The sequence below is a fragment of the Ornithodoros turicata genome, chromosome 2 (genome assembly GCF_037126465.1).
Source record: "Ornithodoros turicata isolate Travis chromosome 2, ASM3712646v1, whole genome shotgun sequence".
In the NCBI taxonomy this organism is placed as follows: Eukaryota; Metazoa; Arthropoda; class Arachnida; order Ixodida; family Argasidae; genus Ornithodoros; species Ornithodoros turicata.
Genome location: NC_088202.1, coordinates 86,193,047 through 86,265,135, shown reverse-complemented (window position 1 = coordinate 86,265,135; position 72,089 = coordinate 86,193,047). Strand labels below are relative to the sequence as shown.

Sequence of the window (72,089 nt, the reverse complement as noted above, 5' to 3'; positions counted from 1 at the left end):
TCTTTCGTGTTGAGCCCACTGCGCAGCAAGATGGACGCGAAAGTTTTGGATGACGTGTTATTTTTGCGTACGAGCGGAGATTTTTGAAACTTAAAGGCATGTATTTCAGCAACCTAGAGAGGCATCTCCTTGCAGTGTATAAGATTCGAGACGAGCTTTGCATTAAAGTCTTTAGTGTTTGTGCTTGGTGTAGCTGTCCTTTTGCATCCGTTATGCAACTAGAATACCTGCCATGAAAAAGCCACCACCAGACAGTAGGAGTTCCGGATGAGAAACAGAAACCAGTACCGAAATTACCTCAGAAACGGAAACGGAAACGAAATTCTTAAAAGGAAACGGAAACAAAAATCGCAACCGAAAATCGTCCAGAAACGGAAACGGAAACGGAAACGAAAAGCCCAGTTTTTCAGTTACCGGAACCGGAAACAATAATATTTTCGATAACCAACCCTGTATGTGGGCCGTGCGCGACTAAATACCTAAAATATATTAATAACAGGTTGGCTGACTTATAGCAACAAGGAACAAAGGGCGGAGAAGGGACGAGTCGCACTTTCAACCTTCATTGTGAAATTGCATTGACGCAAATACACAAATAGAATAGGAAAACACACCTAAAAAATCGAAACGAAAAATCCTTCGTGATAACGCGACCTACTATCACTCAAACCCAGCCCCTCTGCCGATAAGATCTTCCTGTTTTTATTATTATTATTATTATTATTATTATACAGCAGTTGGAGAGCTGATATATTGGTCCCTTTGCTTGTTTACGCGGGAGGTCTAAACCACTTGCCTGACCTGGACGTCCTTGGAATTAAAGATAGCCTTAGTGGTGTGCACCCGCAGGCCACTACATGAGCAGCCATGTGTGATGTGGTGGTGTCACCGGAGCTAACTTTATTGTCATGCTCCCTGAGCCGTTCGTAGAGACAACTGCCTGTCTCGCCTATGTAAAATTTGCCACAGGAAAGTGGTACCTAGTACACCACCCCGACCGCACGCGGCATCGACCTACTCCTGGGTGATTCCACCGAAAATCAGCCAAGCATGGAACCTCGACATCGCCGATCTCACCGTAAAAAAAATATGTGTTACCACATCGCAAATGATGAAAAAATACCATAAAAGAAACTTCCATATTATAACCGTTCTCGAGGGAGAGGAGGAGAAAGAAATGCGGTGTATTGGCGCCTGGTCGTTTCGGCCTACTTTGAGCGCTTCCCAAGCGGCAGCGGTGGGCCGCACGGCAGTTATTTTTTTTCTGCTTATCCTCTGGCAGGCGGACAATGGATTGACGGCTTCTTACTGTTTTGGCGCAAAGAGCCACTATTTGAAAAAATGCCAAACTTGGGTGAGAGCGTTAAAATGGCTTCATTTTAAAGCCTTCTGTCGCGCAGCCCACTTGTCGCACAGACATGTAACACACAGCTTTGTGTTCGCCGTTAAAAGCTCTTTCTGTTGGTATCAAAATCAAAATCATTTCATCAGCGCATCGCATCCATATTGCCCTGAACACAGAAGCGGTTTCATAAAATTGGCAGATTTAGCACGCTTCTGACCCAAAAACCCCACCAAAAACATGCCTCGATTTTTTTATATGTTACGCAGAAATCCTTTCCCCGCACACCCACAAAAAATCGTGATTCGTTCTTTATCGTACTTCACGCGGCGATTTTTTAAATGAACGCAGGGTACGCGCCCTATGGGGTCGCCTGCCGGGATCCCCCCAGCGCTGAATTCGTGCGCGCGCTGACCGAAAGCGGTTGCATGGTATCTGTAAAATAATTTTAAGAGGCAACGTGAACAATTTCACGTTGCGCTTCGTGTTATGACCTATATGAACAGGGTCCATGCGCAGAGTAAATACGTGGTGCCGTGCTAAAACCGCCTACGTATGGATTGCGCGGAACTTAGCTTCACAAAGGCCGCAACTACTCAGGAAGCCGCATTCAAGCACAGTCAACCGTGTTCCTATGCGTCGCCATGACCACTGCTAATCTCACTTGTGTCTCCGAAAAAGCGTTTGGACACTTCCTGGGTGACCTTGCGCTTCGACGGCACTCGACGTCAAGGCTGTGGGAACGTGCACCCGTCCTTCAACCCACGCCTTTGGAGCCCTATATCACGTGTTCACATGACCGAAATGACAATTTTGACTCAAAAAGTGTATGTGTACTTCCAATTCATTCCCCCTTACCTGCACCGCTCGGACAACAGCACAACCTCGTCACCTACGCTCCGCGTCTTTAGGTTCAATCTGTGTGTGGGAGTTGTTTTCATCGACTGTGATGTCGTGATTCGTCGTACCTTCTTCTGAAAAGAATGAGTTCGGTGCACAGTAGTGAACGTGTTTATTGTGCAGACTATTGCCGTCGACACAAGAAGAAAGTTCTACGTACAAAGGACTTCCGATCTGTGTCTAGCATCGGTATGAAAGCCCTGAAATCTGCTCTTGGTGCCGAGAGGACAGCGAATGCACGCGAATCGGACATGATCTGCAGGAACTGTTTTGTTCACCTAAAGACTTTGATGCAATCAGAGGAAGTGACAACGTCAGTGTCGTCTGGAAGCAACGGCGATGATGTGCCTTTCGCAACGCCCGACGAAACTATTGGAGAAATTAACGAGCTCATACAAAGACAAGGGATCGACGTGACACCAGTGAGGAAACGTAAAAAGCCTTCAACGCCGTATCTGAAGAAAAAGCAGATGGAAATCAGTGAAGCACTTAACGTGAAGACGCGCCGACAGATCGAGAGGGCTTTTGACGTTTCGCTTCCTGGGACGTCAAGTTCCAGCAATAGGCTGAGTGAGGAGCTGCTTTGGAACATCAGAACAGCCTACGAAGAAAGCAAGTCACAGCAAGTACGCTGCCAGATTCTCACCCTGCTTCATTCCTTCATGTCAGAGCGGGACATACAGCAAGTCATTCCAGAAGCAACACGGTATATGATTCGCAAGTCGAAGAGACTGGTTGCAGAGAAGCATGTGTGGGCAACACCTGACCCCTACGAAAGAGCTCACCTGAAGGAAGAGGACTTGCTAGCAGCGATGAGCTTCTACACCGTGGATGAGCTAGACTGCTCCGTCCAGAGCCCAAGACCAAGAGACGTCGTACAAGTAAAGGAAGGGGGACAGAAGACGACTAAAGCAAAACGTTATATGACCTGTTCTATCCGCGAAGCGTATAGGAAATTTAAAACAAAATATCCTGATGTGAAGCTCAGCCTAAGCAAGTTCTACTCAATTCGACCGATATGGGTCAGTGTAAGTCCCTGCAGGGAAGAATGCGTGTGTACATATTGCGCAAACTTTGGATTAACGACGACAGCGGCCATAAACAACAGCGAGAAAGAGCTGACGTTACAGGAGATCATCAATATGTGCGTCTGCGACATCAACTCTGAAGCATGCCTCTCGGGAGACTGTGACCAGTGTCCCGGTCCGGAAGCCCTGACACCAGAAAGTTTAGGTATCCCCGACGATGAGGAGATCCTGTTTGCTACATGGGAGAACGGAGGACTGCTAAGACGGACAGTATCGGTGAGCGAATTCCTCGCTGTTTTGCAGCGCTGGGTCGGTACTTTTGTGAATCACGATTATGTGAGGAAGATTCAGCGCGAAGCCATACATCGGGAGAAGTGTGCTGTGAGGTCTGGTCATGTCGTGCTTCATTTTGACTTTTCCGAAAACTGGACGATCATTCTGCCGAAAGAGATTCAAAGTTACCATTGGCATAAAAACCAAATTTCACTCTTCACGTGCGTAGTGACTGCATCCTCTGGAGCTCGCTGCTACGCCGTCATATCCGACGACACCCGACATGATAGCGCGGCCGCCCTCCTTTGTTTGTCGACCATCGAACAGCACATGGAAGACCACGGCCCTCTGTATGGGAGCGCAGTATACGTCTCCGATGGGGCAACCGCTCATTTTAAAAACAGGTTCCAGTACTTTGAGATGAGTCGTAATGCCACCGCCAAGAGATGGATTTTTTCGGCTCCGGGTCACGGCAAAAATGCGTGCGATGGAGTTGGAGGCGTCGTCAAGCACGCAGCAACAATGTACAACTTGCGCTCTTCATCAACTCAGGCAATACAGAACGCAGCGGAGTTCACAGCAGCACTGTCAAACAGGATCCATAATATAACACTCCTGCATCTTCCAGCTGAAGATGTGCACAGGTACAGAGAAATAAAGCTGGAGGAGTGGAAAGGTGTTCGGCCAGTTGTGGGACTTCGTTGCTATTACGTGTGGGAGAAGCAAACCGGATCCGCAACAGATGTCAAGCTGAAGAAAATACAGAAAGTCATGTCACCAGTGTAAATATGTATGTCGTTATCGTTTATCTTGCTGTTGTTGCTGTATATTCAGAATTCTATCTGTGTTGTCCTACGAAGTTAATCAAGTAAAATGTGTGCACGTGTACGTGTGTATGCAGTTACTTTGAAGTATCCTCCGCTTTCGGCGCGCGCACGAATTCGGCGCTGGGGGGTTCCCGGCAGGCGAGCCCGTAGGGCGCGTACCCTGCGTTCATTTAAAAAATCGCCGCGTGAAGCACGATAAAGAACGAATCACGATTTTTTGTGGGTGTGCGGGGAAAGGATTTCTGCGTAACATATAAAAAAATCGAGGCATGTTTTTGGTGGGGTTTTTGGGTCAGAAGCGTGCTAAATCTGCCAATTTTATGAAACCGCTTCTGTGTTCAGGGCAATATGGATGCGACGCGCTGAAGAAATGATGATGATTTTGATACCAACAGAAAGAGCTTTTAGCGGCGAACACAACGGTGTGTGTTACATGTCTGTGCGACAAGTGGGCTGCGCGGCAGAAGGCTTTAAATTGAAGCCACTTTAACGCTCTCACCCAAGTTTGGCATTTTTTCAAATAGTGGCTCTTTGCCCCAAAACAGTAAGAAGCCGTCAATCTATTGTCCGCCTGCCAGAGGATAAGCAGAAAAAAAATAACTGCCGTGCGGCCCACCGCTGCCGCTTGGGAAGCGCTCAAAGTAGGCCGAAACGACCAGGCGCCAATACACCACATTTCTTTCTCCTCCTCTCCCTCGAGAACGGTTATAATATGGAAGTTTCTTTTATGGTCTTTTTTCATCATTTGCGATGTGGTAACACATATTTTTTTTACGGTGAGATCGGCGATGTCGAGGTTCCATGCTTGGCTGATTTTCGGTGGAATCAAGTCGCACCCCGCAGCTCTTTTCCTGAGAGTCCCTTGTGACGTACGCCAGGAGCGTTCCCAGTTTTCTCGTTTCTCTCACTTTGTTTTTTGCATGAACGGAATGCGCGCGTCGGGGGGGGGGGGGGATTTATTGGCAGAGAAAAGAAAACGAAAAAAAGGGGTAAGGTCAGCCATGCAGCACGCTGTCTTGCTATTCCCTAAACAAAAAGAAGAGAACAAGAAAAACATAAATAAGAACGAAAAAGAAATTAGACAAATAAATACATAAATCCCATTGCGTTCTAAAATACATTCCCTAGTGCTTTGGTAATAGCTGAAAACAAAATGCGAAAAGCGTCGTTGCTAGGCGGGCAAAGTGTCGGCCGAGCCCAGTTCTCCGTCAGATTAAAGGGACTATGAAATTTCCCGAACCCCCATACTCTTTTTCGATGGAAACTGTTCTTCCCGCAGAGAAACTAATATGCCACAAATTTTTCCGGACGAAATCGCTCCACTCTGCGAGGATCGCGCGCTGGAAATGTCTCTTCCGCGTTCCTCCTCTCCCGCGCTTATTTCCCTGCCAATGGTGTAACTGTACGGACCGCACTTCGGTTCCCCGTTACGTCACCGGTGCTGCACAATGGCAAGTAATGCCGCGAGCTCGCGCTGTGGCTGCCGCCACTGCCGAAATCTGCCGATCGCGCGAAAGCTGCTGTCATGGAGATTTCCACTCCCGATGAACGCATACGCGGGATCCTACGGCGCATGCTCCTGGCGGGATTCCTCGGCTCGGCAACACGTCACGATGACGTGTAGCTGAGCCGGCCGTGGTCGCGTCAAGTTACCCGTTGTGTCTCCGCTCGGCAGCTCGTCACGGCGCGGCGCCAGCTGTCCTCCCTTCGCCGCTCCGTTTAAATTCGCTCCCGAGAAATCCGCTCGCGCGACGAAAGTAAAATTTCGGTTCTAGACTCAGAAAAATGTCTTCTTTCGAACGAAACGAAGAAAAAAATCGTTTCATAGTCCATTTAATGCAAGATGTCGTCGTAAGGAAAAAGGGCAGCCGCCGCTTCTTGTTTTCTTTCTCGCTCTTCTTTCAGACTGCGTTATAATCATGTCGCCGTTATCAGCAGAAGCTTGGAAAACGGAAATTGAAAGGGCAGGTGCATGACCTCCTCGCATCGCTTCTTTGGGAGGTCTCAGCACGACCGGCAATTTGTGCTCCTCGAAACAACGGTTTTTCTTTTTTTTTTTGCTATTATCATTTTAGTAGTGAGTGTATTTTGCAATAGAGTGGTGTAAATAAAGCATGCGCTTTCTGTTTCTGGAAAAAAAGTCATGTTGATAGGGCAAATTTCGAAATTCAATTCGGAAAATTCAATTTCTCGCGAATTAAATGTGATCAAAGTGCTCGGAAGTCACTACAAAATCTCCCTCGAGATAAACATCGTTGGTCCCATAGCGTTCAGACAAAAAGATTTTTAATCTGATTCTTTTTTTCTTTCTTTTTTTTTTCACGTTAGGTGAGTCACAGGTGATGCTCGTCGTTGACGTCGGGCCGCTACAGTGCAATACCCTGTATCGCGGGCTCGAACCCGGCCTAGGGCGCCAGCAACTTGGAGGCATGGCACAAGTTGCTTAGAAACGCCGTCTTCCGGGAGGGACGTTAAATACGGGGTGCCGTGCGGTGAGCATTCATCGCACGTTAAAGAACCCTTAGGTGTCAAAAAGCAATCCACAGACCGACCGCTGTGGCGTCGCTCACGATCTTAGTTGCCTCGCGACGTAAACCCCGAATTATTTTATTATTTTACCCTGTATTGAAACGGTGTGGATGTTATTCACGACATAGTATATTCCAGTGTTTACGAGGACACCGCGGCACACCTGGGTATGACGCAGCCGAGCTGTGGCCACGCCACCTACATACAAAAGGCCTGCCTATTGCCTCCTCTCCCTCATTCGCTACGTGGACGTATAAAGTCAGAATTCGTCTGCTACTGCGTGTCGCCGTTCTCTGAATTCAAGAACTCGCATATGATAGCAGCCAAGTGGGTGCCTGTAGACCTGAATCTCTAGACAAAAAGTTCTACACGCTTTCCAGAAAATCAGTATTGAGAAAGATGTGGGATCGTTTCGCGCTTTATTTTAAAGTTTTCCCATTTAGTACGCGGGGACGTTTAATCACTACTTGCAGACGACAGTGATTCGTCTCCATGGCTACGACCGCTGAAAGCACGCTCGTGATTGCCTACCGCCGTTGAAAACACGATCCCGGTTGGCTTACTGTTAGTTGTTACGTCACGTCGACGAGTAAGCAGGCTTTCTCTATCTATAGGTGGTGTTGGCTGTGGCACGTGGATATAACGTCAGAAACGCTCTGCTCAGCATGCACACTTCACCAAGTCTTACGCTAAGTGTATATGCTGACACCTGTGTGTTACCTGGGGGGGGATGGCTCGCATGCGATACGAGGCCCCTTCTTCTGCACCTGGTTTAGCTAGAATTGCTGAGTTATGACTATAGGGCCAGGAATTTAGGCACTAAAAACGATGGAAATAAGCAGGTAATTAGGCTCTCAAAACAGCAAAATAGGCAATAAAATACACACTCTTTGGCTTTGTTGTTGCTTCAGAATGCTGTATCCAGAAAAAAGGTCTGCGGTACCGTACAAGCTTTGACTGCTTGTACACAAATGCTTAGGTGGCCTAGAACCACGCGATATTGAACACTACTTTTAGATTTCCGCCCTCTAAGACCCAATGCCAAATCTTTTGATTAAATATACATGAACCCCTGTTATGGTCAGATGGACAACTACTAACTGGATTTCGTTTAGATCAAAGTGACACAGGACATTCGATGAGTTAAAGAAAGGGCTTAACCCAGCCGTTCAAAAATCCCCAAAAGACAGTTTCTCACCCTCGTCTTTTCCGAGTTACAACACTAAAACAAAAACCCGAAAGGCTCAAGTAACATCATCGTCTTTCAATCAATGAACGTCTAAACTAAGCACGGTCCGGGCTGCAGGTCCTCATTCCGCAACATCCCTTCTAGCAAACCAAGGTACTGAAGAAAGCCAAAAGCAAAAAAAAAAGAAAGAAAGAAAGAACGAAATGTGCAAACGCGCAGAAACGAAAAGCAAAATTCAGCACTGAGCATATGAGACTGAAAGGCGCACTTGCATTTGCACCCCGGAAAAAGGCTGCTATGGCACCTAAAAATGTTCAAAAAGGCTACAATTCAATAGCGACAATAAAAAGACTAGCAACCCCCAAAATTTTAGGCGTTATGCACAATTTAGGCGTTTATAGGCAAATTCCTGAAATTCCAGGCTCTCGTTATGACTGCCACAGTGGCGCAGAATAACGTCATTTTTGTTTCGTGGGCTAGCACGTGCCGCCGTCGTCTCCATGTCGTGATAAGTTTTATCTTTACAGCCAGCAGGGACCATCCACCGACAGCCACGCACCCATGCAGTGTCAGTGCCATGGTCAGGGAATTCGGACATATTTCAAGGTAACAAGTACAAAAATAATAAGATCTACGTGTACGACCACAAGCACGTGATGATATGAGCTAATAGTCCTGCATTGTGTGGAATTGGCTGCGTGACCCGACCGAACCAAACTCTCGGAAACATGTTTGTCGGCCCGGGCCAGGTCCGGTCCGCGGTGGTGGCGTATGTTGTCGGCCCGGGCCCAGCCCGGCCCGGAGCACACAGCCAGTAAGAAGACCTGTCCGGCACGTGGTCCGGGTCTAGGGCCCGCGCAGGGTTCTAGTTTGGGGTGCCTGTTGTAAGGACACGTGATTGCATTCATACTTCATTACACATGACTTAACACTCTTGTCATGTGCATCCCGCTTTTGTACGAGCAGCAGTAATTGTTTGAAATCTAGCTATCCCAATTTAGTTACGTTCGATTTTCTCCATATAGCCACGGACAAGGACGTATTCCATGTAAATTCGTTTACTTTTTCCCTTGTTTCAAGGTAGTGGACCAAACTATCGCGTCACATTTTTCCAATTACGTAAGAACACTGTTGAGGAACATATGGGCGTTTAGTAAACGAAATACGTACACAACAACAACACTTTGGTGCAGACAAAACGTTTCGATACTTTGGGTGTCTGTGGGTTCTGTTGCTGAACTATTTGTGTGTTTTATGACAAATCTGCGTTTTGTAATCGTTTTTGACGGAATCATCATCATCATCATCATTATCGTCATCGTTCCACGAGTTTGTAACCAATATAACTGGTGCAAGTGATGTGGAACTGCCGGCCTCACAATATAGTAAAGCCGAAATCACCATTATGTTTTCCTTCAAATCAATCAATCAACACCTTATATTATTGATGGTGATCGGGATGCTTCACAACGGGATAGAAGTTTCTCAATTCATCTTTGATCCTTGCTACTTCAGCCACACTTATATCACATTTATATCACACTGTGATCAGATCGTGCCGCGCTGTACTAAACTATATAGCTAGGCGTCGCTATATGGCTACAGTCGCATGATCTCGATTGAAGGCATCAGTGCAAGGAATTCCTATGCGTCCGATGAGTGACGGCTTTTCCCTACGGCAGTGCAAGAGAGAAGCGGGCCTCTTTATGGACGACGCGCAGCTCACTAATTGGTGCTCATTTAAGGAGCTAATTCCGGCACAAAGCTCCGGGTCAATAATTACGGGCAGATCATTGGAACCACCGCGTTGCATTCGCTTGAACCCAATCCGCTTTGTTCCGCTTCTAATTAAACGTTTCGATCAACGGCTTTCGATTGATTAGTACACGCTTGGGGTTATCTCTCCAGTGCCGCTCATTAGTTTCTCCCTGTGTATGTATTCGTAGTTTGCAGTTTCAAACAAGTTTCAACTGAGCGATCAGGCCTATTCGTCGGAGGCTAATGTGGCCGCTGCGTTCGAGGGTGGCTCCGCATAAAATGAGGCATTTCGTCTCTTTAATCCTACGTCATTTGATACTGTCCCTTCTCAGGACTGTAATGATATCTGTACATGCACTCTCTTCTCATCGAATGGCTCGCGCGATTTTAATGAACGAGGAGCGAAATAGGTGGTTGTTTCGCGGCGAGAAATAGTTTCATGCAGGATTGGGCGAAAATGTGTGGGCGTGTATTCGCACACGTGCCGTACGAAACTGTGAGCAGTGGATGCGTTCTTAGATCAAATATCAGTTATTAGCAGTGATGCAGACATTGATTAATAAGTTGCTAGTGATACTGGTTCGCGGCTAGCTTCAGGGCGAATGTTGTACACTATACTAGCGGACGTCTGCAATGCAAATAATCGTATAATTACACAGCGACGCCAACTCATTTTAATAGGCGTTAATTTCGAGAGATGCGTTTCAAGGGACTAACGTGGGACTATTGACTGCATGCAAGGGAACCTGAGATTTGAAATCACAATGACAGTAAACGGTAAGTCACGCGTGATTTCATATTGAGGACTCATCTTGGCAACAGCTGCACTCTTAGAAATGAGGGGGGGGGGGGGGTGTCGAGGTAGCTTGCCGTTGTTGGCCACACTCAAGTGGGCATCGTCACGACTATAGCCAAAAAAAAGGAAAAGAAAGTGGGAGAGGGGAGTTGAGGACTTCAAAGTGATGTAGAGGCAGGATGACCGGTACGTGAGAGGTGCACTAGAGTGGTCGTTCCGCTAGGCCCGTTTCTTGCAGAAAGCGCACGAGGCCGCGAGTTTTTGAAAGTCGTTCCGCACAAGAACCTTCGGGGAAGAGGACATCCGTCAGTATACCAGGCCTGGCGTGGGGAAGATGGGTTTCCCGCATGGTATGGTATGCACGGCATTCTGTCAGGATATGCGCAATTGTCTCCGGATGATTACAGTGTCCGCAACTGGAGTCCTCCCTGGAGCCGACCTTGCACAGTTGCGAGTTCGTGAACGCAGATCCTGTGCGTAATCGATGGAGCATTGTCTGCATACCACGGGGAAGATCTTTCGTGGGAAGAGAGGGTCGGTGATTCTGCATGATGTCCTGTATGCCAGGATGACGCACCTCAACTAGCTGTTTCACGACCATGAGCCTGCCAGTGTCGGCCGGGACTGCTAAGGATGGTCTCATAGAAATGAACTTCACCTCATAGCACGCTCCTAGCCAACCATAATCTCGAATGATATCGTTATCTGCCCTGATTTGTTGAAAACGGGAGGCGTACGCCTTTTTTGTGACAATTATGAACAGCATAAGTTCACAAAAAAGGCGTACGCCTCCCGTTTTCAAATGTGGTGAAGTTCTGTTTTAACAGTGTACACTCTAAACACAGAGCTTCACTACACTGTTAAAACAGAACTTCATCACATAGCACGCTCCTAACCAACCATCATACCAAATGATATCATTCTGTGTCATGATTTGTTCAAAACAGGGGGGAAGGCGCCTATCTGGGACAAGATAATCTGTCCCAGATAGGCGCCTCCTCTCATTTTCAACAAATCAATGCACAGAATGATATCATTCGGAATGATGGTTGGCTAGGAGCGTGCTATGTGGTGAAGTTCTGTTTTAACAGGGTACATACACGCTCCTTGCCATCCATCATCCCTAATGACAGCGTTCCCTCCCTTGATGAAAACGGGGGGGGGCGTACGCCATTTTTGTGGCAATTAGGAACTGCATAATGCTATAACGATAGCGTACGCCCCCCCCCCCCCCACACACACACACTTTCAGCAAATCCAGAGAAATAACGATGTTACTCGGGATGATGATTGGCTAGGAGCGTGCTATGCGGTGAAGTTCATCCCATCCGTTCCGTCACATCAGTACCGGTCATCCTGCTTCTACATCACTTTGAAGTCCTCAACTCCCCTTTCTCCCACCTTCTTTTCCTTTTTTTTTTTGGCTATAGTCGTGACGATGCCCACTTGAGTGCGGCCAACAACGGCAAGCTACCTCGACACCCCCCCCCCCCCTCATCTTTAAAAGTGTCATTGAATGAAATTGTGGCATTGAATTATAATAAAAAAATCTACGACACCTAGAATCATGCGGTCAACGGCATTTTGCCACCTCCTGATGTGAATGTCATGTATCGTAAGTTTAATTATGTAAATATTTGCGAAATGAACTCGGAAATTTGCCAAGTAAATGTCACTTTTTTATCCCACCAATATGAAGAGCGTCCCGAATTTACTCAAATTCATGATAATTGGCAGTGATATTCACGAGCTATCCCATCGGAAAACATAGCCGAACATCATGCTTTTCGAAGCACCGGACCATAACGCGCGATGACTTTTTGAGCGCGATCGCTCTCAGTCCGACGAAAGGAGGTTCCAAACTCAGCCCACAGAATGATAGTAGAAAAAGTAGCAGTTGCTGAAATTGGGAGAGGGAAAGCATTATCCCAGCGAAAGTCGGGCGCGATAGGCCATGCCCTTGTTATCTTTTCCTACGATGCCGGGGTGGGCTCGGTTTCCAACCTCCTTTCGTTGGACTGACAAAGATTGTGCTAAAAAATTTGTCGCGTGCTATCCTGTTGGAATTCCGTAGAGCATGATGTTCAGATAATTTTTCCGATGGGATAGCTCCTGAATATCCGTGTCAATTATCATTAATTTGAGTAAATTAGACACGCTCGTCACATTGGTGGGGTAAAAGAGCGACCTTTAATTGGCAAATTTCGGACTTCAGTTCGCAAAAATATACATAATTAAACCAACGTTACACGACATTCACATCAGGTGGCAAAAACCTAGTAAGAACAAATGCCGTTGACCGCATGACTCTAGGTGTTGTAGTTTTTTTTTGTTATAATTCAATGAAACGTTTTCTGTGACACCCTGTATATAGTTGTCTTCCCCCCTTCGATAGTCGTTGCCCCGTTATCATCACAGGCTAAACATGTTCGAGGCATGACGCTACCTCAAACGTCTGATACGCCTCCCGAACGAGCAGTTTTCTTCATGGTCGACGTAGGGGAGGCCGGGGAGAGTTGTCACAGTTTTTACTTCTGATTTTGTTGTGACGCAAGTACTTAATTGTGTCAGGCTGATGAAACCAACGCTCGATTTTAGTGCGATCTTTTGGCTACAGAATGCAAATATTAAACTAAAGCTGACTTCAAAAACGGTATATATACAGGGTGTTTAAAAAAACGTGTCATTCGGACTTTATAAAAAAACGGGGCGACGGAAAAATACGGGGTAAACGGCACTTGTGTGGCAGCTGAATTTGCCGTCTTGCAAAAATATTTTCATTTTATTTTAATTAAAATAAATTGAATTTCTTTAATTGAACTCCAAAATTTCCCAAGTCAACCTAACGTTTTTTTTACTTTTTTTTTTTTTACAGAATTAGCGAGCCCTTAGCGAACTTAGCCGGATCCACCAAGAAATCCGCTCGATATTGCAAATGGAACTGCCCAAAAAAAGTCCCGAAATTGAGGCTTCAAAGTTTCGGGTATTCAACGGCGCACGAAATCAGACACAAAGATTCGAGGAGAGGAGGACTTGCTCCTGCCCCCATGAAAGATAGAAGGTCGAAAAAAAAAACAGGGCGGGAAAAAAGAGGCGGAATCATTTTTGTTTGCCGCTTATCAACGGAAGGTGGAATGTCACCCGCCTTGTTATCGGTGCGTCTTGTGCTGCACGCCGGTCCAGCGATAAACTGTTCTTCATGGGGGCAGGAACATGTCCTGCCCTCCGCGCATCTTTGCGACTGATTTGGTGCGCTGTTGAATACCCGAAACTCTGATGCCTCAACTTCTTCAAGATCTCAACTTCTGGACTTTTTTTTTTTTTTTGTGCAGTTCCCTTTGCAATATCGAGTGGATTTCTTGGTGGTTCTGACTAAGTTCGCTACGGGCTCTCTAATTCTGTAAAACAAACGTGAGGTTGACTTGGGAAATTTTGAAGTTCCATTAAAGAAATTCAATTTCTTTTAATTAAAATCAAATGAAAATATTTTTACAAGATGGCAAATTCAGTTGCCACACAAGTGCCGTTTACCCCGTATTTTTCCGCCGACCCGTTTTTTTATAAAGTCCGAATGACACGTTTTTTGAAACACCCTGTATATATGCTCTCGCTTGCTTACGAAGTCAAGGACACTAACTATGCACTTCGTCAGGATTTTTCCCCAGGAGTGCGTGCTGAACGTAGAAAACTTGTAGAGTTCGCAAAAAACCAAGGGGGAGCTTTTAAGTTGCGGTACAATAACCTTCACCTGAACAATAAGAGTATATATCTACGATACCGCAACTCAAACCAGAAAGGAAAGACCTACACACTCGAAACCCGATGCGACGCCTAATGTATACTCTAATAATGTCAATGCTCGTCCATGTGTTACGGACTGACATATCCCTATGTTATTTGAAAAACCTAAAGTAACGTTTCTTGTGACTAACTTTCGCAGTCTTCTGTGTAAGCAAGACCAATTACAAAGCCTAATACAAGACACCTGACCTCAAGTTATCTTGGGAACTGAAACCTGGTTGCACCCAGATATCAACAACAGTGAGATTCCACTAACCAACTTGTTTACGATTTATCGAAAGGACAGATGTTTATCGAGGGGAGGGGGCGTTATCGTCGGTGTGGATAAGAGCATTGTTTCCCATGAGATTTCAATTGATACAGTTCTAGAACTTTTGTGTGGGCGACTGCACACTTTCCCAAGTACCGTTGAATACCGTTGTTATATGCCCCCAGGGTATACCGACAACTTTGTCTGTAGGCTGCAACTTTGTTTAAACCAAATCGTGGAATCTTATCCGAACAGTAATTTAGTTATCGGTGGCGATCTTAACCTTCCTTCGATAAACTGGTGGGATCTCACCGTCGACAGTGGTTCCAGAAACACCCACATGTGTACTGATTTTATAGACCTTCGCGTTTTCCATGGCTTATCACAGGTGATAACGCTTCCTACACGTGGAAACGCTTTGTTGGATTTATTTCTTGTGTCTGACGAAATTACTTCCTCACCACCGGTTCATATTAGAGGATCAAGCGATCATGACGTTGTGCTTATCGATACAAATATCCAATTTATGAAAAGGACTCAACGCAGTACCAAAATCTGGGATTATAAGAAGACAAATACAGCCCAAATTGACTTGTACCTTTCAACCTTCATCAAGAACTTTTTGAATACAGGTCATGACAACTCCATCAATGATAACTGGATTCGCATAAGGGATGCCCTTCTCACAGTGCGCGAACGTTTCGTTCCTTGCATCACGGTACGAAAAACGCAGTCTTCCCCATGGTTCAATCGCTCTTTGCGAAGACTAGATAATAAAAAGAAAAGACTATTTCGCAAGGCCAAAAGAAAAGATACTGCGGAGACATGGATGGCCTATTATGAGTGTCGTAAGCTCTATAAAAAAGAAGTGAAGATGAGGAAAACTAGCTTCTTCAAGGACGATTTACGACATATTTTAAAAACAAACCCAAAACAAGCCTGGAAAATAATTAATCCGAAAGTGCGCGGGAAAACTCCCGTTACCTTAAAAGATAATGGGGAAACTTCCATAGCCGATGAGGCAGCTGGTAAATTCAACCGCTTCTTTTCCTCTGTATTCACTGAAGAAAGTTCCCCTCCCCCCCTTGACGTTTCACCCCTACAAGTACTGCAAGAGATGCCTCCAGTAATTATCAATCCATTGGGCATACCAACATTAATAGATAAGCTACCTAACACATGCTCAGCCGGGCCAGATGGCATCGATAGCAAAATTCTAAAGTTAACGGTCCAGTACTCCAGCCTCCTCCTGAGTTGCCTTTATCAAGATTCTCTATGTGAAGGTGAATTACCTTTCGACTGGTTGCAAGCCAATATTATACCCATCCATAAAAGCGGAATTCCTAGCTCAGTGGACAATTACCGCCTGATCTCGCTGACACCAATCCCATGCAAAATTCTAGAGCAGATACTGGTTTCTCACATAATGGACCATCTTGATGCTAACGGTATTCTCTTCAAAAACCAACATGGCTTTCGAAAGCATTTCTCGTGCGAGAAACAACTATTTGAATTAGTGACCGATCTTCACAATTGCCTGCATTGAAATGGTCAAACTGATGCCCTATTTATTCATTTTAGAAAGGCTTTTGATAAGGTCCCCCATCAACGACTCCTTCTAAAGACTGCTAACTACAAGCTACATCCTCAAGGTCTAAAATAGTTGCGTGCCTTCATTCAAAATAGATATCAAACGGTTATCATGGATGGCAAAAAGTCTCCACACAGTTTGGTGAAGTCCGGAGCCCCCAAGGCTCTGTGTTGGGTCCTATCCTGTTTTGATGTACATTAACGATTTACGTGACTCTGTTCAATCAACAATCAGGTTTTATGCAGACGATTGTATTATTTACCGAAGTATCAAATCAGTAAAGGATTGCGAGATTCTTCAATCTGACCTGGATAGTCTTTACTCCTGGTGTTCTAAATGGCTTATGGAAATCAATGACGATAAATCTAAATGCATGACAGTCACTTCTCTGACAGTCCCATATATGTATACATACACAAGTCCGCATTCTTCACTGCAAAGAACCTCTGCGTAGAAATATCTCGGTGTCACTATAACAAGCGACCTCACCTGGACCTCACACATAAATTCCATCGTGACTCAAGCAAATAAATCATTAGGCTTTATTAAGCGTCACCTGCGCCTGGCCTCACCTGAAACGAAGTCTCTCGCTTACACAACCTTAGTCCGACCACAGCTGGAATATGCCTCTACGATCTGGAATCCATCCCAAGATCTCTTAATCGATAAAGTAGAATCTGTACAGAACAGAGCAGCGCGGTTTATTGTTCGTGATTATCATCCTTTTTCCAGCGTCTCAGCCATTAAAGCCCAACTCTCTCTTACTCCTTTGATTACCAGACGAAAGGTATCAGGCCTGGCGTTCTTTCATACGTTATATTACGGTCACCCCCTTCCCCACCCCAGTTACTGTCAACCCCCTCACAAGTTATTTCCACGACTTGATCGCCCGTACAAAGTACTTGCTCCACCTACGCGAACCAAAAAATTCCTCTACTCTCCTCACCAGCTGATGGTATCAAACTGGAATGACCTTCCTGCCCACATAGCATCAGACCCAAATATATCGTCATTTATTTCCAGTTGCTATGATCATTTTCAAAACGAATGAACTTCTATTTGTTGAGTAAACGAATTTTGGGCATTTTTGTGTACATCGTTTTTTGGTGTTTGTCTTGTTACAAAACTTCCCCCTTTATGTAATTCCCTTCACAATGGTCTTTAAAGTAAATAAATGAAATGAAATGAAATGAAATATATATATTTAAAAACAAACATTTGCGCGGACGACGTCAAGTGTGACAATACGCCCCAGTAGCGCGGCAGGTTGTCACACGGACCTAGGCAAGTTCCCTCAGCTGCATTTTCTCGTAAGCTTTATTGTGGAGGTGTACGGAATGGAATACCCATTGGAAATGTATATGGAAAACAAACTAAACGAGCAGAAAAGAACCCATTATCATAAGCCTTACATTCGCACAACGTACACGTCTGTCCTATAGCTGTACAAGATTCATGGGTGCACTGCAAGCTAGCCATTACTGGCTGTAGACTGGCATTGTAAATCTAAAAAGCGGCACTAAATTATTACACGATCTCTAAGGTGTACTGAAAGAGCTACTGAAACACTTTCTCGCAGATATAGTTTGCGCTACCAAATGAAGCACGTGACAACTTACCCCACCCGATGTGGGACAACTGACCCCTACGACACCCACAGTGACTTTACCTCAGCAATGGACTTAACTGTGAAACGTATACCGCTGAAAATCCGTGAAAAGATTTCCGAAAGCTGAATAAACGTTACGAACACGTGCATTCTTTAGAGCTGTGCGTCGTGCAAAATTTGAAAATTGCAAGAACGGAAAATTTTTACTCGTCACTGAAACAAGTCTTATGCTGTGTGCAGCTTGCCATGCAGTCCATGACAACGAAGGTTTATTCAGTGAGTGGTTGCTCGGTGCCGCTAACAAACAGCGGGAAAATGGCGCAGCTGCTCTGCTTCATTTTCTTTAAGTAGCGAGTGTGACAACTGACCCGTGTGACAACTCTCCCCGGTCTCCCCTATACTCTTAGGAAGCACTTCAACGAACGTTCGTCGTTACTGTCTTAAGTGAGAGATCAAGAGCAACGGTCTAATGAGGGTGTTGCGGCACTTTTAAAGCGAAGTCTTCGTCATTTGGCACAGCCAGCAACCCTATATAATCTACCTTCTTTCTTTATCATTATTTTTTTTGTCTAACAGTTTTGTCAGAATGTACGTGGACGGGTAATACTTTACATGCACTAAAAACAGAAGTACACTGCACAACACACTCCTATAGCCAACCATCATCCCGACTGAAAGGGGAGACGTACGCTTTTTAGTGGCATTTATGCAGTTATGCTGAGTGTCACGCAAAGACGTACGCCATGCGCTTTACAGAAATCACGAGTGGTCGGAATCGTCACAAGAATTCTGATTCTTCAGCGTGTGTGGCCATGTTCTGTCTTTAGAATTCGGGTATGTGCAAGAAAATCTACTTCTTTGTGAATTTTATAATTTTATTTTATCTCATAAGCTGTTATCTATTATCCGCCATAGAGAATATCACCTTAATATATAAAAGGCACGCCTGTACAACGACGTAGAAAATGACGAACATTTCAGATGAAAGTCATTCTTGTAATTTTAAAGTGATTCTTGTAATTTTATGGTATACGTCTAACAGACTTTTGGCCTGGTCTACTTAGTATTGCATACCGTTGAAGGAGTTTTCGCGTTAACGTAGCAAAAGGGACGAAAAACAACAACAGATCAATTGATTATGTTGAACGGGGAAATTCTCCACATGAGGTGCGGGATGGAAAAAGACACAAAGCAATGATAGAAAAAGCGCGGCACTACAACTGTTTAATGCAAAATGAGCGAACAAGTTATTTATACAGTGTTAGAGGGAGACCCTAATTGTCTGAGAACCACTCCCTCCCTCTAACACCGTATAAATAACTTGCTCGCCCACATTACATTAAACACTTGTATCTATCCTTGCTTCGTGTCTTTTTCCGCCACTTTTCCTACGTTAGCGGGAAAGCCCCTCACAACATTACTTTTCACCAGTTTTGTGGATCCCAAACCTTAAATTTTTTTTCTAATGCAAGATTATTGATTGATTGATTGAAAGAAAGAAAAAGATTATTCTTACTTGTGCTTTGATAGGCGCACGCATAACTTTGTTTTAATGCAACCTATAAACCGTGTTCTAGTTGAAAATCATTTCATGATGACCGAAGCACAATCCCATGCTTGTCTTCCAACCTGACAATTCCATGAATACAAAAGAAAAAAAAAACATCCGTGCGCCCTAAACAAGAGACCCTCCCCGGGCATACAAAATCCAACGTCAAGAAGCGATGCTCTTCCGATCAAAGCCTTCCATCTTTTTACCCTAATCTAACTCCCCCGCCCTGAACAAGCCGCCAGCATTTCAATCCCGCATATACTGCATGTGCAGGGACCGACAAAGCCCACCATTATTGATTCAACGCCGCGGCCGAAAAGGAGCGCGGTAGAATAATAAAAAGTGGAAGGCACCGGCCTAATCGCTGATAAGCAGCACAGGCGGACACTATATCAGATGGCAGCCGCCATTGTGGAGGGCACGCGCGAAGGTTGGGACCTTGTTAGGCGGCACATGCATAACGTGCTCCCATTACGGCAAGTCGGCAAGCTGTTTCCAACTTGTAAGAGCGGAGCATAAAAAGTGTCCCGAGGCATGTCTTCGCCAGCAGGGGGAAGCCACGCGCGCCTTTCATTCACAAATGGGAGATAGGCTGCGCGTGCGAATTGACATGATGGGGCAATTTATTGCCAACAACGCGTCTGTGCCTCGTTTACCAAACCGCGCCGATCAGAAATGTATTGGCGTAATGCTTGCGTTCTGTACGCCCTTTAAACAGAAGTTCACCACATAGCACGCTGTGCAGAAGGCGAACCACTGCACAGAATGATACCTTTATCACTCCTGACTTGTGGAGTACGCGGGGCGTACGCCTTTTTGTGACAATTCACATGACTACATAATTGTCACAAAAAAGGCGTTCGCCTCTCGTGTCAGCGAATCGAGATGATGGTTGACTGTAGCTGCGTGCTATGCGGTGAAGAAACGAGAAACAAAGTCGGTTTGGCAGTTGGAGACTCGTTAGTTGCCAAAATAAAAGAATAAAAATAAAAAAAAAGCTGTGAAGCTTAAATCGAAACCGGAATCCTAGCAGGCTCCCTCTCCTGCAGCCTGTACACTCTAAAAACAGAACTTCACCGCGTGGCACGCTGTGTGCCAACCATTGCCAGGAATGATATGCACTCTTAAAAATGAACTTCACCGCATAGCACGCTCGTAGCCAACCATAATCTCGAATGATGTCGTTATCTGCCCTGATTTGTTGAAAACGGGAGGCGTACGCCTTCTTTGTGACACTTATGCTGTTCATAATTGTCACAGAAAAGGCGTACACCTCCCGTGAAGTTCATTCTTTAAGAGTGTGGTTATCGTTTCTGATTCGCCTTTTGTGGCAATTTGGGTATATGAAAATTGCCACAAAAAGGCGTACGCCCCCCCCCCCCCTCTCTCTTCGAATCAGAAGCGATAACCCTATCATTCTTCGGAATGGTTGGCGCACAGCGTGCTATGCGGTGAAGTTCTGTTTTTAGAGTGTATACCCTGCGTAACGTCACAAGGAGTCTCGTGCATGAGGGCCGTCGGCTGTTTATTTAGTTTCGGGCGCGCGCTTGGTAACTTCTTCGTGCGACATGAATGATGTACAACAAAAACTTTATTTAGGATGATGAAGGGGGACTTTCATCGCCAGTGATGACGTACGAGTGCCAAACGAGGCAAAATGATGTACGAGTCATCTGCTTCCTCGATTTCATTCGAAAGTACTCGCGACTGGTAGAACAGACCCCACAGAAAGGCGCATGCGAAGAATACCGGTGAGGTGAAGCCCAGAGTTGCTTGACCGCTCTTTAGTGGAGGAGCGCCGAATCACTCAAACGGAAATATCCGTTTTCCAATTATCTGTGCCAACTGGGGATGAGAAATTGTACCCACTGAAACATCATACGATATGGATTGATTGATGTCGCACTGTTACTTCAACATGTTTTTCGAGTGGATTCTCCCTTTAAGAGTGTACGTAGCAGTTTAAAGCTACACTCTTAATACAGAAATTCACCACATAATACTCTCCTAGCCAACCATCATCCCGAATGACATCTTTCTCTCGCCTGATTTTTTTTAAAAACTGGAAGCGTGCGTCTTTTTGTGACACCTTATGCGGTTGCGCTATTGTGACAAAAAGGCGTGCGCTTCGCGGTTTTCTCACACATCAGTTGTGATAAAGGTATATAAAGGTATCATTCTGAGCATCGGCTGGCCTTCAGCGTGTTATATAGTATCAGTATCTGTTTTAAAAGTGATATGTAAATCTGCAATGGTAGTTTCACAGCAGAAAGAGTAATTGTCGCATCGCGCGAATCGGCTGTGCGAATAAGAAAAACAATGCTGCGACATCACAGCAGGTTCCTATTTCTGTCGATGAAACCGCGTGGGAGAGGTCACGTGCATATAAGTGTCACGTGCCTATCTCGATTTTTTTACTGTGCTGAGAGTCCAAGTAAAGAGTAGTGCGCTCACACCAGTCTGCATCCTGCTAGCTATACGCCACTCTGAAAATCAATTATGTTTCACTCAATACACTGGCGTGCAGTATGCGCACGTGTTCATAACAATGTTTAAACTCTTTTAACTCGTGTAGAATTTTAAAAGACGGTACTGACAGGTTTTGCAGGAGCTTACTAAATAGGACAGAAGGCCTAATGGTCACGTCTTAAAGCTATATACATACTGTGGAATACAGGAATACAACAATTAGGCAAATTTATTATAGTTCTGGTTGTGCAATCAAATAGTAGTGCACAGCTATAGGAACACCTCAGTCACCTTGAGTCTCGTCTCGTCTCGTCTTGTCCCTTCGCTGTGGGCCTCCCTGCAACATTCCCAAACTCAATTAAATGTTGCCTTCAACCTCACTTCCTTTCTAACTCGCCTTTGCTAATTGAAGCTTGAGAGCCTTTCCTCGTTCGACAACGGTATGAGGTCGCATTGCATGCACCTTACTAAACAGTGACGCCACGAATATGTCAAGGTTAGAATTCCAAAAAGTTCGGCAGGTCGACATTGCGCATGCGCATCGATCTCCTACCCTGAAGCGGAAGCATGTGTTTCATAACACGAGGAACCTCAGCGTGCTGTTGTTATGTTTGGATTATTATTGGTAAGGCTCGCTGTTTTATATGTTTATTCGACATAGTGTTAGGCAAATGGAAACCCTGGGAAATACCAGAGCCGTTTATAGGGAGAGTTTTGCCATTCTTTGATCTTTTGCCGCCCGGAGACGGGGGCCTACCGTGACGTCAGACAGGCCGGTGTGGAAGCCGAGTCGCTGCTGTCCGGATTGATATCAAAGAGGTAAGTCATGTTAAAAATGGCGGCACTGTACTTTGCATCACCCGTCCTATGGAGCCAAATGACGCGCCGGGTTAAAGTAGGCTCCATCTAATAGCCAAACTCTCTCCATAAACGGCTCTGGAAAATAATAAAGTCACTGGAACGGGCAGTGGCTTAAGAATATACCTACCAGGGCCGTTCTCTGATACCTCTCTGATACCTACTTACTACAAGGGCCTCCAAGCGAGCTCGATCCACTGGCGAGACGTGAAGATGACGTTGCACAAACAGACGTATTCATATTATGATGCGCGTGGCAAATATTCCCAAACAATCGATTTCAAACTAACGGGGTTGATTCGCATGATGTCACTCATAAAGGAACGCCACAGTCGATGGCGAATTTGTCGTCATGATGTAGGTCGTGAGGTCCTGACGTACACCCTCACCGCATTCACCGTTCACTTGGTGTTTCTAAGTTCTTCTAAGTCCCCCTCCCCTCTGTAACGCTAACGCCCTGTGGGTATTTAAATAAATAAATAAATTAGTTCTTTCTAAGTTCTCCAGCCTCTCTCTCTCTTCGAATCAGAAACGATAACCCTATCATTCGTGGCAATGGTTGGCGCAGAGCGTGCTATGCGGTGAAGTTCAGTTTTTAGAGTGCTGTTCTTTCTAATCCAAGTGATTCCGATGTTTTCACCATTAATTTCTTATAATTAGCATATTCTGAGTTGCTAACGAAAACCGAAATCAAACGTCGCCGGACCTACACACCATGGTGGTGGTGGTTTACTCTTTCCGAAGCTAGTTCCCTCTATGGGTAACATGGGTGAATATACCATGTAACGGTATTCTTCAGCGTGTATACAGGGTGTTTCACCTAAGGTGATAAACTGGCGACGTACTCGCCGGAGGATTGTCGGACTTTCGGCATTTACCTTCTGGAAACTTTTGCCATCATTGAGGAAGGCTTTGGGCAATTTTTAATCGCGGGAAATTTATTTTTTTCAATTGAACTTTGAAAATTGCTAAGCGAACCTCACTTTTGTTTTACAGAAATATGATGTCCTCCACGGCTAACCGCAGACCCAACAAAAACTATGCACAGTATCGCAACAGAAATAGTTGAAAAAATTATTAAAAATGACGCTTTAGCCCCGCCTGTCTGATTTTCGCGAGAGAAGCGCGCGCGATATCTGCGTCTAGACGAGAAAGTGTTCCCGCCTTCATTTGCCTTGGCTCCTTTGTGATAAGACGCTTGTTTTGTTTTCTTTGTGATAAGTCGGCTGTCACCAGCATCAAGGTCAACGCGGAGCAAAGAAAGGTAAAACAAGAGGCGGGAACTCTTCCTCCTCTCCCCGCAAATATTGTGCGCTTTTCTTTGCGACAATCAAGCAGGCGGGGCTAAAGGCGAATTTTTACCAATTTTTTAAAGACTATTTCTGTTGCGATACTGTGCATAGTTTCGGTTGGGTGTGTGGTTATCCGTGGAGGACTTCATATTTCTGTAAAAAAAAAAGTAAGGTTCGCTTGGCAATTTTCAAAGTTCAATTGAAAAAAATAAATTTCCCGCAATTAAAAATTGTCCAACGCCTTCCTCAATGATGGCAACCAGAAGGTAAATGCCGAAAGTCCGACAATCCTCCGGCGAGTACGTAGCCAGTTATAATTTTTTATCACCTTAGCTGAAACACCCTATATAAAAAAAGTCAAGTATGGGAAGCTTTTCGAAACTTCGTGAATCTGACTAACGTCGAAAGTCCGAATTCACAACAACCCGAACTTGCGGGTTCGACTGCAACACCGGGTTCGCGAAAAGTTGGCGACATCACCTACGGTGGTGGTGGTATACAGTGTGAGGCAATTGCGTCACCGTCTAAAGGTGCCTGTGTGCTGATCTAGTCGATGCTGTCAGCAGGGCAAAGTACATGCGACCGCATCAAGCAATGCAAGAATGCCACAAAGCAAACGGGAGAAACCGCTGCAAATTTCCGATGTACGATCGCATTGAAGGAAAGAATGCACGACAACGTGACCTGATAAAAATGTACATCCGATAAATTGTTAAAGCGTATATATGAAATATACTCGATTTGATTTTCTCCTGTTCTTGTTTTCTGTAACATCACAAGACATATGTTATACAACATAACGTCATAGAGTATATTCTACTCTTTATTTTCTTTTTATTGTTTAGGATTACAAGTTTAAACTACATGGGAAATAGGACTGAGAGGGCAAGCGCTGTCGAACAGCCCAAACAGCCAACACTCTGCTAAAGAGCACGCGTCTACGTTCTTCTTTCGGGTCTATTGCTTTTAATTGCGCAGGCTTACAAGTCAACTGAGTCAACTGAGTGATACACCTGGCACAAAATAGCATTTGTATAAAACGCAAGTGCTGTTTTGTGCGAACTCGGTCAAATTGGGGTTGGATATATTTGTGAAAGACATGGTACATATCTGACATCTTCCCGTGAAATCATGAAAAATCTGGGAGCCTCATAGTCGAACGGCAAAGATTTTACTCAGAAATGGCTTGCAAGAGGGGTCTCTCTCAGTTATGGAACAACAAAACCAGGTAATTAGATCAAACGGATCGATCCAATAGGAACAAATCCTATTGACGGGAGAAGAGGAAGTTCTCCGGATCCAAACGGCGAGATTAAATTAAGCGTCTTCGTTTTTCTTTCCCTCAAGAACCTCCTCGATGGACAAAATCCGAAAAGCGGAAGCGAAATTAGATGAACGACAAAGCTCTTGGACGACTTCTGCTATCCCAAAAGAGTGTTTTCCCCCGCGCAACCTAAAGGGGAGAAAGGAACGCGAATCTTTTAGACCTCACCGAATTATCCTGCGTTATATTTGACGCCCAACAACCGAGCACGTCATCATTTCCCGCGCACTGAAATATGACCGAAATTGCATGACGTCGCGCAGATAGCTCCTCCTTAGGGTTTCCATCCCTTGTCGCTTTCCGAAGGGAAAACCGGGAGGAGTCCCGTTCCCTTCACCAGGGAGGGATTGAAAGGCGGAGTTGGGGAAATTGACCCCGCCTCGTTCGCTAAGCCTTATTGGCTGAAAGCCGCATTGAAACGATCAACGCCATAAAAAGAGCCAGGTATAGGATAAACGCGCTGAGCGAAGTGTGCGAGCTTTAAGCAAGGCGGGAAAATGTCGCTCGCGTTAACGACTTTGGGAAGAGTTGTGTTGGGACCGCGTTGAAAGCACGCAATGAACTCGTTCGAACGGAAAGACGGCAGCTACCCGGAAAAGTTGTCCCCGCGGCGATCCTTTATGATCGAGGACATTCTAACGCCACGTTCTGTGGTCGGTGAAGCGCCAATGTGCATGGGACCACCCCAGTCGAGGGCGTCGTGTGTGCCCCCTTCTTTGGGACAGATGTACGGAGCATCGGCAGCAATGGCAGCAGCGTTCTTGCCGCCACATTTCTTGGGGAAGACGTTGGAGCATGGTTCCTTCCTTCTGCCACCGGGTGAGTGAACCTTTCTAGGTATAAAGCATTCTCAGAGTCATCTGCGCGAATAATTCGACATGCGCCGCTTCTTGTCTTGTTTGGAATGATTCCTCCATGGGATGTCCGACACGCCTCTGTGCCCAAATTTGGGCTCTTCACCGCAACGCCACATCCTTCTGTTATTCATAACTCTACAGATGTGCCCAGTACCGAAGACGTTTTCGACTAAAAACGTGAAATCGAACCGACGGCATTCGTAAACTATTGACAAGAACTGTATACATGCCGTTTTCACCGCTTCGGGTTTGATGCCAAAACGGCATCCAGTTTTACAGCAAACACGCTCTGCGCCAACCACTGTGCCGAGTGATTCAGTTATCGCTTCTGATTTGAGGAGAGAGAGGGTCGTATACGCCTTTTTTGTGGTAATTCAAATTGTCACAAAAAGGCGTACCCCTCCCGTTTTCAACGAATCAGGAAAGCGAAAGATATAATTCTGCATTGCGACTGGTTCCGAGCGTCCTTAGTCGCGGAAGGACTGGAAGTCTTCGTGGCACCGGGAGTTGTGGCGGGGCTTGTTAATGTTTTGGCTTGTGAATGTCATCGCTCCTAGAAATGAACTTCACCGCATAGCACGCTCCTAGCCAACCATCATTTGGAATGAAATCGTTTTCTGCCCTGATTTGTTGAACACGGGAGGCGTACGCCTTTTTTTGTGACAATTATGAACAGCATAAGTGTCACAACAACAACAACGACAACAATAAGTGAAGGAGAAGTGATGATGACACAGGACCCTACCCCACAAAAAGTATCACAAAACATAAGTGTCACAAAAAGGCGTACGCATCCCGTTTTCAACAAATCAGGGCAGATGACGATATCATTCGATATGATGGTTGGCTAGAAGCGTGCTATGCGGTGAAGTTCATCTTTAAGAGTTATGTATTGCTTGAGGTCCACCTTTAGATGATGATCTGAACGTGTTAGGGGAAAAGCTTGCGCAGGATTTTCAATCTTTCTCATCCCTGTGTAGGAAGGGATGCCGTTGCACCGCTGCACATGGATAACTGTTGGAGGTTCACCACCGAGAAGGTGTTATCTATCACGCACCCTGAAAACAGAACTTCACCAAATAACACGACAAGAACCTATACATGACATTCCCGCGTAAACATAAACAAGCCCCGCCACATCTTCCGGTGCCACGAAGACTTCCGGTGCTTCCGCGACTAAGGACGCTCGGAGCCAGTCGCCATGCAGAATTATATCTTTGGCTTCCCTGATTTGTAGAAAACGGGAGGCGTCCGCCTATTTGTGGCAATTTGAATTGCCACAAAAAGGCGTATACGACCCTCTCTTGTCTCCTCAAATCAGAAGCGATAACGGTATCAATCGGCACAATGCATGGTTGGCGCAGAGCGTGTTTCCTGTGAAACCGTTTTGGCACCAAACTGGAAGCGGTGAAAACAGCATGTATACCGTCATACACTCTAAAAACAGAACCTCACGGCGTAGCTCGCTAAACGCCAACCAATGATAGGATTATCGAAGAAAGAGCGAGGCGTACGCCTTTTTGTGCCAATTATCATATATTCAAATTGACTCAACCAGGTGTACGCACCCATCTCCCTTCGAATCAAAAGCGATAACTTTCATGACAATGGTGTGCGCGCGGCGTGCTATGCCGTGAAGTTCTGTTTTTAGAGTGTACAGAGTGATATCGTTATCTGATTCATTGAAAATGGGAGGCCTTTGTGTACTACTTCGGATTTCCGTTGATTCCACAAAAAAAATGCGTATGCGCCCGGTTCTACCTCCAAACAGACGCGATAACTGTCCATTCAGCGCAATTGTTGGCGCAGAACATGTTATGCGGTGAAGTACTGTTTTCACCGCTACCACACACCACCAATGTTTTCAGAGCATGTATTACACCTGTTGTCTTCAAACAGGGCTTGCACGACAGATGATGCTGGCATCTGACTGAAAGTCTGAGCAAACATATGGATGCGCGAATTAAAATCGACGTGAACTGAATAAAATGAATAAATTGAATTCAAATTAAATTGATTCTAATATAATCAACCTTCAGCGCGCCGAGATTGAACTTGAAGTGCATGCCAAATGACAGCCTGGGCATGATTGGCGGTCTCTTTAACCGCGGAACAAATCGCAGCTCTTTCTGTGTTCTTTACGAGAAATACTGTTACATCCGCCCTCACACTTGATACACACGCAACTCCGGTCCCGATGCGCTGTGCTCGCCAGTGTTATTGAAAGGAGAGTGACGGAACCTAGCCCTTTAGAGCAACGGGCGACTCGTTCGGTGATCTTTTCAAGAAGTTCGACAAAAATGTCTTCTTTTTGAACAGCCACCTTCAGCGGTTCCCGTTGTTCAGGCAATCGTTTACAGCTGTTCGAGCTACGGATAACTGCACGCGCGAATGTTAAACATGGAAATGTTTCAAAGCGCATACTCTGCCCAATTTGGCTATGTATGCTTTCTAAGAACCCAACTTCACCGAAGAGGGTCGCTGGAGTCAAACCGCTTCACCGAATGGTCGTTATCGTTTCTGATTCGCAGAGAATGCTAAAGTTCTGCGTGCTGTGTGTGCTCCCCCATCTGATTCCTCTTCTTGTTCGGCATTTTACGCTCACTCTTTTGAAAATTGTTAACTACATGTTGCACTCCATCACTTTAAACCGTTCACAGTATATATGTACACCTGCTTTGTATTCACCGCGTGCATATAGGCGTACTGGGGCAGTCAGACCGACTTTGTTGTGACTCACATCCCCATTTTTCTTTTTCTTGATCACATCATCACGTCGCAGAGAGAGAGCACGACGTGCGCATTTCCGTGGCCATTACAAGACAACTGAAACGTCACCTTCACTAGTGGAGTAAACAAGCCATCACATCACGACCATGTTCGTCACATAATTATTTTATGCTACATCGCCATCACTCCAACTTCGTTCTGCGCCCGATACATATTGCTTTTTTAGTCGTAGTTCTCTTCTTCCCGCCACTTTTCTGTTATCTGTAACGAAACGACAACACATTATATGTATGTTTATTTATCAATTTACATTACTATATATCTCAATTTTATTCGTATTACATTCTATTTACTATCGTCTGTATTTATTGCATACTAACACATCGTGTAAAATCTAAAAACAGAACTTGACCGCGTAACAAGCTCTGAGCCACCTCCTACGCCGAATGGTACAGTTGTCGCTTCCGGTTTGATAAGGGGGGCGTACGCCCCTTTCTGTGGCAATTATCACCTGATGTAATACAGATTCCTGCATGAAAGGTTGTCAATAAAACTATAGATGCTCCTAACCGTTCGAACTCTATTTTGATCTCCTCCGCTGTGCACTTGACACACGCATCTACGATATACCGAATATGCGCGTATAACATGTTCACAGAAAGCAGGAATGCAGGAAGCAGGACGTTATCATTCTCTATGGCAGTGGCTCTGGATCGTGCTATGCGGTCGCGCCAAAAGCACTGAAAAGTTAAAGGCATAGATCCGGCACTTTGATACAGTTCTTCCATGACTATACGAGTAAAGGGAACACTTTGCACTCATACGCATGAAAGAAAAGGTAAACTTTGTTTTTATTTGTATGTCGATAAACGTTATGCACACGATTTACGCGTCTTACAGATTTCACAAGTGTATACTGTTAACGGACAGACATTTTCTTCCCGCCCTCTGGAGATGAGTTTGTATTCGCTCGCATATCTCGCATGGTTATGCTATTCGAACAAGTCCAGCTTTGAGGCTTCTAAGAGCTGGTCGATGGCAACAGTTGCTGCTTTATATCGGGGTATATCATTGTGTTTCTGTATTCGTTGGGCTGGCAGTTACATACAGGTGATTTTCTCAATAACTGACTACTAAATTTAGATAACGATGAGTAGAGAAATATCACGATGACTGTGAGATAAACTGATGTTCTGAGGCTGGAACAACATAGAAGGGACAGATACAAACTTTCATCTTTCAACGATGACTGTGGCATGTTTTGTGCGACAATATGCTTTGGTGACACTTGTCTATGTAAAACTTGCTTGTACACATGCTTCAATGAACTTCAAGTGAATTCAGAAAAAAAAAAATGGGAGCTGCTCAACTTCGCGGCTTCCAGTTTCTTAACACGTTTTACTGACTTTGAGGCTGCCAGTCGGTCAGGCGCTTTGTTTCCGCAGGACATCGTGAACATATTCACATAGCAGAGTGCCACTTTAATGCTACATACATTACATATTCTGAAAACAGAACTTCACCGCATTAACACGCTCTCAGCTAAATATTGAAACGAACGATACTGAACGCTTCTGGTTCCAATAAAAGAAAAGGGGGCGTATGCCTTTGTGTGTTGTTTTGCATATACAGGGTGTTTCAAAAAACGTGTCATTCGGACTTTATACAAAAACGGGGCGATGGAAAAATACGGGGTAAACGACATTTGTGTGGCAACTGAATTTGCCACCAAAAATATTTTCATTTGATTTTAATTAAAATAAATTCAATTTCTTTAATTGAACTCCAAAATTGCCCAAGTCCACCTAACGTTTTTTTTTTTTTTTTTTATACAGAATTAGAGAGCCCGTAGCGAACTTAGTCAGATCCACCAAGAAATCCGCTCGATATTGCAAATGGAACTGCCCAAAAAAAGTCCCGAAATTGAGGCTTCAAAGTTTCGGGTATTCAACGGCGCACCAAATCAGTCGCAAAGATGCGTGGAGAGGAGGACATGCTTCTGCCCCCATGAAAGATAGAAGGTCGGAAAAAAAAAGAGGCGGAATCATTTTTTGCCGCTTATCAACGTATGGTGGAATGTCATCCGCCTTGTTATCGGCGCGTCTCGTGCTGCACGCCGGCGATAAATTGTTCTAGCCTCATGGGGGCAGGAGCATGTCCTCCTCTCCGCGCATCTTTGGGACTGGTTTGGTGCGCCGTTGAACACCCGAAACTTTGAAGCCTCAATTTCGGGACTTTTTTGGGCAGTTCCATTTGCAATATTTAGCGGATTTCTAGGTGGATCTGACTAAGTTCGGTGCGGGCTCTCTAATTCTGCAAAAAAGAAAAAAAAACGTGAGGTTACTTGGGAAGTTTTGGAGTTCAATTAAAGAAATTCAATTTCTTTAAATTAAAATCAAATGAAAATATTTTTGCAAGATGGCAAATTCAGTTGCCACGCAAATGCCGTTTACCCCGTATTTTTCCGTCGCCCCGTTTTTTTATAAAGTCCGAATGACACATTTTTTGAGACACCCTGTATATGATAATTGACACAAAAAGGCGTACGCCACCCTCTCTCTTCGAATCAGCGATAACCCTATCCCCTATACCCCTATAACCCTATTCGTGGCAAAGGCTGGTGCACGGCGTGCTATGCGGTGAAGTTCTGTTTTTAGATAGCTTTGTGCTTGCTTTGTGTGCTTTGTGTGTTTGGGGCAGCGTCCAGCCTGCTGGTCGGCATCAGCCCCATCTCATCATCGTCTCTTTATGTGTGTGTGTGTATGTGTGTGTGTGTGTTGAGTCTGTGCCAGTACTGTGTCATTGCTTTGACATACAACTTTAATACCCCGTTCGCACTAACGCAAGATCCACATCGCTCCCAATCGTGATCAGGCTGTGATCTTGATCGCCCTTACGTACGGAGTGTACCACCGCGACCTATACATTAACATCCCGGACATTTGTCCTCCGTTTGTGAACGGGATTACGCACTTCGGCGAAGTGGCCCTTTCTCGGCGGACGGCGTCAGATGAATACCTGGATCCTCAATGTCAAGTGCGGATGACGTGGGTACGTCGATCCGGGTAGCCGCGATCATGATCGAGTGCCGATCGAGATTGTGTATGGCATTGCGAACGGGGTCTAGTATCGCTATATGTTAAGTAGACCACCGTTGCAGAACACTTTGAACGCTTTATGACAGACATTTCCGTTGTAGTGATTGTTAGTATCGAGCATGAACACGTGTAATGTTACAAAGAGAGTGACACTTGACCAAGACAGCTTAGTTAATTGTGAACTCGAAAATAAATCAAACAATGGTATGTTACCTGTATATGCAATGAATGTAGATGCCGGGTATCCAAGCTAATGGAAATTGAACAGAAGACAGGGGCGAGCTTTACGTCGAGCCAACACAAATCTTGCTTGTTATTCACCCAATATTATCTACGTCATCCACTGTAAGGTCAATACGTTGGTCACCAAAAAGCTTCTCTCAGCGCTATGTGTAATGACCGAGATAATTCGGCCACATTCATTATTTCCTCTACGGATTCCATTTATTGACAAACGACTCTATTCTGAAACATGTAGAAGGTACGATTTATTTTTCTACTATCATCACCATCATCATCATCATCATCATCATCAACATCTTAAATAAACGTACTCCTTTCGAAATTACGCGGATAAATAACAAGAAAAGAACAACGGCTCATTGCACTCTCAAAACAGTTGGTGGTGGTTAAAAACGGGAGGCGTACACCATTTCGGGACATTTATGCAGTTATGTTAATTGCCGCAAGAAGGTGTACGCCCCGCGCTTTCCACAAATCGGGAGTGATAACGGTATCATTCTGTGCAATGGTTGGCCTTCACAGTGCTATGTGGTGAAGTTCTGTTTTTAGAGCGTGGGCTTTTTAGATCCGTTTGATCTTTTATTGGGCACATGTCTCCTTTTTTTCTCTTTTCTTTTTCCTAAATGCGGTGTATCCTACAAGCTCGAACCATTTGCCGATTATGTTTTAGATATTTGCGTTCAAGAACAAAGAGGAAGGAGGAACCAACGAAAAAAAGGTTGAACTTTGTGATACGCCAGTATTAAAATTACTATGTGCCCAACAATATGGGTCTATAGTACAAAAAAATGACAAAATAAGAAGCCAGTTAATACGACTACATTCTAAAAACTGAACTTCACCGCATAGCAGGCTCTGCGCCAACCATTGACACGAGTGATAGGGTCATCGCTTCTGATTCGAAGCGAGAGGGGGCGTACGCCTTTTTGTGTCAATTTGGGTACATGATAATTGACACAAAAAGGCGTACGCCTCCGTCTGTCCTCGAATCAGAAGCGATAACCCTATCATTCCTGGCAATGGTTGGCGCACAGCGTGCTGTGCGGGGGGGGGGGGGGGTGTACGCCTTTTTGTGGAAATTTTCATATATCCAAATTGCCACAAAAAGGCGTACGCCCCCTCTCTCATCGAATCAGAAGCGATAACGCTATCATTCCTGGTAGTGGTTGGTGCACAGCGTGCTGTGCGGTGGGGGTTGTACGAAGGGGGGTGTACGCCTTTTTGTGGAAATTTTCATATATCCAAATTGCCACAAAAAGGCGTACGCCCCCTCTCTCTTCCAATCAGAAGCGATAACGCTATCATTCGTGGCAATGGTTGGCGCACAGCGTGCTATGGGGTGAAGTTCCGTTTTTAGAGTGTATACTCGAACTGCACGCCATGAAGAGAGTTTCATATGGAATGACGCAAACGTCTGCTCTATTTTTCAGTTGTTGGCTGCTTTATAGCATCTAAGTAATGGTAGATAATGGAGGAATTGGCACAGAAGACTAGGAACTCCCCCGGCAGCTCTGTGTCGCTTTTCGGAGAAACTGCACAGTGCTTCAACAAAATCCAGGGGAAAATACCGCTGCATGTGTCGTGATGAGAACGTTAAGAGCTAGACGTTCTACAAGTATAGTATATTGACTTCCAAACGCTAAGAAGACTTTCGGTGTTTCCCATGTACATTTGACGTTCGCTCTCCATTTTCTGGTTCCTCGTGCAAAGATTCAGGTGGAACTGTCCACATCCTTCGTTACTTCTCCTGACGAAATATTCTATATTCACCGAGGCTGATATTACTCGTTTTTTTAGTTTGTTGGTCTTCTTAGAGGCTGTTAGCGCGCTTTCAAGCCAGGCAAAAAAGGAGAACATTTTGGAAATAAAGCTTCGTGTTCTGCCCCTTCATGTTCAACTATACAGGGTGTTTCAAAAAACGTGTCATTCGGGCTACGAGGTAAACGGCACTTGTGTGGCAACTGAATTTGCCATCTTGCAAAAATATTTTCATTTGATTTTAATTAAAAGAAATTGAATTTCTTTAATTGAACTTCAAAATTTCCCAAGTCCACCTCGCGTTTTTTTTACAGAATTAGAGAGCCCGTAGCGAACTTAGTCAGAACCACCGAGAAATCCGCTCGATATTGCAAATGGAACTGCCAAAAAAAAGTCCCGAAGTTGAGGCTTCAGAGTTTCGGGTATTCAACAGCGCACCAAATCAGTCGCAAAGATGCGCGGAGGGCAGGACATGTTCCTGCCCCCATGAAGCTAGAACAGTTTATCGCCGGACCGGCGTGCAGCACAAGACGCGCCGATAACAAGGCGGGTGACATTCCACCATACGCTGATAAGCGGCAAACAAAAATGATTCCGCCTCTTGTTTCCCGCAGTGTTTTTTTTTTTTTTCGACCTTCTATCTTTCATGGGGGCAGGAGCGAGTCCTCTTCTCCACGAATCTTTGCGTCTGATTTCGTGCGCCGTTCAATACCCGAAACTTTGAAGCCTCAATTTCGGGACTTTTTGTGGGCAGTTCCATTTGCAATATCGAGCGGATTTCTTGGTGGATCTGATTAAGTTCACTGCGGGCTCTCTAAAAAACTTCTCTAAAAAAACGCGAGGTTGACTTGGGAAATTCTGAAGTCCAATTAAAGAAATTCAATTTCTTTTAATTAAAAGCAAATTAAAATATATTTGCAAGATGGCAAATTCAGTTGCCATCATCAAGCCAAGCAAGGGATACTGCATTAGGCATATGATTCGACCGTCTAGAACATTCTGAAAGCCACTTTACATTGCTCGTCACTCCTCACGTATTTCACAATCACTTGGCAAAGCTTGGTGAGAGGGGTATGGACTGGGAGAAGGAGTTTGTCGACAGCATCCTCTACCTCCGCTAAATCTTGACAGTGTAACGATAACGCCCATGCCCGCGCACGTTCTGGATTTAATTTGGTCTGGTGCGGTTATGGTGTTAAACCGCTATCACTTGTATGTTTGTCTTCTCTCCTTATAAATTTACTGATAAATTTGTTTGATAATCGCCAGAAACGCGTACGTCGCGGCTGGAAATACTATGCCGGGATCTACTCGCCGGGTCACCGGGCCGGGCCGGGCCGGGCTCTATTTGCTTAGATTCTGGACCGGGCCGGGCTCTAGTCACTGGGTCACCGAGCCGGGCCGGGTCGGGCCGCATAAAAATATGAAGGTCCGGGCCCGGGTAGGGCCGGGCCGGGCCATTTTTCGATGCGCCCGGGACGGGTCGGGCCCGGAAAAGTCGGCCCGTGCAGGGCTCTACCTCCGTAGAGCATGATGTTCGGCTATTTTTTTTTTCGATTGGATAGTTCCTGAATATCCCTGTGGAAAACGGGAGGCGTACGCCTTTTTGTGACACTTATGCTGTTCATAATTGTCACAGAAAAGGCGTACACCTCCCATTTTCCACAAATCAGGGCAGATAACGATGTCATTCGAGGTTATGGTTGGCTAGGAGTGTGCTATGCGGTGAAATTCATTTTTAAGAGTGTAGTTCTTTTCTTTCCGCCACTTTTCTGTTATCTGTAACGAAACAACAACACATTATATGTATGTTTATTTATCAATTTACATTACTATATATCTCAATTTTATTCGTATTACATTCTATTTACTATCGTCTGTATTTATTGCATACTAACACATCGTGTAAAATCTAAAAACAGAACTTGACGGCATAACAAGCTCTGAGCCAACTCCTACACTCTTAAAAATGAACTTCACCGCATAGCACGCTCCTAGCCAACTATAACCTCGAATGATATCGTTATCTGCCCTGATTTGTTGGAAACGGGAGGCGTACGCCTTTTTGTAACACTTATGCTGTTCATAATTGTCACAGAAAAGGCGTACACCTCCCATTTTCCACAAATCAGGGCAGATAACGATATCATTCGAGGTTATGGTTGGCTAGGAGTGTGCTATGCGGTGAAGTTTATTTTTAAGAGTGTACCTATGGCCTGTCTGCCCATTGCCTGCATACATTCTTTCCGACGCCCCCAAAACGGGCCTCTTCGCTTCGAAGGTCCAAATGGCCCAGATATTTGAGCCGTGCGCTTGGGTCGCCGAGCAAAGGTTCACTCGCTATATTACGTGCATCGAGGCCACCTCGGCTCTCACTTGTGTTCGTGCACAGTCTTTTTACGAGTGTGTTTATACGTATTCATGCATATTCAAGTTATCAATTATGTATCGCTATGTATTTACACCAAGTTTGCTGTCTGATTAAACGTCTACTCTGCAAACGGCGTTGAGATCAGAACACTTCGCATTGCTGGTTTTGTGCATTCGTTTCAGCCTAATTCAAGGGGGGGGGGTATATGTTTATTAAGAAAAAAAAGAAAGGAAAACTGAACTCAAGGGTATGCTGCGTACGTCATGTTTACACCAACTCGCTTGCATAATTCTTTTATGCTCAGCGAAAATACATCCTTTTAGCACATCTCTATGTGTGAGTTTTATTTGGCATTCATGTCCGGGTTCGACCCTAAAAAGCAGTGTTAATTGCAGTCTTTCTCGAGTGGGTCCACTCGGCGAACTTTGTTGTCAGTGTATTAGCGAGACTCTTGACCAGTTTCTGTGGCGATTAAAAGTTACGCAGCGAATACTGCACACGTAGGCCAGTTTTGAGGCAGACAGCCGCATCATTCTGGAGTACTTCGTTTGGTGATGGTCGTCGCAGAAGTACGGAGAACGTGACTGCCATTCTAAACCAACTGCGAGAAAACAGAAAGGATGTGCAGACACATCATCCTGCGTGCTGTTCTGATGTTTCGTGTCTTTATTTAGGTGAGGCATATGCGCTTGACAAAACATCATCATTAAAACTCGGATTTAGAAGCTGGCAGATATCGTTGTTACTATTATTTTCACTGTATTTGGCTTGTGAAGAAACTCTCACAATGCCAGCACCTCGCATGATACGAGCCTGTAGCTCATGTTGGCATTCACGGAAATGAGCGTGCAATTAAATGTTAAGCTGTTAGAGAGTGTGCATTTCATTGGGCTCAACACCACCAGAATGATTGATCTCAAACACTACTGGTTGGCTGGTGCTCCAGTGTCCCTTGTCCAGTGTCCGGGATCAATCCATACCCCATCTTTTCGTATCACCGCGTTTCGGTCGCGCCTTTCATTATAGGCAAGTAAGGTGAATTCGCCACATGGTTGTATACGTGCGACGAAGCAGAGCCAGCGAGGCTGAGGTGCTTCGATGCATTAGGTGCGTAAAATTCTCACGGACGTTTCCTTCGTGCCGCCATGTATACCGACTCGATCATCGGGCAGCCCAATTCGCCATTATAGAAAGAGAGACGTCCCATCCTTCCGTCTTTAATAGACGAGTAAGAGATAGGGACGTTGGCAGCTCCGATGTAGACAGCTATACTCTCTTGGGATATTGTGAGCCCTCAGTCTAAAAAAATCTTCGCAGTACCTGGTATGTCTTTCGAAAAGCGCGTACCATGGCGCAACGTGCGAATTGTCTTTGCTAATCTAGTCGTATCTATTCGTAGATTAGTCGACGGTCCAGCTTATCCAGGGCGCCTGTAAGAGATTGCTGGCTGGACGTGAAGCGTATAAAGTGCACCTGCTCCACGTCTTCCATGCAGTGCTGCACGAGTTGTACAATGCGGCTTTTCTGCGACTCAGATCATGTACAGGAATGCTGGTGCTAGCGGAACATTGGCGGCTTCTGGCGTGCTGTGATGTAAGATCATCGAGCACTTTTATTGGCTGCCGAGGTTCGTCTATTAAGGCGAGGAAGCAAGATGAGTGGTCGACTGCATTGTGTCGGATGCGGGACCGGCGGCGTCAAATACAGCCGTAAAAAGAAGAAAGAAGACGTGCTCGCCTCATTGTTGGGCATAAGGGCTCGTACTCACATGCAGTACACATGCACGGAAACCACCTATGGGCTGCTGCTGGGCGGCAAGAAAGAGTGCTTTACACCCAGCAACGCTACAGCCTGCGGTTTCCGCGGCTTTCAAGATATCGACGCAGATTATGCTGTCAACGTGCTTCAGACTGCGTGGGTGGCCGGAAGAAAACAAGAGTGCGACGCAATCTCCATTGACCACCTGATTAGACATGCCGCTAAAAATCGTGCATTGCGCGGTTGAGGAAATGCGGAACACGGAGGCGTCTTTTCCCACACCGCGGCAAGAAGTTTCCGCTCCGCATACCGCGTTACCGTGCGCATTTGCCGCATGTGGACACGCGGCTAAGACGTGACGCCGCTGTCTGGCAGCCGAGGGAAGAAACTTTTCTCACCCACGAGATTGAAAGGTTTCCTGCACACTAGGAATGCGCTTTTCAGTCGGACCTTTCTTTGCGAATATGTACTTAGAGTCCCACTTCTACTTCTCCTGGCATATTTTTCTCTCCATCCATGTCCCTTTAATAGTGAAGTATTCCCAGTACCTAGAGCGTGAATAAATGAGAGGTCGATTTGATAGAAGACATCTCTTGTATCGTTGTCGAAGCCTGGAGTGGAAGAACGGAAGAGTGGCGCATGTGATGTGATTAGGCGGGGCCACAGCAAGGACCATTTAATTAGCACGCGTGTCGCGTTCCCGGAGGCCCCAATTAGGGCCTCTTCAGCAGCAAACTGTCGCTTATGCTGCTCAAAGACTCTCTAATGGATTTAAGCGTGCGCTCTAACCCCGCAGGGATACTGTATCGCGATGCTCGCGCTTAAGCCCTTCTTGGAAGTCGTTGCCACGACCGTTACTTTCGCCGGGTATCAAAGCAGCACCGAGGATTTGGCAATCGATAGACGCACTCTCGTGTGAAGGCGCGCACCGTTTGCGATAGCGCAGAGGTTGTCAGTTGCGTTTTCTAAGCGATATATTCCATCGCAAGTCGAGTGACTCGTTATTTTTCCCAGTGGATAAAAGGCGTCCGCTATCGGGGCAACGATGTCGTGTAGCAACGCTTGCATCTTGTACTTTTGTATTAGAGCTGTGCTTTGTAAAAATCGAATTGAATACGAGTATCTCTTACTGTGCTTGGGGGCCTTTATAAATTCAACCCGAATGTGACTATCGCCAACAATTTGCTAGACCTTGTGATCTCTAAAGATAGCCACCTCAATGTTGAGTTAGCGGTCCAACTGGTGCGAATTGATAAACACCACCCACCTTTGAATGTCACTGTTTACGTACCATGACGAACGACCTCTCCGGATGTGCTTCGTGCTATACAATTCTGGAGATTACCTGACTTTGTACGCCGTTTTGAGAACTGTGATTGCTGTAGTAATACAGAGTTAATGATGCAGTTAACCATTTTGTTCATATTGTTTTGGATAGTATGCAAAAGTGCATACCCGCCTCTGTCCCCAGGAAGGTTAAGTACCCCCCTGGTTTTCAATGAAACTAAGAACGTGTCTACGTAAAAATCTTCAATGACACAGGAAGTTCAGAAAAACTCGTCTTCAGTAACTGAAAAGTTCGAAGCTTATCGAACTTTGTGCAAAAAGCGCTATCATTACGATCACAAAATGTATGCTAGGACTGCGGAGAAAAGTTTGAGATCTCATCCTATATATTTCTGGCGGTACTCAAAGAAGTTACCCACATCATCTTCCGCGTAAGTATCTTGCGTATTGACGGACGCTATCATAATGACCTTCTAATGAGGCTGCGGATAATTTTAAGAATCACATCCCTTCCACGCGTTCCTCTAATGTACGTGATTAAACAAAGTCATTGACTGTTCCCGGATGCAACACAGACTTTTTGAATGTAGGCCGCATGAGTGTATTATGTATGCACATTTAAACTGAAGTCGAAGCTCACTTACTGGATACGATCTTATTCGAAGTTTTCTGCTCAAAGGGTGTGCTGGTACATTTGTTCGTTTCCGTTTTTGCTGTGCAGCTGTGCGTTCCCAGACAGTGGCGTAGCCAGAGGGGAGGTTTGTGTGTGTGTGGGGGGGGGGGGGGTTCAAACCCCTCCCGAAACCGCACCTTTAGCAGTGCATTTGAGAGAGAGAAAAAGGGATAAAACTAACGATCACTCAATCGTTTACTCCGACGTTTAGAAAATATTTGATACAGTAGCGTATAAATGACTGTACATTTTCATGGAACAAAATATCAATAATGCACAACATGGACGCGTCCAAAAGGAATGACCATCGAAACTAACCTTCGTACTTTTATGAAGTATTGTGTATTATTGTGTTGAGAGTCGTGGACAGGTAGATGAAATGTTGCGTTATATGTCACGCACCTTTGACAACGTGAATCATGTATCTACTTATTGTGCAAAAACTCTCCACATGTTGTATTGCTAAACCCCGTGGCATGGTTCTCCAGTGTCCCCTCAGGGTGATCTTGTACACGTCGGATGTGTGTTTTCAACATCTTATGAATGTGCCTCAAGAGTATACCACAGGGGTCAAACATCCCTGCTCTTTATTGCATTTGTAAATGATATGCTGCGGAAGGTGAAACACTGAGTGTTTATAACACGCGGATGACATGCAGGTGTTTGGGAAGATCGAACAATATAGTATGACAGTGTTTCTAAACTAGGGTTTCGCGATCCGTGTCATGAGGTTCCGCGAGCAGCATATTGTTCAGCACCCGCGAGTGCACTCTCAGAAAAAAGGGGTGTGAAGAGATGGTAACTTCTGTAGTTACCACCTAAGTTAACATAGCGGCTGACGAAAGGGTGTAAAAAGGTGCTAACCTTGCCTGTTACCGCCTCTTTGCAGGTGCAGCACAAAATGTGCGTAAGGAGCTGTTATTACAGCCACAGAAGCAATGCACTTTCAGGGAGTGTTGCTTTCCCAGCACAGACGGTGCAGTGGACATTGAGCACATTGTGTACAATGAAGATAACTGCAACTGAAATTTTTTGGGGGGGGATTTGCGCTAATCTCGGGCAGCCTTGTTATCGCGCTCGAAATTTGATCGTTGGCATTGGGATTGACATCGAGATCGTAGGACCAGGTTGAGCGGCTGACAGTCATGCAAATAGTAGAGCCAGCAGCTGTCGTCTTCATTGGTTGCTCAATCCGCAACTCACCCCCCACAATTTCTCCGCTCCACGCTTTTCCCTTTCTCTTGTGTTTCTATTACAGGCACTTGGAGTGTCGGAGCTACTTCGGAGAAAATTCCGAGCTACTCTCCTGCATAGACTGGAGATTTACGAACATCAGTCGCGATCCAAAACGCGTTATCTGCGGGGAAGTATTGTGAAACAGTTGAATGAATCCGGCAAACCTCAAGTGACACCTTGTGACCAAACAATTAATTAATCTGTTATAGAAAACAAAAATGTTCTACTTGTACGACATCTAGTTCGTCTTACCCACTTCTACACAGTTGCCCCAGTGTAGTAAGTTCCCCGAGGTCGTGCTGGCACAGTGACGGGTTCCCTCCAATAATGTAAGTTCGGAACCATTGTAGTATGGTATTGATGTTATCGGGAACTGTTGTACAAACAACGGGTCACAATTTAAGGCGGGGAAAAGCATCGGTGAAGCCGCGTCGCGTCAGTTGGGTTGTACCTGAGGCGAAGGGAAGCCCCCCCACAGACACTCTCGCGATGTTCGCTCTCCTCCCGCTCCACAAGCGTCTTTAAAGCGACCACTGTGTTCGGCATCGACCAACAGTCTACCTGGCTAATTTTTTCGTTCCAAAAGTTCTTAGATATTAATTAAACGGATTTTAAAGATCAGCGCCGCCTCCGCGGCTGCACAAGCTCCAGCGCCGTGACGTCACTACGTAAGCGAATGAATGAGAGGGCGGCGCGCAGACGAGGGAAGGCGCCGTCCAGACAACCCGTGACTCTATGAGACGGCCGCGGCATTCCTTTTCTCAAAGGCGTGCCATCAGTGGCCGGTTACAGAATGAAGTTTCCTCGCTTTTCCAGAGAGGGAATTCCGGCATGCCCGCAATATCCGTCGCCTGCTCTTGTCATAGTCCGTCGAATAACAGTGAAACTGCACCAGTATTTCGCGTGGGATTTTCGATACCGTGGTCAGTGGTCCGCGAGGAATTAAGTGACGCTATAGTTTCGAAATCGACTGGAACGGAAGCGAGCAACGAGAGCCTCGAAGTCAAAAGCCATTTCGAATATCTCGCTTTGGAAAATTTAACTCTGTTGTCGTTGATTTTTACGAACGTGACTAACGAACGGTGACTACGTGAATTTTGTTGAAAAGACTTGTTCTATTTATTGGTATCACTGTATACCTATTGTACTTTTCATATTAAAAATACGAGATATTATTTTCGGAGCATCCCTCGTATAGTTGGTAGTCTCAAAATGCTGTCTTTATTATTTTGATAAGATTCTGAGCAAGGCTAAAGATTTATTTTTCAACTGAACGTTTCGGGTGTACAGAAATGCGGTAGAAAATGGGTAAACAAAGTAGAGTATTCAGGTCTTTCGGCAGTGCTTGCGGCCTCTGCCAAAGGTTCGAGGGCATCTCAATATACCTTTTGACCTACTTCCACTGGGATACTGTGAGTCCATCGATAAGCATACCGTGAGAAGCGAAGTCCACACTCATTGACTCTCGAAGCTATTTCACCTCGTCTCCACCTCTTGCTACACATGGAGTGCGTCACCATCAGGCTGTTTTTGATAGCCATGTAATCGTTCTTGGACCTGGGTGCTATCTTCATAGTGGCCTACTACAGACATTGCTTTCTTGCGGTGTTCCTGAATGCCTGGTGTGTCCTGTTTTGCATAACTGGCCACTAACTGTAGGTTGTGTACATACATGATATTTTACACCCTGAGAGATCCCTAATAGCGGCCTTAATGTTCAAGCATTATCCATGGCAGTATATGCACAGGGTAAACATCAGCAATGCCTCATTCTTTCACTAGCGTTTCTAGAGGTGATACAATCTTGCCTCCAGTGTGCTTCCCAGACAAGTGTGATGTGTTCATAGTCCTTCGTGCAGGATGCGGCATTCAGGAAGTCGCATTTGACTACAAATCATGAGAGAGAGAGAGAAATACATGATGACGATGATATGGGGATGACTTCCGCTCATTGAGCAGAATGCTACCCCATTGCTATTGGGGAAAATGAGAGGATGGTGATGAGGATGATGCTGACGACGCTGACAGGGTTTTAGAGAGAGTCGATCAATCCGGTAGTTTGCACGAATTCCATGAAGGGTCGCAAGACGGACATCTGCTTTCGTGTGTTCCATGGTCATGAATATAACATGTATACATCGGACAATTCGCTTGCCATGGCCTTTTCAGCGCTCCTCACTATATTATCAATAAGGTACATATTACATAAGAAGATCTCGTGAGCTTTCTGGAAATGGGGCATTGGGCCTCGTCACCATAGGTAAAGACAGACACAGCCTATTCAGCATCATATGTATGTGTCTTAGTATTAGGTGAAGGATCACGAGACACCCAAGTTTAGACGTTACGTGTTTGTGCGCATAGTGTATGCTTACCTCTGCCAAATACTTTGTACGTGATCCTTTGAACTTTTTAACTATATATATTGATATTCCCGTACTTATAATGCATAATTTGCAATTACGTTGAATGAATGCAATTCTACAACGATAAAAATAAATAACTGTCTCAACTCTAAAGTACGCGCCGCAATGGAGAAGCTTCTGAACAGTAGCAGAACATACAAAATGATAACTTTCATCAGGTGTCAGCATGTCACGAAACTGATGTTCCTTCTGGACATAATTAACCGAAATAATTAAAACCGGAGCACGGAACACGGACAAGAACACAAAGACGACACCTGCTCCACTATCAACAGATTTTTTAATGGCAGCAATCCTTAAATAGGAGTTGCCGAGGGGAAAACCAAACAAGTCACTTTTCATGTCCTACATCTGCCTTCTAGATACTTAATTTCTTCACGTGTCAGTGCCACAGACGGTTCGCTGACACAATTATCTTTGCCCAATCTCTCGATTAAAAAGGCTTCAAACACTTCCCTTTCAGTTTTTGTTTTGTACCTACCCTTTATCTGTGTTTTTGTAAAATCGGGTGTACAACCACACTTCATTACATGCACCCCAAGTGTACCACAAGCTGTGTCTTTGGTGTTGTAGTCATGCTCTTTAAGACGTTGATTGATACATCTTCCCGGTTGTCCTATATACACTTTTTTACGCGATAAGGGAATTTCATACACGAGTCACATTTTACATACTGGTTCTTGTGATTCACATCACACAGCTGCAATGGTTTTGCATTGGTCACTAGAATCAATGATGACAACTTGGGCAATGAACTGAAAACTACTGGAACAACAACAATAACTTTATTTTCGGCCTTGGAGAGTGGGGAGTTTCATCGCAACAGGCGATACTCTACCCCAGTGCTTGGTGGAACTATTGGTACGCCGAACCTGCTTGCCATTTTTTTCATATCGTGAGATGTTTTGTGTATATATGGCACAGCTACTGGTCGTTCTGACGGCCTATTCCGGTCTTTTTTTTACACCTTTCACCTCTTTTTGTAACCTAAGCAATATTGAAGCTATCACATGATGAGGAAACCCAGCCTCAGCCAAACGGAACACCTGTATTAAAACACTTTCCTGGACCTGATGAAGGCATGATTTCATTAAGGATTTTCTGATGCAGAATATGCCTATTCCATTCCTTTCGGTTTTCGAACGGTTCGAACAAAATGGCATTAAGGGTTTTTGGGACCTCTGTTTATATTGCCAGCATAAGTTGCTAGTTCCCTGAATAAAACATAATCAAGGAACTGCAGCTTCCCATTTTCCGGTAATTCGTGGGTGAACTCAGCATGAGTCGAAAACACATTTAAAATCACCTGTTCATCAACTTGACCCTCAATAAATAAAAGATAATCGTCGACAAATCTAAACACCTTTCTGACTCCCGACGTTTGTAAAAGATTAAAAATTTCATTGTCTACAGATCCCAAGGAAATATCCGACAATAAGGGGGCTAAGCAGGACCCTATGCAAATACCCGACTTTAGAGTATACACTTTGTCGTCAACCTTCACTTTTAGTGACTGCAGATATAAATCCAACAAATACAACAGGTCCTGGCTACTAAAACAGCATTCATTCTGGAACTGGATAATGCCATTGTCTTGAATACAGTCCTCAACACATTCACTTAAGGGACTTGTAGGAATAGAATAATAGAGGTCCTTTACATCGATTGACATAACACTTAGATTAGTGTTTAAGTTTTCTTGTAAAAAATTCACAACTTCCTGCGAGTCCTTGATCCTAAACGGGTCACTGATTGTCAACTTCCGCAGTGTCTTTTGTAAAAAGGCACCTAACTCCGTCTGCCATGTTGCCTTTTCTGATACTATAGGTCTGAAACGAATGTCCGGTTTGTGAAGTTTGGCGGTGAAGAAGATTTCCAGAATGTCTTTTTTTACCTTTGCTATGTTGTTGGCGACACTGTTCAAGGAGAGGTCTTTGCACTTCTTCACTACACTCGTCTTCAGGTTGCCCCTTTCAGTCTTCTCTGTAGTTTTGAAGTTCTTGGCCACTGCTTGGGCAGCCTTTTCATGATAAAGGCCACTGTGTAAAGCGACAAAACAACCATCCTTATCAGCTTCTAACAGCTTAACTCCTTGCTGTTGTAGAGATGCTGCTATCTTCTTAACCTTTACAGCTCTCTGTGTCTTTGGTAGACGTTGTTCAATCTTTTCCAGGCAGGTTATGCCCTCTTTGATAAATCTGGCCCTGTCTTGTTCAAGTATGCTTGCGCACATTCCTCTGACAAACGACGCTTTTCTTACAGCAGACACATCCTGCTTTGGACAGAACTTTGGTCCCAAGTTTAACGTCTTCTTAATGTCTTCTGTCAGGGACAATTCCCCCAGTCAGGGATAATTGTGTCAGCGAACCGTCTGGTGGCACTGACACGTGAAGAAACTAAGTATCTAGAAGGCAGATGTAGGACATGAAACGTGACTTGTTTGGTTTTCCCCCTTTCCCCTCGGCAACTCCTATTTAAGGATTGCTGCCATTAAAAAATCTGTTGATAGTGGAGCAAGTGTCGTCCGTGTGTTCTTGTCTGTGTTCCGTGCTCCGGTTTTAATTCAGTCATGTACCAACAGGCACACGCTGCCATTTTGATAAACGAAAGAATCGTATTTTTTTAAAGATGATCGTGCAAGTTGCGAGTTCAAGACCTGTTCGTGCGTACTACTGTTGTTAATTCGTAAGGGAAGGTCTTTTCTCTGTGTCGTCCGTGTCGCCTTTTGCGCTTGCGCTCTTCTAGAGGTTAATTAGGCAATAACTAGTCTTTCCCTACGAGATTGATAGAAATACACGACTTTAGGATGGGAAAGCGTTTTTGTCAGAATGGTAGTGACGGTACAATTGAAATAACAGCTGTCTGCGCTTAAGTTGTAAATAAACCTGTGACCTTGAGTGAAGCGAAACTCATCAGCATTGCCACAGCTGACAACCTACCCGTTTTATGCATGAAGGGTGGCGGAGTCTCCTGAGCTCAAGGTGAGGGGACAGTCTCTCTTGCCCTCACCTTACAAAGTGGGCGAAATCAAAATTTGAGGGCTTGTTTGAAACACTCGTAAGCGCATGGCCTATTTCGGTAACTTCTTTCTGAGGTTATTGTGACATGTCAGTATAGATGAGTTGGTGAAATGTTAGAACCGTGCTCAACAGATTGACTGTGCTTTGGCGAGGACAAGTCACCGAATTCAGCGTTTGCTTAAAGGAGCACGAAAGTGAAAAAAAAACTTGCGGAATGAAAAATACCGTTACCTTGACTCTAACACAGAAGGAACGGGAGTCATTCGTTGCGTAGTTCGTGATTTATGATCGATAGAAAATTTAAAAAACGCAATTCACGCGTTCCCCCTTCTTCTCTTTCTCAAGAAGCGCGACAATGCGGATAGTCATCGGATTGGTCCCTCCAAACGATCTCCGTCGATGATAGGAGAAAATCGTTTGAGGAGACCAATGAGAGCCCGCTCCCCAGTGGCGGCCTTCTTGAGAATGAGAGGAAGACGGAAAGTGTAAATTGCAGGTTGTTGTGCCCATAAATCACATAAACGGCGCAACGGGTGACTCCCGCTCTTTTTGTGTTAGTGTAAAGGTAACCACATCTTTCATTCCGCGATTAGACTTTTTGCATTGTGGTGCTCCTTTAAATCATAAAGAAATCAGTATTACATTACAAATCTGGCGAGAGAATTCATCCTCTATACCACCGTCGACCGAAATGCTGGGCAAAGAGCCTGTAAAGCGTGCTCTGCCGCACCAAATGTCTATATGCGGAAAAGCTCGCCTCATGTTCCTTTTAAGTCGCTCCGTTTTTTTTTTTTTTTTTTTTGTCTGAGAGGAGGAAGTGGAGCAATGATGTCTAAATATTACGCTCATAAGAAGAATACGGTATCCATTTACGAGCTATCCATTTTACGGGGTCCATTTCTTTGGTGTATTTACGCTCTCTCAGGCAGAATAGCGCTATAGCTCAATACAACACTAAATGTACGTATGTATGTCTTGTACAGGAAAAATATATATTTAAGTAAAACTGTTTTTCATCCTTATTCGCTTCGAATACACGAACATTCTCTGAAGACCCTATTGTTGCCCAGAATAGCGTCAAATTAGTTGCTGCTTCGTATTAGTGTCCACGATGAAGTTTTCAATGTCGATAATCGACATGAATGTGAACATGTTTGACAGAGGTGTGTCTGGTTGAGAAGCGAAATACACAAACAGATATCACCAACCAAAAATCCATGAAACGGAAATTTGAAAATCTGAAAATCATTGAAATATATAGAAAGTTATTGAAAATTAAATTTTTACTGTTAATCGACATTTATAGACGCTAGTACCCATGATTTTTATTCATCTACTTACGATGTTGCATACAATACATTAACTACGCTCTTTATTTCCATAGTATATTTTTTCGCGAAGTTTGCGGATACAGCCACTTACACTGTATGTACCATTGCAGGGCTGCCGTTCCAGAGCATATTTGGTGGCGACCCCGGAAACCGTCCGTGCAGACGGCGAAAGGCTCGCACCGTCTTCAGTGACCATCAGCTGCACGGCCTCGAGAAGAGGTTCGAAGCCCAACGCTACCTTTCCACGCCCGAGCGTCTGGAGCTCGCCACCGCGCTCAGCCTTTCCGAAACACAGGTGTGCTCTATTCTCATATACTCAGCACTTCTTCAAGTCAACGTGCCGTAGGGACTCCTGAAGTTTGGCATCCCCTTGCAAGATGTGCATTACCACTACTACAAAAATGATACATATTTTATTTCCTATTATAAATCAAGCTCACTTTGCTTACAAAAACTCAAGGTTGTCGCCTCCGCTTGACGAAATGTAACTTGACTCAACACCGGCACACTTTTTGCTGGACCGTCCTTACAGAAAGCCCCGCCCCTAACCCATCAATACATCCATCCGGATAAGTGAGAAGTTGTTGGGTACTTTCCTCAGCGGTTTCTGGAAATTATTGTCTGATCCCCGGGTAAGCGAAGGCAAATTACAAGGACTAAAATCTGTCGCCACATTGTTTTGTCTGGATAGAGCGGGATCCGGATAAAGGAAGCCCGGGTAAACGGAGGTCGAATGTATAGTGTTCGAGCTCAGTAAATCTTCCTCATCAGCAGCACCTCAACATCTCCTTCCCGGGAGGCGATTTTTATAAGTGGTGCGAGGAGACATTCATAGAAATCGTTTTTGTGTACAGGATAATACTGCTGTGTCGTGAAATATCAGACTGAGGAGGGAATTGTTACGGACGGACTCGAGAAAGATCACCGAAAGAATAGACATTGCAGCGAGTGCGTAGACACACGAGGGAAAATGCGGGAAGCTGTTCACAACATTAGTAGATCGTGCAGAGCTTTCACTGGAACATGCGTGTGATGCTGAACTGAGAAATAAACACAAGACATGCATTTCAGGGCAATAAATAAATTATACGTGTCGCATCAGCAAAATAAGCATGCAGCCACGTGCCAATCAGCAACGAAGATGTTGGGAGGTGGTAACCTTAGTAAGTGTGAGCCAGTACCTGGAATAGCGTAGAAAATAATCAACTGTAATTTGTAAACTAGTAAGAAATTTAAGAGTAACAAAAATGAAGCTCTGATGAGTAGCGCCAAATCGTGAGATTAGCCTCGCCCATGAAGTACGTCACAGTGCCTGAAGTAAACTACTGCCAAGTAGGCTACCCCACACCATGAATACATGCAGTACAGTGCGGAATACTAGGCGGAGTACACCGTAAAGTTTACCAGCGGCATGGCCGAGTGGTTGAAAGCACCTGCTCGTTGGTGGTAGCCTAGGTCGTGCTCAAGACCGGGAGGTGGTGGGTTCGAATCCTACCAGCGGCTGTGCTGTCTGGGGTTTTCCCTGGGTTTTCCGGCTGCCTTTCCAGACGAATGACGACACAGTTCTCTCTGACGTCGACCTAGGACGCATACTAACCCCCAGGTCCCTCACTCCTTCCTGCTGTCCTGTCCACGTCTGAACGCCGCAAATTGCACCAGTTGCTAACACGGAATCAAAAGAAAACAAATATTCAAAATTTTGTCTTTATCGATTAGTGTTTCGATTTTTTTCTTAGCAATCTGTGTGGGATACTTGGGTACTTCATACCCCAAATATTCAACCACCAAGTTATTCAAATATACTCGACTCGCAATTTGCAGCCTATTTGTACTCAATATGTACATGTCCCAGCAGCATAAAACAAAATAAGCTCTGCTACAAATGCCAGACGATGCAACGGGAAATAGACTGCATCCTATCCCTTTTCAAAACGCACCCATCAATCCAACGCGTTCCTAATGAAGGCACATTGTCCGGTCGCACAGCAATGCATGCATCATTACCAGCCCCCCGCGCATGTCCCTGGGGCATATCCGGGTGGTATCTTTCTTTCGACTGCGCGGAAGGCCCCGTGGGCTCAGCATAGGCCACTGCAGGTGCCGCCCAGAGGATTAGGGATCAGAAGCTGCTGCGACACGAACTAATTGCTCGTTTACCGCCAACGTGACAGATCCGCTTTGCACGCTCCCGCGCTGGTGTCTGCTTTCAAAGTGCCGCCGCTGTGGTCGCATACACTGCTGAACCCTCTAGCTCTGAGATCACGCGCTCGATGTCAAGGGAGGTCGTCATAACGGGTGTGGAATTATCGCTAGAAAGCTGTTTACTGCTGTACAGCGTCCCAAAGTACTGTAAGGATTCGCCGTCGTACGATACCACATAAATGCATATATCTGGATATATGGATATATACGCATATATAATGATAAATGCTCCTTATTGCCAGGTACAATGTGAAAGAGGCGTCCTTTCTGCGGGGTTCATTCATCTAGGGGTTCATTATGGGAGTAGTAGAATTCGTCGGGCGACGAATTGAGTTTCTCCCCCTTTTTTACATTCAAACTCAAACTCAAAAGAGGCTGCCAGAAGGCTGTGATAGCGGTGCGGATGCATGCTCTTCCTTACATATCCGCTATGGTATGTATCCATAATATATGCATCTAAATGAGGTACCCACTTGTATTTTACGACTTTGAGAAGTGGGCACCATATCGCGATGCTCGTCATTGACTTCACCCGGAAAACATGCTTCAAGACAAACGTAAAAGAAAATGTATCGCTGCACTGCACGTCGCATCCATATCGCGTCAATGGCAGATAGCCGTGTTAGAATTTCCTCCGTTAAATTGGTGTATTTTCCATCTCCCTTCTGAAATTTGTCAAAATAGAAAAATAGGAGGAATAACAGAAAAAAATGGCAGCATCTTTTGCATTTTGCTAAACGCATTTAAATGAGTAGCTTTATTGGGCCACCTTCCGATCCTGCCTTCGGTCTTCGGGCGTCTGCACTCGTGTCGGTGCCATTGTACGAGGGCGTGCTGAAAAGCTATCGACCCTGAGCCACTTCCAGGTATAACGAGCACGATCTCGGCATCGTAGACACAAAGAGCGAGACGAAGATGGAGAAGAAGAGAAATTCTACGGGGGGGGGGGGGGCATATGTATGTTTAATGGTTGAGGAAAAAAGGCAAGGGAAAGGTTACTGGGGTAGGCCACCGACGTCATATTTCTCAAAACAAAAATTTTATTTTATGATACTTCCGCGTCACATAAAGAAACCATATTTTGGAGGCTATATGTGTGAAACACGTAAATTGCGATGACACAAATTCGGTAGGACTCTGAATCAGAATATTTAGTCCTCAGTGGCACTTTAACTTGTCGGTACACAGTTGGTACATACCCGAGGGAGACTGATGATGCTTGTGAAGATATCTTCACGTCCGACATAGACTTTATGTCACATGTTATCGCTCTCAAATTGCTATAGTGTGCGAATTGTTGCTTCTTACAGGTAAAAACGTGGTTCCAGAATCGGCGCATGAAGCACAAGAAGCAGATGCGCAAAGTGAGCGAAGAAGGCAGCGCTTCGGGCAAGCACCTGACGGACGACTCGAACCCTGGGAGCTGTTGCGGCTCGGACCTAGAGCTTGACGTGGTCGGAGACGAAGTCACTCGATAGACAATAGCCCCAACAACATAACTCATTACGGGGTGATGTCCGTCATCCAAGACACTGTTCACGAGCGACGCGTCTTTGAAGGACAGAGGACTTCAACGAATGTCCTGTGCAGCTATATTGGGCGCTGTTGTCGAGCTTCCCCATGTTAATATTCTGATGAAAAGTTTCTCCTCTGAAGAACTGGTGGAGGATACGCAATACGGGACTGCGACGAAGCGTGACAGTTTCCCAAGACTGTCGCTCTCGTTCTTATTTGTTCAGGGTTTTTCCAGTAAACTCTTGAGTTGACTTGTCATCCGACTGGTCTCTTTTTTATCGTACAGCTGCCGTCACTGCGGAGAATTTGTGCTACGAAATTCAGTAGTCGAAGCTTCATGAATGGCTTTGGCTTGTTAAAATGCCTATACGGGGATCGTACCGAAAGTCATGAGCAACTTTTTTGTGTAGACCATCATGCTTTTTTAGTGCCCAACAAAATGCACCGTTTTCATCTAAAGTCTTCCTTCCTTTCTTTCTATTTTTAAAGGGATCTGCGCGCAATGTTTAGAAAGTTGTATTGCAACAACTAGAATCCCATATAAACCTTACAAAATGCACTGTGGACGATGGTGTTGAAGCAGTGCTTTCTGGATTGCCTCCGTTGTCTCGTAACGCTGTGATGCAAATCCGAACAGGTAGTCCGAGTAGCCATGTTGATTTAGTTAAAAAGTCGTACCGACAACAGGATGTGTACCAGCACGTGCTTCTGCGGGCAGCGGTGCAACGACGGAAGCAGGGCCAAAGTTTGGAGAAACCACGTGACGAGGTTCACAGGGCACAATAAGGGAGTATTCGTAGACAGCCATGATCCTCCGCATGCGTCCACAGAAGAAACCACATGCGCCTCCTTCACTTGGGCTGTTGTTGTTATCCCTTTAATTGGGAAAGGGGCCAATGTGGTCGCTAGACGGACAGTAGGGGAGAGTGGGAACAGGGGAGCTGCCGGACGCCTTACCTACTAGCATAGCGTGGCCAAAAAGAAACGATAAGGAAATGGGCTGGAAATGTCATGCAGGGACATCAATGCGATTACAATGTATCGCTGGGAATACAATGCAAACGTTGCATGACACACATTTCGCGGGTCGGCAAAGAATATCGGCAGGTATCTTCTGAATGCCCGGTACTGCACATCGGTGTGACGATGCCACCTTGTATGCCAGACAAGACAACACGTACATTTACAGTTACGACATACACAAAAGCCAGGTTTCTTTACTCTTCTCTCTCTCTTCGAAGGAAGTGGAGCTGCGTGCTCCAGCTTCGGTGGATCAGTTGGTCATGGAAATCATAATGTTACAGTATAGAAGAACAGAAGTTGGGAGAGAGAAAGAGAGAAATAGAGAGAGAAAAGGATTTGCTCTCTCTAAGTGTCTATGCGTCGGACGTCGAAGTCCGAGAGCCCTCATGAGCAGCCACAACCTTTTCATGTGTCAACGATACTCTGCCTCGGCATCCCTAGTATCCAATCGAAGTGTCTCTCTCTCTCTCTCTCTGTCTGTCTGCCTGTCTGTGCGTGCGTGCGTGCGTGCGTGCGTGCGTGCGTGCGTGCGTGCGTGTGCGTGCGTGCGCGCGTGCGTGCGTGCGTGCGTGTGCGTGTGTGCGCGCGTGTGTGTGTGTGTCTGTGTGTGTGTGCGCGCGCGCGCTTGAGTCATTCAGGTACGTCCTGTGTCCGCCCCTGTGGGTAGCTAGCGCGATGAGAGATACTATATATTGTTCAATTTACCTGCAAAGATTCCCACCGAGTGACGCATTTGTTTTGCTTTTTGGGCCGATCCCAGGGGCCGCCCTGGAGCATTTATCGCCGAAAAGACGGAAACGCGCGATTCTTTCGCACTCCGTTTGGCTTTCGAAGGTCCTACCCGAATTTCTCAAACCAAAAGCAGTAAGAAACATAGACTTCGCATTGGTGGGGAGTTAACACTTGAAGCAATTCGTCGCTTGACTATTGTTTGTTTGCATAATTTACTTGAACTTAGATAGCTCACCCTTCGCTTTGTGTCGCCCTTATTCATGCAATAAATAGCATGTGTTTTCTCTTCGGAAGGGAATTTTAGTACATTTCGAAGTGGGTTTCTCGGCCTTTGTGCTCCTGGCAAAACTTTCTTTTTTACTTTCTAGATTTATCTCTCCCTCCGTTTTAAATCGCGCCGCGCTCATTTCCGTTATGGAAAGTACAGGACTTTATTGCGGCAGTTTATCAATATGAATTGACAGTATTCAATCAGTGAAACAGAAGGTGTCAAGACTGCGTGTGGTTTCTGACGAAACAAATCAGGTACAATAAAACGATGCTAGATTATGTCTCTGATGCATCATCACACTGTCCTAAATCGGTCCTTGATGACGTCCTAGGGGCAATCATAAGGATATCGTGAGGACGTGTATTAGTCCCACTTTGACACATGGGAGATACCATGAGGATCGATTTCGCCCTCCGGCGGACGTCCTTATTTCGGCTCTCTTGTGTTTTTTGGCAGACCTTACAGCCCGATGTCGGCTCGGCTTCCTCTGAAGTCAGCCCCGGACGCGTATTAACAGGGACATCTACCACTTGCTCCTGCCGTCATCTGTCTACGCTTGTACAAGGCTCATAGCCAGGGTACTTCGCGGTGCTAGCAGGGAACAACAAGAGCTATCTAATCAGTTTTCTTCCCTGCACGTAGCCATAGACCTTCCAAGGGCACAAGTACCGCCAAAGAATGCGTTGACTACGGGTAGAGCTGTACGACCAGCAGGCCCTCCAAGTCTGCTAACGGCCTGCCGCCATTCTCTACTTTCATGCAGTCAAAATCATACTTGTGTGGAGCGCGCGAGAGGTGTGGCCTTTGACGTGATTCGAGCACCTGGTGGAGAAATGTGAAGTCGGTAGAGCGACGAGACTGCATGGGAGGTGACCCAGGTTCGAATCCGGGCGCCGGTTGTATTGTCTGGGTGCTTTCCCTAGGTTTTCTTCAGACGCTTTAAGACAAGTGTCGGCGCAGTTCCCTGTGAAGTCGGCCCAGGACGCACGATCCACCCCCGAGCCACCACGTGCAGCCACACTGGCAGGCAGACCACTGGGAAATAGCACACCACCATCACCGTTAGAACAAAGCACTATGTGTTTGCAGGGGAAGAGAGAACTGACGGGAGTAGTTCCTCAGCAGAATCAACAAAATCGCAGCAAAACCAGCAGTTTCTTATCTCATGTGTCTAGCAATGGCATATATCATTTGTCTTGGCGGCGAACCGCTCCCGGTGCATGTGAATACTCCCACCCCAACGACCCTGCCTGTTGGTTCGACTCGAATCGCTTCGGAGGCCACCCAAGACGTTATGGGGCAGGGTACCGTAGGGCCAGGGTACGACGGGATCGACGCAGGCGGCAACTGTTGAACATGAGAGAACTGATGTTCTGAGGCTGAAACAACATAGAAGGGCAAATACATACAAGGCCTCAATTTGCCTAAGAAATTAACGATGAAAGATGAAAGTCACTGAAAAGGTTAGCCAGATGTAGGAGTCGAACCCACATCTTTTGGATTGCAGGTCCAGGGCTCTACCAATTGAGCTAAGCTAACACGCCTTCTCAGAGACTTCCAGGGTGCGTCATCTGAAGGGACAAACCAGCCACTCTCTCTCACTCGTCCTCCTTTCACTCTTACATTTTTGCTCACTCATACACACATTCATACGACGGGATCGACGCAGGCGGCAACTGTTGAACATGAGAGAACTGATGTTCTGAGGCTGTGGGTTCGACTCCTACAGCTGGCTAACCTTTTCAGTGACTTTCATCTTTCATCGTTAATTTCTTAGGCAAATTGAGGCCTTGTATGTATTTGTCCCTTCTATGTTGTTCCAGCTTAAAGAACATCAGTTCTCTCATGTTCAACAGTTGCCACCTGCGTCGATCCCGTCGTATGAATGTGTGTACGTATGAGTGAGCAAAAATGTAAGAGTGAAAGGAGGATGAGTGAGAGAGAATGGCTGGTTTGCCCCTTCAGATGACGCACCCTGGAAGTCGCTGCGAAGGCGTGTTAGCTTAGCTCAATTGGTAGAGCCCTGGACCGGCAATCCAGAAGATGTGGGTTCGACTCCTACAGCTGGCTAACCTTTTCAGTGACTTTCGTCTTTCATCTTTCAACGCACGTAATGTAACATTGAGTATAACGGCTGACGGCAAACTTCAAGCGTGCGTCCCGTGTGTTAGCAGCGATATCCAGCTGCAGCTGAAAATAAAAAAATGTATTAAAATCAAAATGTCAAAAATTCGTTTTTGATGTTGTGGGTTTCATATTCTTCCATACATTCATATGTAAGAGAATTACGCAGCATTACCGTCGCTGTGCCAATACCTGCCATTGTAGTCCTGAAGGAAATAGTCAGCCCTTCACAACAGTGCAACAGCCACCCACACTGCTTGAGAAGTGGGAAACCAATTTTAAACATGCAGCGATTACAAAGCACCTTGCCTATCGAAACCTGTGAGGCGCTTGACACGGAAGCGAGGACACTGACATCATTTCCGCACGAAATTACCGGTGCCCTATTGAAGCAGAAGCGATATCTTATGGCGAATTCGGGTGGCACCTTTTTCCCCCGGTCCCGAGCAGTCATGTTCGCTTGGTCAAAGTGAAGCAATCTCGCATGTTCGCGTGCCTCTTTCCGAGCACCAGAAATTTGCTAGCTAGCTCGAGCAGTGGGTTGCCCAACTATATCCGGTGTCATCCCATTCGCACTGCAACGGTCGCGCGTGCTCTGATTGGCCCGCACGTCGAAGTTCACGTGGTTTAGCAGATGACGGAACCCGAAGACGGGCGACTGCGATGCCCCTAGCGTGATCCAAGTGACTAAAACCGCTAGATTCCTGGCACTCATGTTCGGGTGGCAACGGTCACGTGATGCAGCTCGGGCACCGACCTAGCAATTTCCGAGCGCTAGGCCGTGTTGCCATGAAATGACCAACCGAATTCGCCATTACCGATATCTGAGCATGTAACGACGGGGACGGAAAAGCACACTACGTACCTGCATTACCGGGAAAAAAATGGCAGATATGATGCAAGTTACATGAAATCAACGACAGCGACAGGGCTGAAGGGTCGTAAGGTGTGCCATATGGTCACTAGTGTATGTGAAGACAGTACAAGTGAGTGCACCATAAGGCACGTCCCTCAGAAAGACGTAGTCGAGGCAACTGACTTCTGCAGGTGGATGACACGAGGTTGAAATCGAGAAATTCTCGCATCCATTGGAGGAAGACACCGTTGTGCTTGGCGTCCACGTTGAAGTCACCGGTGAGGGTGGCAGGATAGGTTCGTTCAATGGTGAAAGTTTCAGCCAGGAACGCATGTATCTTGGCAAGCAGCACGTTGGGGGAAATGTACATGGACACCACCACGATGCGTTTCTTCTTCTTCGTTTATTCTCTTCTGTGTTTCGGCACGCGATGCGTTTCTTCTTCATTTCTTCTCTTCTGTGTTTCGGCGATGCGACATATGGGACAAGATCTTCACGAGATTGAGCCCTTAACAGCTGTCGCTGTAACAGAAGCAGAAACGAGAATGGCTGGCTGATACTGAGGACGAAGACACCAAAACGAGCTCGAATTTTTCATTTTACCTTGGGCTGCTAGTTCTGTTTCCTACTGGCAGCGTCCGCCTGTGCATGTGACCACGAAAAGTTATCTATTTATGGCATTGTAGGTCTGCTGGACTCAGTATTTCAGCAGGGCACTCTACTGGGTGAAGGCACGTTTCTAGAGATTTTCTTTTTTATTCTCGGTACAACGTCATCAAAGCAAAATTACTCGTGTGGTGCACACTACTGTGCGCACGCGTTGTGTGCTCTAAAACATCACTTAAGCAAATGAGATGCTGAGAGAGCTAAAGGGGGTGTCCAGTCGCAGCTCCGCAAGTCCCCTTCCATTACCGTAACAGTAACAGAAATGTAACCGGGCACGAAATGAATAGACTGGTGTCAGAAAGGGGAAACTGAAACGATAGCGAAACTATGTCTGTTACCCTTCCCTAGTTCTAAGTAGGGTGATGCTCCGTTTTGACAGTGACAGCCTCTTTTTAGAGCTTCGATCCCGTCGTCCTTTTCCATCAGATGTTGAATAGTTTCGGAATCAGTATGAAAGGAGGAAGGAGAAACTGAAACAATCGCCTCATACACGTAGTATTTTTAAATATTTAATCATTAAAATATCTTCAATAGAATACAGTTTATTACCGTTGTCGTCATTATGTCCATGGTTACACATTCTGCGCTGGTAGATGTATGGCGAGCTTATGCGCTCCCGCCACAGACGGCGACGACGCGTGGTGGTGCAACCGACGCGCGCAAGAGACTGTCGGTCACTTCGGCTTCGACTATCACAGCCGACGACCCCGATAAGGGGGGGATCCTTTCTCCCCCACATAATTGTTGACTCGAAAGAGTAAGAACACGCCGCCTGACGCCACCGGGACCGTTCCACCACTCCGGCGTTATCCTCCCGTTCCACCCTGTCACCACCTCATCATCACCTCTCATCGCCTCGTTAGTCACAAGACCATCGGCAAGAACAGAATCGGTGCACAGAGTCCGGGCAGCGTCCCTCCAACTGCTGAAGTAGCTGAGCAACCACGCCCGCTCTCTCCACTGAGGCCCTACACTATACACCGCCCACCGTTCCCTGGCGTTCTTCCCCTACTGGCCGCGACATAAGAGCCTTGAGCTCGCCTACCGGTCGCGGTAGTCGCGGCAGCCGACGCCGCAGCACCATGAGCCAGCGTCTCGGTAGTTGGGCCTCGCGAACAACGCCAAAACAATGGCCCGGAGAAGATCGTCACACTCATCATCAAGCATGGCGCACATCGCCACCTTCACCGCACCCCCTGCCTGCAGCCGGCGCACAGCGGAACCTCTGCGCAACCGCAGCGGACGTCGTGAGCCCGATCTTTACTGTGCCTCGCGACCTCACTCAGCCTCCTTCCATCTGCATAGTCGTCAACACTCCCTGACGCTCTTGCACAAACCCCCCCCCCGACCAACCCCCCCCCCCAAAGTTTGGCGGCACCCCTCCCCCGAGCTGTTGTACCCGTGCTTCCCCTACAGGGAGAGCCTTGTTATTTCAGCTGCAATCACACGTCGAGGATACGTTGAGCTGTTATGCGTAACTGTAATAATACACCCAAAAAACTTTTTTTCAACCACCCGTGCATCGGACTTTGGATAAACCACTGCGTTCTAGTTATATTGTCAAACGCTGAAACATTTGTAGAGGAGATGTTGTTCCTCCACATGAGTCCTGACCGACAGTGATGGAATGTCCCAGCGTGCAGATGTTCGTGGCCTCACGCTAGGACGGTGCCCGTAGAACTGGCTGGTAGGCGCCGTGGCGCGCAGCAGAGGCACGTCTTCATCGTTGTCCATGGTCCTCCATATCACTCCCTACCCCCACCCCCCAATCAGACGCGAAGCGGTGCAGAGCTAGCGATTGATGTCCGCGTCGGTACGCGATGGTGAGAAAGAAGGGCAACACGTGGAAGAGGGACGACTGGGCTTGCGTCTTGTGCTTGCAACGTGAGGTACTGAACGGGCAGTGGCAGCGGAATTAATGGTGAGAACAAGCGCTGGCCGTGCGAGTTCCAGGGGCGGGCCCTAGCGGAGTGCAGTCAGGTAGGCTGAAGGGATGCACTGAGACACAAGGCTGACAGAACCGCAACCGGTTCGTGAGCGGTGAGCTCGAAGTGTTGCCGCCAGGAGAGTGCCGGGAGGACCATCGTGAAGCATGGGGAGGCCGAGAGCAGAACTCACTGTGGCCTCCGTGCGGGTCCCCGGTGGAACGTTGGTCCATGTGCCTCTTGACCGCAACTAGTTGGACTGCCAGCATCTTGTATCGAAGTCAGGTGGGAAGGCGAGGCGAACAGGATTCTTGGGACTGGCTTGGCGATGCGGAGAGGGCCGTACACCGGCCGGTATGGGAGCGTGGCGCTCGGGAAGATGCCGCTGGTGGAAGCCCGAAGAATGCAATCGCGAAGTGTATGTCGACGTGACGCAGAGTGTGTGACCATGGCAAAGTGAGCAGCGAGATGGGCGAACCATGGTGTCGAGTGGCCGGCTGTTGCGATGGACTGCGTTGAGTGAGTCGCGGTGAATTGGCGTCGTCGCCTAGCGGTTCCTCGGAGGAACGATGCATCGGCCCTTCAGTGATGGCTTCGAATGTGGTCTCGCGAAAATGTAGGACGGTACTGGGACGAATTACGCCCAATATGGTGTTCTTTGGTTGGGGTCACAAAACGTAGAGATGTTGTTCCTCTACGTTAGTCCTGACTGGCGGTAATAGAATGTCCCAGCGGTCAGATGTTCGTGGCCTCACGCTAGGACGGTGCCGGGAGAATTGGCTGGCAGACGTGGTGGAGCGCTGCAGCGGAACCACGCCTTCATCGTCGTCCACGGGCCGCAACACACTTCCTTTCTGTGAAGGTGGTGAACCTATGGCCCATCAAGAACTGCCTCTTTAGTAACCGCTCCGCAGAGTTGGAGAAATGTTTCAGCCATAGCAGGTGCATATAAGATGTCCCAGAAAACGTGTCATTAAATTATAATAAAAAAACTAAGCCACCTAGAATCACGCGATCAACGGCATTTGTTCTTACTAGGTTTTTGCCATCTCCTGACGTCAATGTCATCCAACTTAAGTTTGCAAGTGTATAACTGAATGGCTCGGGAAAACTATGTTTTCTCATGGAGTTAGAACGAATTGTGGCGTGAAGATTTCGTATATTCAGCCATGCGCCGGTTTGCGGAGATGAGGCAACGGGTTTTAATGTCTTGTGCAAAATGAAACCAGGAAAGGCGGCTGTCTAGCGTTATGCCGAGGAATTTGTGCACCTTGACTTTTTTCAGTGGGGTTCACATGAGGCACACAGGCACTTTGACTGTTTCCCTACTGTTATGTCAGTTTTCACGAACTGAACTCTGAAATTTTCCCCGTAAAGGTCGCTTTTTACCCCACCAATGTGAAACGCGTGCCGAAATTACTCCAGTTCACGATAATCGACACGGATATTGAGGAGCCGTCCCATCGGAACAAATAGCCGAATATCATGCATTTTAGAGCTTAAGCAGCCTAGCGCACGGCCCACTTTTTGCGCGCCCTCATTCTCAGTCCGATGAAAGGTGGTTGCTAAACCCATCCCGCAGAGGGATAGTAGAAATAGTGAGAGTTCTTGAAATGAGGAGAGGGAAGGCATGATTCCAGCGGAAGCCGGATGCGACAAGCCATGTCTGTCTTACCTTCTTCTACTATCACTGTGTGGGCTGGGATTAGCAACCCCTTTTCGTCGGACTGAGAACGAAGGCGCGCAAAAAGTAGTCCAGCGCTAGGGTGTTTGCGCTCCGAAAAACATGATGTTCGTTCTTTTTTTTTTTTTTTCGGTGGGACAGTTCTTCAATATTCGTGTTAATCATCATGAACTTGAGTAAATTCGACACGAGCTTCACATGAAGGGGTAAAAAAGTGGCCTTTACTTGGCAAATTCTGGGTTCAGTTCCTAAAAACTGACATAATAAAACTTAAGTTGGATGACATTCACATCAGGAGGTGGCAAAAAGATAATAAGAGCAAATGCCGTTGACTGCGTGATTCTAGGTGGCGTAGTTTTTTATTATTATAATTTACTGGCACGTTTTCTGGGACACCCCGTATACTGCACACCTGTACCAGGCACGATGATCATGAGATCCAGTTTCATCTTCATGTGAAGATAGCAAGGCTTCGTGGTGCGCTTCTGCTAGGTGTTGCACATTATTCTCTCTTGTCTTCATAGCATTCCTCCATGGAGGCTATGCTGTGTTGGCGAGGCTAGGAAAAGGCTGGCTGCTAGGCAGTATACGGAAATATGGTAATTGTGGCGCAGAAATTCGGCACCGCGAACACCCCGATTGGTGCGGCAGAACATGGCATCTCCACCACATAGAGTATTTCGCAGGCAGTGGCCGCGGTGGATGTCACGTGCTTGTGAGAAGCAATAAAAGCGACTAATGGCGAATTCGGGTGGTCATTTCGTGGCAACATTTTTTGCCAGATCCCCAGCAGTCAGGTTCGCTTGGTCAAAGCGCAGCAATCTCACATGTTCGCGTGGCGCTTTTCGAGCACCAGAAATTTGCCAGTTAGCACTTTTTTCGCCCGGCCCCGATACAACTGGGCAGCGAGTACCTAGCTATATCCGGTATCGTCACATTCGCACTGTAAGGGTGGCGAGGGCCCGCATTGACCCGCACGTCGAAGTTCACGTGGGGCAGACGACGAAACCCGAAGACGAGCGACCGCGATGTCCCTAGCGTGATCCAAGCGACTAAAAGCGCTAGATTCCTGGCACACATGTTCTGGTGGCAACCGTCACGTGACTCAGCGCGGACAAAAGGCTAGCAATTTCCGAGCGCTCTGCCGTTTTGCCACATTTTGACCAAGCGAATTCGCATCAGTGTATCTCGAAGCAGAAATGTGTTCAGTGGTACATGTGTCGCAATTGCTGCACATGGGCGAAAAAGAAAAGCACAAAACTCGGGCGTGTATACAATATCTGCCGGTGTATTGCAAAATAAAAATTACAACCTCTTTGATGGAATGAAACGTATATTGCGGGTCCATTGAAGCGTGATTAATAGAATTGAAATCTCCCATGTTCATATCAGTGTTCCATTGCTGTGTTCCATCCGTGCATTATTGCAATGAAAACAAAAAACGGTATTTCTATTGTCGTTATTTTTAACGCGATTTCCGTGCATATCCGTTTGTTCAAGTCACATACAATTCCATGTTATAATAACGTGTTGTGATTCTTGCGACGTATGCTACAATGTAAACGTGCGCAGGTGAAATCACGAAGGGGACTATTATTAAAGAGGAAGTTCAAGTTGGCCCTTCGTTAGAGCCTTTCCTTTACGACACGTCTTGTCCTCTCTGTCTTGTATCATGCTTGAAATTTCGGTTTTGTCAAATAGTGATAAATCGCGACACGATTCTACACTTGTACTACGAGTCGCAGCGGGGTTGGCTTCCTCGGCACCCTGTCCACAGTGCTTCTTGCGTACGAATCGATTTCGCACACGCGTTCCGTAATCACGTATTCAAATTCAGACTGACTGCCAGAAGCGTCCTTCTTTTTCCCTGTCGTCGAAAATAATAGAAGTAAATCAAAATATCAGTCATCCTTTTCGCTCCGTCACAAAAGCCGTCCTCTGAAGTGCGACGACGTGCCTTTTAAGAGGATTGTCCTCGACACTTTCCCTGCTATGCAAATTGTGCTTCTTTTCCTGTCTCATGCTCCGACAAAGAAAGAACATAAAACAGCATACGCCCCCTTCACGGAATGCAAAAACTACGATTTCCCTGAAAGCGTCCTCAAATGAAGTCCTTTTTCCATTCTGTATAATTCTTTCAGCTGTACTCTCCGCTCCCCAAAATGTTATAGGCTCGTGATTGCAGGATCTGCTCCTTAACGCGATTTCAAAGCCGTTAATTGTCGCATAATTGCGTCACGCGTTGTCTCGTCACTGGAATAGTTCAAACGAGATTCGATTTGTCTACCGCAAATCAGCGCTGCCGAAGCAGATGACGATGGCGTTAGGCTTAAGAAGCGCAGGAGCAGACGCGCGTTGCCTTATTCAGTGTTCGCGTGGGGTAGCCTAGCACACCATTGGATGAATGCAGGAAGACTCGCGGGTGGGCCTCTTGGGAAGATGTCGGGAGTTGCGACGCTTAATAGGGAGGAAATTGCGTTGGGATTCGGAGGCCGCAGCCGCCAGGAATTCCTTAATCGTGGCTATTTGGCGCGCTGTTATTGCTTCCTGATTGGTTTATCTACTGCAACACCTCGCTGCGGTTCAGCGTTATTGGATCATTGTGAGGGTGGACATATGCTGGTAGGGACGAGGAAAATTGCTGGCAAAACGAAGTTGTTATGGTTTCAATCTTGCTCGGGATTGAAGGCGAGACCTTGCGGGATACTGGTTTGTCTGACAGAGTCTCCATGAGAGGATAGGTGTGTCGCGCACGTAGAAACTTTCTTTCTGCTTCTGATACTCTTTAAATAACGTTCAGATTTAGGCATCGATCTCAAATCTCAAATGCATCGCTCCGAGTCATTAGAAACGTGTGCATTAGTCTGTCTGGGCAATTACAGGAAGTTCATTTGCACATGGCCCATACTATACTTTGGAAGTATAGTCGCAAGTAACTGGTTACTGAGGAAGTAACAAATAATTGTAGCTAATTACTCTTCCTCGTGGAGTAACTTTCAACAGGAACTCTAGTTAGAGCTGCATAACGAATTTATTTCATTGTCGCGCGCGTTTTTTGCTGTATGATGTCGGAAATCATTTATAGTTTCTTTCACTACACTCTTAAAAATGAACTTCGCCGCATAGCACGCTCCCTGCCAACAACAAAAGAAAGAAAGAAAGACGATAATGTCACTTATGGTCAAGCCGAGCGCCACAGAAATAAATATAACTTGAAACTTTCAAACAGGTGATACCAGAGCAGTTTCGCGCGCACGTAATAGATGTACCACCTCTTGTGTAAAGGAACCATGAACTGATTTTCGTGAATTCCGGGTACTCTGCAGGAAACCGTTCTCATGATCCCTCACTACCGTACACACATCGACTTTTAACCGTATTCAGTACAACAGGGGCGCAGTTATCAGACAAAAATAGCAGGGCGTGACCGCTGGATATATGCCTTCGAAGCGGGCTTACGTCATCGCCATCCAACTCTCTCAGCCAACTGTGAACGACGAGGAAGACATACCCCGCGGGACCATGTGGGTGCATGGTTTCGGTTTGGACAACAACGACGTCGTATATCTGCCGTCTAAATTACTTGAAACATGGCGAAAGGCAAATTGTCAGCAATGGAGGAAGTGATTATGCGACACACACAGCGTCTATGGAGCGTTCAGTACTCAGCAGCTCGTAAAATGTCACCAATGGAGGTATGTTATGACGAAGAAGAAGTTCAAAGAAGAAAACGTGCTCCGGTAACCATGCTGACAGTCAAAGGCTATATTAAATTTCTCGTAGGATTCTGTGTCAACGATCAGATACAATCTTGTCTCTAGGTCAAATTAAAACATATTTCATGGTGAAGTATGCAAGCTTGTTTGTAAATTTTGCAGTTTGCTCGCAAAGGCCCGTCCACGAATCGGCAACATGTTCTGTGTATGATGTCACGGCCAGTTCGCCTCGAAGGCGGGCCGTAGCAGCTGCCGTTCACGCTCGTGGTTTATATAGAATATCTTCGCTATCTGAACCATTTTCAACTTCATATTTCACAGAGTGAATGCTTTAGTACAGGGGAACAAATTAAAAATGATCGTGGGCTTGTCAAATATCCTTTCATGGTCCCTTTAATTGCATGTTAACGCCGCGAAGCAACTGTAGCTATGAGCGTCGTACAGGCATGGACTAGTGGAGGGAGGACTGCAGGAAGGAGTGGGGGGACAGAATTGGCTAATATCACGTCCTGGGACGACCTCAGTGGTAACTGTGCCGCCATTCGGCCCGTCGGAAAAAACTGGGAGAACCTCAGACAGCGCAGCCGATGGTAGGATATTCGAACTCACCACCCCCCAGTCTTCAGCACGACTTTGGAGCAAACCACCAACTAGCAGACGCTCTTATACACTTGGCCATGCCGCTGGCTTAAAAATTCTGCCCCACCATTTTTTGTAACAGCAACTCTCGAGTTCTCACCAAATGGTCATGCACAGCATCCAACTCTTTCGCCAACAGATTACATTGTGAGATCCAAATAGAAAGCTTCAATCAGAGCCCCGCACAGATAGAGTTACGCTTAACAAGGTTTCCGCCACTCCCCCCATAAAAAGCATATGCTGCGAGTGCATCCAGTCAAAGTGCTCTCCATTTTTCCTCTTCATCACGCACGCACAGACGAGTGCGTTTGAATTAATGACGGAATTTTACTCGATTAGGGTTTCCCGCTTCATCTACCCTGCTGTATTGTTGGGCAGCTCCCCCATGTGGCGAAGCAGGGAGCTCCCGCGGGCGTTCAGTGACGTATGCGAACAAGCAGATGTTATGGTGATTCTTCCCGTGTAGGTATTGTTACGAGTTACACAACGTTCGTGGGGACTTCAGAGTACGCTTACCTGCACAAGTCAGAAACGTAGTGATTGTAACCGTGTTAACATGACGTGACAAGTGACGTGTTCACTTGCTCAAAGTGACACAATGCAGCTGGCTCTATTTTGCAAAAACAGTGTGGGTTGTGAACGTAATTTGGATTTATTTGCTTCCGAGAAACCCCGCTATCATAACGCAATGTGATATAGAAAATGACGCAGAACAGAGAAATATCAGGTGCACTACTTATTTGTTTATTTATAGTCATTTCAGTGCCCAAGGCGGTTCACCGACTTTCCGCGTTTTCAGATTTATCCGAAGAGTCTAGAAGACACGTGCGTGCGTGCGAGCGAGCGAGCGAGCGTTGATGATGACAGGCAGAAAAATATGGAGATGGTCCGCCAATTTTGCGTCAGACCAGTTCCTTTTTGTTCCATATTGGTCGCTATGTTGTGAATGTTCCTCACGTGTGCACGGTATTTCAAAGAGTTCCAAAATGCTAAAAAGGTTAAGAAATCGGTTTGTTTGGTCTGACATTTTGTTTGGTTCTCGTTTGTCAGTCAGTGCTTTGTCGTCCGTCTCTCTTTTAGTTCCCCTGTACTAAAGTTTTATCGATTTTATTAGATCCAAAGGGCAGCTTTTACTCTTCCAATACTCTAATGTCCAGTATCAGTATTGCTCAATTTCCAAGTATAACGAATTAACTAGCAAAATCGCCTGCCGTACCTGTCAAAAAAGCAGAAATCGAAATTGCGAAGAATACCATGTGATTCTGCGATGATGAGAATACTGCGATGACAGCGAAATTATGTACTTTCCAACACTGGGAAACGGCTGAAATAACAGTAAAATGTCCTCGTGTCAAGTAGAATCACAAAACAGGGTGCCACGTTGAAGTGTTTCTAGGCAAGGACAGAGTTAACCCGCATTACACGGACACTGTTGTACAGTGGATTTGTGCCAAGAGAGCTACCCTTCCTTGTCGTATGGGAGCCGCTAACCAATGGTACGAGGCAATCTCAACACTACAGGAAACAAACCCCGCCAAAAGAGTCATCAGGGCGTGGCTTTTCTTGCTAAACTCTCAATTACTCGAATACCCAACAGCGGAGTTTAGAAAAACTTGCAAACCTAATTATAATAAGTGCCAAATTGGAAACGCCGACACCTTACTATGCAGCAGTCCTCACTCACTACCAGGGTGTACAACATCGTGAAGAGATCGATGTTAGAAAAACACCTCCCATCAGAATATCTCAGATAATGGTTATGACGCGTATTCCTTATGAACTTTGCCTTCAATGCCGTCGGAATGCTGTTGTACCGCTATGGCGCACTGCGCTCGGGAAGCTCAGGGGAGAAGCTGTTCCAACCTGCGTCAGACTCAGCTGTTGGGTTATGTCACGAACATCCGCCTGTGTGAGGTGCTTTCGAAAGTGTCTTACAGCATGCAGAGTGGGGTAGATAATTTCTCGCAAATACTCCTATGTGGAGCTCCAAGCATTACTCCTACTTGAGGTCTCCTCGATTTGTTTGCACTCGCTGAACTAGTTCTGGAGAGTTTCGCGATAATGCCTTGAGCGTGCGGCGGCGGTTCAGACAGCGCAAGTGCAGATTCGACACTTGTAGCGCTCCGCAGTCGCTTCCAAAATGAAGGAGTGAGTGCGTGCGGGCTGGTGCAGTTCGCGCCGTATGGCTACCGTCATGTTCTTGCTTGTTTTTCTTTTTATATGCCGTGCGTGTTATGCATGGTTCGCTTTACTAGTTATTGGTTATGGGAGTAAGTGTTCATTATGGTTCGGTACTTGCAAGCAGCTAATGAAGTTGCTGGATTCCGACAGCGACGACAAGTTCGACGACGTGTGTATTATTCTACTGGCACGCTAGTAAGGGAAGATCACAATCGTGTTCTTGGCTACGATGGTATCATTGTGGACAGATGCTATACGAACACGAGCTCCTCTTCTTTTCCTATTTGCACCTTCATCATTGAATACTTTTCAATTTAAAATTTTTTTGCCGGACGCTCCAATGCTCGTCATCTTTTGCTGGCACACCCCCTGCATCCAGACCTCCGCTGACTTGCTGCTGGAACGAACCGTCAACGACCCAAACACCGTCAAAATTGACCATGATGTCCTTCTTCATGCCGCCGACATGGACCTGTGTCATCTGCTCCACGCGCACTCGTGCTGCACTTCCTATGCGGCAAGTTCAGGAATACATCCTGAACTTGTATCCTACAGTTGGCGATACAAGTTCAGGATGGCCCTGCACTCGTCCAGAACCAAGCGCGCACTTTTACAAAACGAATAGGAGAGTGCAGCGGACGGGCGCGGCAAAAGAAAAATGAATAACTGCTTGCAGTAATGCAACGACTGCAGCCAAATCGAGGAGACCTTTGCTTTCCTTGTTCCCATTATCGTCATCAACTCTAAGCAAACTAAGCAGACTAAAGTAAGCTAAGCAAACTTAGAGCACAACCATCTTAAAATGCATGCGAGGTGATTGGCACGGAGGCGATGGGCTTGTACCGAGATGATGATGGTATGTACAGCTCAGAGGACAATAAGAACCGAAGAAGCGTCTCGTCCCTCAATGTTTCAGCGAGCGTAATGATTAACTGAGTAATTAAAAAATATGGAGATGTGAGTCTTGGGACAGGCTACTCCAGAGAACGTGAATATAAAAGAAAGTGGGAAAACAGGAGGCTCAAGGCGTGAAGCATTCAAAACATACACACTGCTGTACAAAATAAATTTTTACCCAATACACATGCTTAACACAGCATTATGATCGTGCAGTTGTTCACCAAACAACGTGACGTTCAAACATTGAGCAACAACTAGCAACGAACATCGCGTGTCTGCAATCATACGCGCGAAGCATGCACCGTGCTTGTGTAACCAGTTCAACTTCATAGTTAAGGGCGAGGGCAGTAGTATTTTTGAAGTGTGATGTGGGCAAGCTTTCGCTTGTCCCATCCTACAGTTGGCAATACGACTTCGTTTAGCACGGCTCCTCGTGCATGCTGGGTCTAGTTAAGATGAGCTTAGTCTAGTTTTTCCTGCTGTATGCGCGCTATTCTTCCTCTTCTCAGTTGCAGTCCGATTCACGTACTTTGAAGGCACTGCAGCGCTGGCAAAGCGTATATACACTGATGGAGGCAGAGTGTACGGGTAGTGTACCTCGAGAGGAGGTGCGCCGTCAACGGAGCTTCCAAAGATGTTATCCGACAGCCAGATGTAGCACACTCAAATCGTTTCTCCACATGTCATGGTCTAAAGCGAGAAAATGTCCCCTTTGCCAGCGGCCGCGATTTCACATGTGTGTTGCGTCGCCCCCTTGACATAACCAACGTGGCCAACAAAGTTCATTGCCTCCAGATATCCGAACAATTTTGCATATCCCCTATTCACTGATGAACTCAACGGTGATGCTAGTGTCGAATAACTTCTGAAGCTGCAGTGCAGTCAACCGATTCCTCGATTATCCCTCCTTTCCCCGCTGTCAGGTGCACTGCTTCGTGCACATAGACTAAAGACTAAAGTAAACTACCACCAGACTAAAGAAAAGGGAGACGGTGACTGGTGAGACAGTGAAAGCATTTCATTCCCGCTACAGCTCGGTGTGTATAGTAGCGATCACCAGATCAACCGCATCCGATTAAAGGGGTTCTGCTGTGACAGTATAACACCGCATCCCAGAATAAACGCTCCAGACCTCGGTCAACTCCAAAAACATGCAAATTTTGTTTAATAATCTTACAAAGCAAGCAAAGCGTAAGGCGTTCTCAGCGTTCGATAAACTAAGAGAAAAGGGGAGGGAGAAACTTCGTCGTCTTATTAATATCGTCCTCGTCGTCGTCATAGAGGACTTCAGTTCTCAACTCGGTCACCAGGACGGACGTGGTCAACAAACCTTCCAATGCTGAAGACCCTGTCCCAACTGCACGCTGTAATTGGGCAAAGGGCCTAAAAATCCATAGTTGTGAAAGAACGATTATCAGTGCAGCCTATAGACCTCATGCAGCCTAGCCCTAGCCTATAGCTATCAATGGAGCCTAGCTCTCTTGACAAATCGTGCTTACACGTCTACAACGTCGTAGTGTCGTAGCGTTCACATTCTTCCATATGTGAGTATGTGATGCAAGTCACTTTGTGCATCACAGTGGGAGCGAAGCCCGGGATATCAAGACGTAAACGTCGCTTGAATGCTGGCGTAAATAACGCACACTGGTCCTCATCCGACGGGCTCGGTTGGAGACATGGAAATCGTGGGATGCGGTAGGAGGCATAGAGGACACTTTTAGATCCTTGCGAAGAGCGCGAAGCTTGTCAACGTCCTATGGGTATAGCTCCTGAACTTGTTCGCTGTGAAACCGTAAAGTTTCCCTGTTTTATTGCTCACTCCATGTTCTCTGCTGAAGTCCCGCACCTTTTATATCTGGTTGAAACGCGCGTGCAAGCTTGCCGGACAGGATTGGACACGTTTAAAGAAAAAAGTCAGAACATTATGCGCCGTATTATGTTGTGAAACTGCCGATATTGACACATAGCACACACAACGCACACATTTATCGAAGTCATTCTGTCACCAATGTTCTCAAAGTAGAAATCCAGGTTTCCTTGCCAGCCCGACATCTTTTTTTCAGAAAATATAGGCAACAACGCCTCCATATGGGGCTTCTGGAGTGCACGGTCCAGGACTGCAACTGTTCTCGCTCCGTGACTTATTCGTACGTAGACATATCGTAAGTACAACAACTACCATGATGAAACAAGCCTGAGCAACGAAAATTAGCCCATGCTCAGGCTTGTTTCATCATGGATTTCGTCCACTAGCCAGCCCGATTTTAAGAGCTACGGCAAGTACGCCGTGTCTAATCGTGCAATTTACCGCCCCATACATGTCGGGAGGAAGTTCTCCGAGGTATGGCGGTTGAGGTAAGTATGTACTGTGTTATAACTAGACCTCGGATCTTCAGGTAAATACCTTTTTTTTTTTTCTATTGAACGTGTTGCTGCCTTTTCGATACTAGAGCACGATTTACGTGATAGGGACTTTATAAATGATCCTATCGTGCCTATAAATGCCTATTTTGACGTTAGCGCCTATTTCGGCGTTTATGCCTAAAACGTCATTTTTCTCTGGTCTTTTGTGTCGTTTCATTTTCCTGATTTCCCTTTTTTTCCAATAAAGGAAGACAGAACGCGCTGATCCGTCTTTGCTTTACATTGCACCATTTTTGCCCGTGCCGAAAATAATATATTTACGTATTCATAAGCCTCCCGCACGACACGTGGCAGCAATACATGCACGATAAGCGAGAGAAGAGCCACTGGCCAAAGCGAAACTATAGCGGACGCCGCGCGTGCCATCGACGCCGGTCATCCTGGAGAGTAGACGCATCCACAAAACGTGAGATCGGGGGCTGCACGGACCGTCGCAAGTGTTACACCATGCCGAAAATAAAGGCGTCCAGGAGAAGTCTCGTTAATTCGTGGACTCAGAGCTCTTAGTGTTATACCACTAACGGAGATGTGGTGTTCTGTCAGACGTGTGGTAAAGAAGTAAGTACACGGTTTGTTTTCTCGTCGGCGCCCCACACGGCCTGCTAGGTCCGTTAGTTCCGTTGTGTAGGGCTTACCGCTGCCTAGCGTAATTAGCCCATAATTTCGATGTCCCATGCGAGAAAAAGTCTCATCTAGAGCAACACTTTGCTACAGCCGCACACAAGTTCAATTGCGCAAAGGACCTCCCGTCGACGTCCCGCCAAAGCTTTCTTCAGGATTGCGTCGCGGACGGAAGGAGGAGTGAAGTGCACGCTGACTTGTGCACGGCACTTGTAGCGGCAAACATACCCTGGGCGAAGCTCCAGACCCCCGTTTTCAAGAATTTCCTGGAGAAGCACTGTAAGACGAAAATTCCGTGTGAATCTACTCTGCGTAAAAATTACTTGGTCCCGACGTACGAAAGGGTGCTTAACAGCATTCGCTCTGGGGTAGGAGAGTCCTGCATATGGATTGGGGTGGACGAGACGACGGACGCAAATGGGCGATATATTGCC

General features: G+C 46.0%; 1 protein-coding gene across 1 annotated transcript; it reads left to right on the top strand.

The window, feature by feature from the left end:
- The first annotated feature begins 25,945 nt into the window (after positions 1-25,945).
- On the top strand, positions 25,946-52,149 carry LOC135384846 (brain-specific homeobox protein homolog). Its single transcript, XM_064614030.1, has 3 exons — positions 25,946-26,207; positions 48,287-48,471; positions 51,689-52,149. Exons 1-3 carry the CDS (start codon positions 25,946-25,948, stop codon positions 51,854-51,856), a joined length of 615 nt encoding a protein of 204 aa, XP_064470100.1. The 3' UTR covers positions 51,857-52,149.
- Positions 52,150-72,089: the final 19,940 nt, after the last annotated feature.

Excerpts from the sequence above, each read along its gene's own strand:
- LOC135384846 (XM_064614030.1), top strand. The coding sequence starts at position 25,946 with ATGAACTCGTTCGAACGGAAAGACGGCAGCTACCCGGAAAAGTTGTCC. Across the intron at positions 26,208-48,286 it reads TTCCTTCCTTCTGCCACCGG|GGCTGCCGTTCCAGAGCATA; the intron begins GTGAGTGAACCT and ends GTACCATTGCAG. Across the intron at positions 48,472-51,688 it reads TCAGCCTTTCCGAAACACAG|GTAAAAACGTGGTTCCAGAA; the intron begins GTGTGCTCTATT and ends TGCTTCTTACAG.